This window comes from Eretmochelys imbricata, chromosome 1 (genome assembly GCF_965152235.1).
Source record: "Eretmochelys imbricata isolate rEreImb1 chromosome 1, rEreImb1.hap1, whole genome shotgun sequence".
NCBI lineage: Eukaryota > Metazoa > Chordata > Testudines > Cheloniidae > Eretmochelys > Eretmochelys imbricata.
Window position 1 is genome coordinate 209,523,494 of NC_135572.1, and position 72,089 is coordinate 209,595,582.

Below are 72,089 nucleotides of genomic sequence, written 5' to 3' on the forward strand. Positions count from 1 at the left end.
CTTGGTCCCTCCAGGGCACCCACTTAAGGTTTCCAACTCCCAGCTGTCACTTCTCTTAGGCAGAGATGCACATCTCTCTCCCTCCTGACCAGGGTTTTAAGGTTGCATACACTGTGATATCCCCAGCAAGCCAGGCTGCGTAAAGGCCCATGCCTGGTCTTTGCATTCTCTCAGAGGGCTGCAAACTGTCTTTTGCCAGCAGTTACAAGTTACCACCCAGCTCTTTCTAAACAGGCACCTCTATTCGCAAGGTAAAAACATGACAGAGAAAACATGCAAAACAATAAAAGTTCCTATACACGTGCTAAAAACTTGCCAGAGGTCACCCCATCCATCCTATGAGTCCCTGCAGGCCACTGTCTCTCCAACCCTTCAGCAAGGGTTGGGGTCCTTGGAAAGAAGGTCCTGTCCATTTGCTGGATCAGTCAGAAGACCCCGAGGCAGTTTAAACCCAGCCTTTTGTCTGTTGGTCTCTGGAAAACCCAGGCTGAACCAATATATGCAAGCCTCCCCAGGGAAATGGCACCTCCAGAGAGGTGCCTATAACTAAGTGATTCATCTTAATCACCCACCACTGTTTTTGTTTCCTGGAGGAGTTGGGGTAGCCCTCCCTCCTTGAGTTACAATCCCTGGCCGACAGTGATACATAAACTTAACACAATATGGTCCCCAAAGATATTTTATGGGATTTCAATATCTGTCACACCTCTTCCTAGTCTGTTAGGACAAGCGTGTTGGTTATTGTCTTTCCCTGTATGCCTTGCTGTGTTCACTTCTCTCCCAGGTAGGCTATTTCTGTTACACAGAATTTTCATTTTGTTTGTGTTACTTTAGCCCAGCAGCTCTGGCTCTTTCCAAACCTTCCTGGAGTCTCTGGTCATGCTCTTTCAATGTCTTTCCTCAGATCAAATTTAATCTGGGGCGCCCTTAGCACCCTCTGTACCATCAAAAGTGTAGTGTATTGTCTGGTGACACACTTCAACAAAACCCCAGCGGCACTCTGTGGAAATGGTGGCTCCCAAGGGGGTGTTGAATGTGCACACACGTGTTCTGTTTTTCTAAGGGCACCTGCCAGAACCCTGCTGATGCAACCAGCCTAGACAAATAATTGGCTTCAGCCAACTCCCCTAAATTTCTCTCCATGTAGGCAGTAGGAAATGTTCCTTTTTAACATATTCATTTAATTCTTCGGGGTCTATACGTAAGCAAAGGAGTCCACCTTTTGTTTTCTACAATGTCCAATGGGTGTACCCTTTCTGTTGGTTCTTCTACTCGTATGGTGGTTTTTCAGGGCAATCGGCCCATCCAGCTCCTCCTGTGGCCTCTGCCTTAGGGTGAGAGGAACTTTCCTAGGGTTGTTAATTGTGGGGCAGTTGGGCTTTTTCAGCTCAATTCTGTACACTGTTGAGAACTTCCCTATTGCCTGGAAGATGTCTTCAAACTCTTCTGGGGCTAGATCCTTGGCCCTGAAGGAGTCTTAAATCCATCTTAAATGGCCCCTTAAGGACTCACCCTGCATAGGCAATCCTTGGATGACACAGAACCGGGCCATAATAGCACTTCCTACACTGGCCTCTCTCCTAGCCTCCTGTGTAGAGGCATGTGGACTGGGGATGTCACCAGGGGCTTCCATGGTATCCAGCTGCCAGGCCAGTCCTTGCAGTATGTGTTCACTGCAAACAAACAAACAAAAAAAAACCCACAGCAGCAAGTCTCAGAGCCCGGATCAACTGACTCGGGCCTGCGTGGCTTGCTCTGTGGGGCTAAAAAGAGCACTGCTGATGTTCCCACTCGGGCTGGAGCCTGGGCTCTGAAAACTGCTGAGGGGAGAGGGTCTCAGAGCCGGGGCTCCAGCCCGACAGGAAGATCTACACTTCTATTTTTTTAGCCCTATAGCTCAAGCCTGAGTCAGCTGACATGGCCCAGAGACTCACTGTTGTGGGGTTTGGGGTTTTTTTTTTTTGCAGTGTAGCTGTACCCCTCCAGACCACTGACAGCAAGATTAGTTACAACAGCCCTGAAGCTGCTTTTATTTATATCAGGGACTGGCCTGGCAGTCAGACAGCCCCAGATTTGGGGGAACATAAAAGCAGTTTAAAGCCACATTTGCATGACTCCCTTTCTGAGCTATGCCAAGCATAGCTCAGCTGCAGCTCTAGCCCTGGGTCTCAGAGTTTAGTAAGGCATTTGAAGGTGTTTCATGAAACCTTCATTTCAAAGTAAATTAAAATTGTCATGTACAGAAACTATCAAGTGGACTGAAAACTGGCTGAAGGTGTATTAATGATAAACAACAATGTATTAAGTTGGCAGAAGGTGACTGGTGAGATGCTGCATGTGTTAAGGATGACTTTATTTGACATTTTCGTTAATGATTTGGAAAAGAGTGTAAACAGCAACTTAATGAAGTCTGCAGATAATACTAAAATGGGAGGGTCGTATCCAGTAATAACACTGTAAATACACCAAGGAAAGAGAAATAATACAAAGAGATCAGAGAGATCAGAAACATGGGCACAATGTGACAAAATGAAATTCTACTTTGCAAAAATATAAACTCATACATATGGGGAAAATTATCTGAAACACATTATTCACTGGGAGAAACCTGGAAATAGGTAGTGCTGGAAGAGACCTAACTTTGATAGCGGACAGCAAATTAGACATGAGTTTGCAATGTGTCAGCAAAAAAGGTCTTTGCAGTTTTAGGCTGTGCACACAAAGGCACCACATCACAGAGCAGGGAGATAATAAACCCTCTCTGCACATGCTTGGTGTGACCACACCTGAAGGACTAAGGGACTTTGAAGTCACTGGAGCTATGCCAATTAACACCAGCTGAAAATCTTGCCCATTGTGTTCAGTTCTGGTCACCTTGTTATCAGAAAGGTATTGACAAGTTGGAAGTGTTCTGAGAAGAGGACCATAAGTTATCAGGGAACTAGAAAGACTGACAAAAATGATTAAATGAACTAAATATTAGAAATGGTTGAATACTGCAAAAAAGCATTCACAAATGTTCATCCAAATTCCAAACAGCTGGTTAGTTTGACTGTAGTTTGATATCCATGAACATTCACATATTCGTAAGAAATCTGGGGAATGGCTGTTCTTTGTATCAGTGGAGATATTAACGCATAGAAGGCATTTGTGCACAAACAAGCGTATTCACTACAGAAGCCTTTCTCAGCATGTTCTCCTAAAACTAACCTATATTTAAGCACCAAAATAAGTGAGCTGTTTGTCAGAGGTTACTGACCCTGCACAACTGCTATGGACGTCTGCAGGACCTGCTAGAAGTTCAGCACCTCTGAAAATGACCCTCTTTTATCTCGCCGTTCAAACATGGATTTAGGAGCTTAATTGTAGGCATCCATGTTTGACTATTTTAGCCTGGATCACCTAAAGTCACCATGAAAATCTTGACATTTTCCATTCTGTCATCTTTTATTTGAACATTGACGCTATGTTAAACCTGTTTACTGCAATATCATTTGAAAGAAATTCCAGAAGCTGAAAGTTCTCTACCATTCCATGTCAAAACCATCAAGGGCCTGATCCAAAATCCATCGAAGTCTACGGGAATCTTTTCATTGATTTCAATGGGCTTTGGATCAGGTCCCAATTGGCAGCATCTCCTTCATTAACTCTAATTAAATTCAATTGTCTGAAATTGCACAGTAGACAAATGAATTCCTCTCCACCACCACTACCACCCTGCATTGTTTGCAGGCCAGATCCCTTTAATACCTTTTGTGGGGCTTACAACATTTAGTGGGATATTTAATTGTTATAGGTATCTTCTGTCCAATCTGGATCCCAGCTGTTGAGCTCTGACTGATCATTGTTAAAGCACAATGCACAAAGCAACAACCAGAGAATCCAGAGGAGTCAGTTAATCTAAAGCACCCAACACATGACTACAGATGTCAGTGAGTTGATCAGACCTTGAAAATAGCAGTCAGATACGCCTCAGCAGCAGTCAGGAGACTACAAAAACCCATATGAATCATTAGTCTCCAAGGCCATAAAGTACTGCACCTGCTCTGCAATGGATGGCGACATCATAGCCCCTGTTCCAAACACACCAAGTGATGGTCTGACCACATAACTATTAGAGACCCAAATAACTTACATCACATATAAAGATGAGGTTTAACCTATGGCCATTCCTGTAGGAGACTATGAGTCCCAGACAGTCCTTCACTTCCACAAGATGCCACTAATGTATAAGGACTTCTAAAAAAGCTCGAAAAACTCAGTTGTGAAATCTGCGTTGAACCTAGTGAGCTAAGCACCATGAAAATAGTGAACTTTTACCTTGCTGTAGTGGCACAAGTCATGGCCAGATGCTCAGGTAGATTCATCTGCATGGTTAGCCATCTTGTGTACGGCAAGTAGGATAAAACTATTGCAACTACACCGCCGTCTCCACCTCTACCTTCTCCCTAAGATTGATCAACCATTTTGATGCCCAACTGGAATCAACATCATGCAACCAAGACTCAGCAAGACATACCAGATCCCATGGTCACTTCATGAATCATGAAGTACACTAGTCTTATTCATATGAGACCTGGCATCACTCAAACAAAAATTTATGCAACAGAAACCTGAATTATTCATTCCAACGTAGCTACATGAGTGTTTCTCAGTAGGATATAGGGTATTTTACCAACGGAGCCTAAGATGAGATGCCTTCTGACATACCTTGGTCTTATCTCCCCTATGGAGAGTTGTCTTAATGGGTAGCTTCATACCCACTATCTCAGCTACTTCACCATATGATTCACTTGTGCTATAACCTCCCCAGTTGGACTCTCTCTCTTTCGTGCATGTCAGCAAAGACAAAGCAGTACCTAAGCACTCAAATAATGGGATCTCTCAGCTCCCTTTCTCTAAAGTGGAACAAATCAAACAGAGACAATGAAATAGTACTCCTCACTGTCAAAACACTCCAAAAACTCACCCAGAGAAGCATGCTGTAACCACTGGTGGAGAGAAGGAAATGAAATGATGGGTAGGTAAAATGGGGAAGAGCTCATCTGATGAAACAAATAGCAACTCTCCATACTCAGCAGATACAAATAGTGCCATTAGGCTCTACCCTGCACTTCAGATGCTATCAGAAGCTGCTGGTGCCAGCACAGACCCTGTCTTTATGCTTTTGCCTCCATTCCAAGCACCCATAGGCAAGTTTTGCAGTAAGAATTTTACTGCCTTATGTTATTTTTCTTGACTTAATGCATATTCCCTGCAGCAAGGCAGGTACATTGAAATAAATCATATTTTCCATCATCCTTGGGAATTTAGTATCACTATGAAACTGAGGTTTATAAAATTACCTCCCGTCCCCAAAGATAACAGGATTTGTAAAATCATTCATGGCAACCATGACTCATGGGTAGCCTGGAACATCTTCCCCAGGTGAGGGCTTGAAAGTGGTTATCAGACCACATCATGTCTCATCTTTTGTAAACAAAGTAGAGCAGAAGAGAAAAACGAGGACATCAGTGGAATGCACTTAAGAGAAATAGATACATGCACCAAAGAAAAATGCTTTGATATTTAAAATATTTATGACTTTAAAAGGCATGAAAAATGATACTATCCATTAACTAATAGACATTCTGCCTTTGTGATGTAGCCTCCATCCCTAACTAAAAACACATCTCTGCTCTGCCTTTGAAGCCAGACGCAAACATGATTAAATTTGAGGATTAGGTAGGGGAGAGTGTTTATGTCCCATCACTTATTGTATCTCTTTAGTGCACATAATGGCTCATGAAAATCTGATTGTACATATTACTTGCTTCACTTACTCTTGTTGAGCTGAGATTCTGATCTTCTGCTGTGTCACCCTGCTGCATGCTATAATGTGCAAGCAGAAGGAATTTAAATTTAAGGACACTTGACCTCTGCTCTCAGCAACAGCTCCTGTAGTGTGTTCATAATTTACAAATTATATGTTGTTCAGTCCCTAATTTGTGTAAGAAAAGGAAAAATATTGGCTCTAGATCTTGTGGTGTGTAAGTCACTGTAAATGAGAGGAGAGCATATTACTTACAACTTCTGCATTTCAGTGCCTGAATAGCCTAATACTACCTGTGTATTTGTGTCATGCAGCTACCTAGAGTCGGAAACTGAAAAGACGGAGGCTGATTCTTTATTGAGACCCTCAAGTTCCTTGGCAAAGTGTCTCTCTGCTATTTGGAATGAATAAAAAGACACCAAATATATACATTTTTTATGCAGGAAAATAATACATCCCCTACTTTACATGAACCTGTACAAATCGGCCAGGACAGACAGGATCCATTCTTCCTTTTCCTCTCTGTTCTAGTCAACATCACCTTCATGTAGCGTTGAGCCTAAACTGAATTTAGGATCAAACACACTCACATTCAGGTTTTTCAGATGGCCACACCCATCTTCCAGCTAAACACAAAGCTCCACAGGGACAGGTTCAGGGACACGAGATTAAGAGGTTCCCCCAAACCACTCCACTTTTGACTTGACTAGGCCCCATCCTCCAGTCACTCCTTTTCCTACAGTTATTCTCCCCCCCACACTTCATGGGCCTACCCTTTTCCATGCCTTCCTCCCCAAGGGCCTTTTGGCCTGGACTACAAATTTGGGCAACTTAGACCTCATGATTTCAGGGAGATGACAGATACTCTAGCCCGGACAGCAGAAAGTTATATCTCCACCAGGCATTCTGTGAGTGTCCATGAGACTACAGACCATATTAAACCTTTGTGAGACTGGGATGGGTTTTTTCCTTCATATTTCTCAAAGGAACTTGCATTTATTTGGAACTCAAAGTTGGTGTTTTGTTTAGTTTTTTTTTCCAGTGTGGTTGAGCTGTAGGGGCTATTCTAGTCTCGTCTAGTCTACCTAGGTTCTTATACAACCTTCATCATTGTAGTATCTGAACACTTTACAGTAGTACATGAAGTGACATGACTAGCATCTGTCACATGTAGTTCATTTTCTCATCCACTCCCATGGGGAGAATTGTGTGTGCAGTGGAGTGACTTGATCTGGTAGGTGTTTGTTTTTGAGGGGTTTTTTAAATGCATATGCTGCTCTGTGGTATGTGTGTTAGAGAAGGCACAGTTGAAGAAGTGCATCTTGCACTTGGAGCGGAAGGTGGTGGGGTTTGGGATGGCTCTTAGTGCCTGTGGAACTTCATTCCACAGTCTTGGACTAGTTCCCAAGAAAGCTCTGTCTACTGCACAGATAAGCTTTCCTCTGATGTTAGACAGTTCCATTATGCTAGAGGAGCAAAGTTGTTGACCATGGTCTCCATCCTGGAGTTTTAGGCAGTCTTTTAGATATGCTGGGCCAACTCCCTTGGGTACATTGATGATTAGGACTGAGACTTGGAACTTGATTCGACATTCTATGGGAAGTCATTGTAGGGATCAGTGAACAGGTTTGATGTGCTCAGAGAATCCTATGTTGCTGTGCTGAGGAGACATGCTGCACTATTCTATACTAATTGGAGCTTTCTAAGGGCTGAGGACTTCATACCCAGGTATATCACATTGCTGTATGCCAGATGGGAGCTAAGTCATCATTTGCCATGATCAGATGTTTTGTCCTAGCCAATCAGAGATAGAAAGCCTCACTTGTGGATGATGCTATGCCTCAGAGAGGAATGCAGGAGCATTCCCAAACTGTGGGCTGAACTGACCAGATGAAGGTGGATACCTTCAACTATAAAAGACACCACTATGACTGCAAAATCTTCACCATGCTTTCCTCTGCCCACCAGCATGAGCTCCCATCTTGGCTGGGTTCAGCTTCAACCAGGGGTTCTTTATTCATGAGCTGAGCTCGTCCAAGCCCTGGGCCATTTTAGTGTATTGGTATAGTTATATGTGGTGAAGGATAAACAGATCTGTGTGTCATCTGATCTGTTCTACTTCGAACAGGAGTTAATTCAGGGAAGTCCTGTGGCCTGTGTTATACAGGGGGTCACAGTTTAAGGCCAGAAGGGACCTCCAGATCATTTATTGCAACTTGTATATCCCAGGCCACCAACAACACCACTCAGCCACCCACACACTAAACCCAACAACTGGAATTAGACCAAAGTATTACAGCTCCCAGGAGACTAAACTATTGTGTGCCACAGGCAAAGAACAGAAGGTCAGACAAGATGTTGACAATGGTCCCTTTTGGCCTTATAACCTATGAATTTGTGTACTGATAGGACTTGTATCCATGTTGTCTGACCAGTTCACCTAGTGGCTGTGTCTAAATATTGAATAAGACCTTAGAGAGAATTAATCCTCAAGGGACTTCAGTTGTCGGGGCTATCCAGGAGGACTGGGTGACACAGAGACAGACTCTGAAGAGGAAACTGGGCCTTCCCCAGATCCAAGAAACAGTAAGCCTTAGGGAGAGGTAGGCATGTGTGTAGACTGGTTTATTAAGATCTGTTTCCTCTATAATGCTTTGGTTTGCTTTAGGAAGGCTCTTTGCTCACTGTATTAACTACTTGTCTCTTACTCCTGCCGGGGACAGAACTGCAGGTACTGAAGATAAGTCTGATCTGTTTAGGTAACCATGGTTAGCACCTGGGGACTGCAGCCCAAGACCTGGTCTGAAAGCTACAAAATCACTGGGTTCCTTCATGCCTGACAAAGGTTGAGACTTGAAACCTAACAGAAGCACACTCAAAAAGATCAGGAGTGGTCAGAGGTGCAGTGAGCCCAGTAACCATGACAGAGTTAACAAGACACACTGACTGTCATGCATCAACAGAAATAACACCATCTTTATACAGGTGTCCAATAACTTTCAATGTGGTAAATAAGGAGAAGAGATCTGCATTACTATGCAAAGTCCTAAGAAACAGCCTTCCTGTTACAAGCTCGGAAAATGTATCTATTTTTACAGAGATTGAGGAAACTATAAAATAATTCCTATGGCTATAACTAGGGCTGCCAAGTAACTAAAAAAATTAATCGTGATTAATCGTGCAATTAAAAAAATTAATCATGCAATTAATCACACTGTTAAAGAATAATAGAATTCCATTTATTTAAATATTTTGGATGTTTTCTACATTTTCAAATATATTGATTTCAATTACCACACAGAATACAAAGAGTACAGTGCTCATTTTATATTATATATGATTACAAATATTTGCACTGTAAAATGATAAAGAAATAGTGTTTTTCAATTCACCTCTTACAAGTACCATAATGCAGTATCTTTATCATGAAATTTGAACTTACAAATGTAGAATTATGTACAAAAAATCACTGCACTCAAAAATAAAACAATGTAAAATTTTAGACCCTGCATGTCCACTCCGTCCTACTTCTTGTTCAGCCAATCGCTCAGACAAACAAGTTTGTTTACATTTGCAGGAGATAATGCTGCCCGCTTCTTGTTTACAATGTTACCTGAAAGTGACAACAGGTGTTTGCATGGCACAGTTGTAGCCGGCATGGCAAGATATTTACATGCCAGATGCTCTGAAGATTCATATGTCCCTTCGTGCTTCAAACACCCTTCCAGGGGACATGCGTCCATGCTGATGACGGGTTCTGCTCGATAACGATCCGAAGCAGTGTGGACCAACGCATGTTCATTTTCATCATCTGAGTCAGATGCCACCAGCAGAAGGTTGATTTTTTTTTTTTGGTGGTTCGGGTTCTGTAATTTCCGCAACAGAGTGTTGCTCTTTTAAGACTTCTGAAAGCATGCTCCACACCTCGTCCCTCTCAGATTTTGGATGGTACTTCAGATTCTTAAATCTTGGGTCGAGTGCTGTAGCTATATTTAGAAATCTCACATTGGTACCTTCTTTGCATTTTGTCAAATATGAAGTGCGCGTGTTCTTAAAACAAACAACATGTCCTGGGTCATCATCCGAGACTGCTGTAACATGAAATATATTGCAGAATGCAGGTAAAACAGAGCAGGAGACATACAATTCTTCCCCAAGGAGTTTAGTCACAAATGTAATTAACATATTTTTTTAAACGAGCGTCATCAGCATGGAAGCATGTCCTCTGGAATGGTGGCCGAAGCATGAAGGGGCATACAAATGTTTAGCTTATCCGACATGTAAATTCCTTGCAATGCTGACTACAAAAGTGCCATGTAAATGCCTATTCTCACTTTCAGGTGACATTGTAAATAAGAAGCAGGCAGCATTATGTCCTGTAAATGTAAACACACTTGTTTGTCTCAGCAATTGGCTGAACAAGAAGTAGGACTTGTAGGCTCTCAAGTTTTACATTGTTTTGGTTTTTTGAGTGCAGTTATGTAATAAAAAAAGTCTACATTTGTAAGTTGCACTTTCATGATAAAGATATTGCATTATGGTACCTGTAAAAGGTGAATTGAAAAACACTATTTCTTTATCATTTTACAGTGCAAATATTTGTAATAAAAATAATAATATAAAGTGAGCAGTGTACACTTTGTCTTCTGTGTTGTAACTGAAATCAATATATTTGAAAATGTAGAAAAGCATCCAAAACTATTTAATACATTTCAATTGGTATTCTATTGTTTAATAGTGCAATTAAAAGTGTGATTAATCACAACTATTTTTTTTTTGTGTTAACTGTGATTAATTGACAGCCCTAGCTATAACACTGTGTGGTTCCCATATGTACCTATAAATACGAAGTTGAAAAATCAGGGATAAGAATAAAAGAGCCTTTTCCCCCCCGACATCTCAACTACAGTGGCACTACAGTACTAGGATGCTGTAATAAAAGAAAAGTGATGAGGAACAGCTGAAAAGCTGACATAACCTAGAGATTTAATTCATGGATGAATTAATTGCACTATATTTAATAGTCCCAATATGAAATTGCAGAGAAATTGGTTTTGTTCCTGCTCTTTGGGAATCCACCAGAGGGAACTGTATCCCCTAATTAAGGAAGACTGATTTGATTTTTCAAGCCTTCTTTTGCCCCAATTCAAAACGATGAGAAATAAATGGTGTGCAGGGTAAATTGAAACCACATTTGAAATGCAAACAGGATTCAAACTTTGACTGCACTGGATGCTAACAGCTAAAGTTCTTTAATCATTTAAATGGAGAGTCAGCCAAGTGGAGAGTCAGCCAGAGAGTCAAGTTAAAATAAGAGAGAATTTCCTTCTATTCTTTCAGTGTGGACAAATCAATGTGCTGGGACAATGTGTGCTGAAACTGTACACATTTCCCACCTATTTTATAGGATTGATTTTGGATTGCAGAATAATTAGTTTATCACTGTATTTCTTAGAACTGTAGGGGAAGAGAGGGGGTTAAGACCAAGAGGTGATCGTACAGCCTTATGAGAGCCCAGGATTGGAACTGCAGAGAGGATAACTTGTAGTAATGATTTGAAACTGAACAAAAGAAAATGTAGGCTGAATAGCAAGAAAATGGTCAGATTGATTAGAATGCAGACTGGTTTTCAAAAAAGAAGTTATGGAGTCATTTAAAAGTAGGCTGAAAGAAGTCCTATAGAATAAGCTGTTGGAAATAGTCTTTCATTGGTCCACAGGAGAACTAGATGTGAGTTAATAATTCTTTTGCAACTCTATTTTGTGAAACTATACTTTTCCTGATATCTAAAGTTGATAAACAAAAGAAGAGAGAACTGCAAGTTTATTCAGAGAAAGGACAGTTCAGTTCTGCACCTTCTAATATATGCTATGGCTGGTTGATTGGAGGCATACTGCTGTGGTCAGGGTTTTATTGTGAGTTTCCTCCATTGCCGAAATGCCATGGTGAAAAACAGACTAGGGCTTTTTTTGCTAGAGAGAGGCTGAATGGGGAGACCTTTGATGGGTCCACAGATGAGTTGGATGATGATCCTTCTACTATCTACTGCTAGTGGCTTAAAAGTAGTTAATGCTCTTAGTCCAAACCAGTCTCACAGAATTTACCACAAGAAGGAGATGTTTTCCTCTAGTAATTAATATTTGTGTTTCAGAAACTACTCTCTGGTCCCTAATTTTGCCGGGACAGCCTGGGAACTTTCTTAGTTTGTCAGAAGAAAAGACAGAATCGAATTAAAATGTGAAAAACTGCTGGCAACCATTTCCACTTGCTGATGACACTGAAATAACTCAGTCCTTGGACATGGAGTACCAGAGCTCTGCCCAAATGAAGGCCACATTGGCAGTTTACTGGGAGTCTGTGAGGCAAGTCAGACAATCTGTGTATCTGTTCATGGAATAGTTTTTAATGTGGTGATGCAGCTCATGGGCACCACTTGTTATAGCTTTCACTGTGTTTTGCAGGTCAGAGTGGCTTTCTCCATTCACTGCTGGGGGCATAATGTATGACCTCAGCATACTCAGATACTATGCTGGCAACAATCAATGAGGGAGATGGCTCTGATCTACACAGAGCAGTGTATACCTCACTTGTCTAATACAGATGAGGTGGCTGCCCTCTGAGCATCCCTCCTCTGTCTCACATCTCCAAAATCCCACCATGCATGTACACCCTACCTCCCACCCAAGTGCAAGACATTGTATTTTACTAGTCTGGCTTTTACTTTCACAGTTATTAGGCTAACTGTAGTTTTAGATGAGTAATGCTGCATCTATCCATGGAGAGAAGGATAATCTCTGTCCTCTCTAGTTCAGTGGTTCCCAATGTGCAGTTAAATCATTGTGCTTCCTCCTTCTCCTCTGTACTGCCTGAGCATCTTTTGTGGGGCATTGAAAGCACAGAAGAGACAGTATCCCTGCACCACAATGACTCCTGGCTGCACGGAGCAGAAACTGCAGGGAAAGTTCTGTTCAGTTCCTGCAGCTCCTGCAGCCCTAGGGTGGATCATACTCAGTACAGACAGAATCTTCAGAGAAATTATCCACCAGACTGATAACAAGGTCTTCTGAGTATGTGCAAACAGGGATTTTCAGGGGCTTATGACTTGGTCAAATCTGGGTGGATTTTCACAAAGACAGCAAAAGGCACCTCCATGACCCCAGGAATAATCCCCTTCTTCAAGCATAGAGCTGCATGAGCTTATCAATGGAACAGTTGTAAGAATTTAGCATGGGAAGTGTCATTCCTGGAAACTACTGAAGCACTTTTGCTGCAACTTTCCAAAATATTCAGCCCAACACAGAGAGCGAGCATAGAAAAACTCATCCTGAATAATTAAAATCTGACAAAGTGATAGTCAACTGAAACTGGACCTTATAATCGGAAGTGTTAGGCAGCATTAAGTTTAAGACTTGCTTTCATCTGAACCTATAATAAAAGGGTAGATATTTGAGAGGACTTTCCTCCATGAACAGTATAGGAGGGGAAAGTGTTTTTCTGCAAAACCTGGGGCATATGCCCAAGAAACAAATCTGATAAGAAGAATCACTGCTGACTTAATAGTTTTGCCATCTGGTTTACATCACTCAGAATTATGTCAAGCCAGGCTCCCCACCAAATTCTTCCAAAGTCCCAATCCCAGCCTGCCATTACTGGATGCTAGAGTGAGATGACAGCATGAGCCATAGTTATTTGCTCGCTATAAAATTAAACAGTATAACCAACCTGGGCTAATAAACATTGTGATTGCTGTAGAAACTTGCACATGTTTACACAGGAAGTTTTTGCTTGGACTCACAAGATAATATGCTTCTCTCACCAACAGAAGCTGGTCCAATATCACCTCACCCACTTTGTCTCTCTAAACTTCAGACTGTGCACTTGCATAAAAATAATCAACTGCAAATAACCAGCTGGCAAAAATCATGCAAAAAGGCAGACCTGAAGGTCAATAGTGCTTTGGCCTGAATGCTGAATTGCAGGAGTACATGTTTCTTATTTTATTTTCCTCACTATCCTAGAAACAGGGCAAACACTACTTAAAAGAGAGAAAGCCATTATTATTTTAGCTTGAGTCGGTCACAAGTGAGCAGGAAAACTTTGGGAAGCAAGTGTTAAATACTCAGTCTCCTATCGGCCAGAATCTAAAACCAAGGGTGTCTTTATTTTCTACTTGAAAAAACCAAATATAGTAGCATTGGCCCTCTTTAATCTGTTTGTAATGGTGATGGCTGAACGCTTGAAAACCCTGAAGTTTGGTGAGTTTGCTAGACAATGTACATCCTAAAGGTAGGTGTGTTTACTGAGCGTGTGCAACTTGAGAACAATGTCAAAGGACACTGGTGATGATTTCAGCTGAAATGTATATTGGTCCAGTCTGGATTTATCTCAGTTTTACTTTCACACTGTGTACTAATGACTGGCAAGAATAAAAAGCATGGAATGAAGATTTCTAAGCATATTAGCAGACACTGGTAAAGGCACCAGGCTGTTTTATGCCCTTTGTGTCTGGCAGAACCCCAAGCAAAGGCTGTTTTTATACCAGCATTAATTGATATTTGTAAAGCAAAGCTGACATCTAGTGGGGAGAAAACGAACACAGGGAGCTTTCCTACCTATACCAGGGATGCCTGAGTGCATGACAGAAGGTAATAGTGCTTTTCCTCGTATAAAATTATACGTAATCAGTAGGCCACTTTATGCCAATACCATCTAACTGGAAAAGAAAGACGACTAAAGAGCACAGAAGTGAAGTGTGCTTTTTTTGGGCCCCTGCAAATGTAGTGATGAGTGAATGCCAGTGGGTACATTGCAGCATTCTCAGTGTATCACAGGCGTGAAGGTAGGAATTAAAGGTGCTTCATATGCTAATCTTAGCCCTGGTCTACACTAGGACTTTAGGTCGAATTTAGCAGCGTTAAATCGATGTAAACCTGCACCCGTCCACACGATGAAGCCCTTTATTTCGACTTAAAGGGCTCTTAAAATTGATTTCCCTACTCCACCCCTGACAAGTGGATTAGCTCTTAAATCGGCCTTTCCGGGTCGAATTTGGGGTACTGTGGACACAATTCGACGGTATTGGCCTCCGGGAGCTATCCCAGAGTGCTCCATTGTGACCGGTCTGGACAGCACTCTCAACTCAGATGCACTGGCCAGGTAGACAGGAAAAGAACTGCGAACTTTTGAATCTCATTTCCTGTTTGGCCAGCGTGGCAAGCTGCAGGTGACCATGCAGAGCTCATCAGCAGAGGTGACCATGATGGAGTCTCAGAATCGCAAAAGAGCTCCAGCATGGACCGAACGGGAGGTACGGGATCTGATCGCTGTATGGGGAGAGGAATCCGTGCTATCAGAACTCCGTTCCAGTTTTTGAAATGCCAAAACCTTTGTCAAAATCTCCCAGGGCATGAAGGACAGAGGTCATAACAGGGACCCGAAGCAGTGCCACGTGAAACTGAAGGAGCTGAGGCAAGCCTACCAGAAAACCAGAGAGGCGAACGGCCGCTCCGGGTCAGATCCCCAAACATGCCGCTTCTATGATGAGCTGCATGCCATTTTAGGGGGTTCAGCCACCACTACCCCAGCCGTGTTGTTTGACTCCTTCAATGGAGATGGAGGCTACACGGAAGCAGGTTTTGGGGACGAAGAAGATGATGATGATGATGATGAGGTTGTAGATAGCTCACAGCAAGCAAGCGGAGAAACCGGTTTTCCTGACAGCCAGGAACTGTTTCTCACCCTGGACCTGGAGCCAGTACCCCCCAAACCCACCCAAGGCTGCCTCCTGGACCCAGCAGGCGGAGAAGGGACCTCCGGTGAGTGTACCTTTTAACATACTATACATGGTTTAAAAGCAAGCATGTGAAAGGATTAATTTGCCCTGGCATTCGCGCCCCTCCTGGATGTACTCCCAAAGCCTTTGCAAAAGGTTTCTGGGGAGGGCATCCTTATTGCGTCCTCCATGGTAGGACACTTTAACACCCCAGGCCCGTAACACATACTCGGGAATCATTGTACAACAAAGCATTGCAATGTATGTTTGCTGGCGTTCAAACAACATCCGTTCTTTATCTCTCTGTGTTATCCTCAGGAGAGTGAGATATCATTCATGGTCACCTGGTTGAAATAAAGTGCTTTTCTTCAGGGGACACTCAGAGGAGCCCGTTCCTGCTGGGCTGTTTGCCTGTGGCTGAACAGAAATGTTCCCCGCTGTTAGCCACGGGGAGGGGGGAGGGTTGAGGGGGTAGCCACGGGGTGGGGGGAGGCAAAATGCGACCTTGTAACGAAAGCACATGTGCTATGTATGTAATGTTAACAGCAAGGTTTACCCTGAAAGACTGTAGCCACTGTTTTATAAAATGTGTCTTTTTAAATACCACTGTCCCTTTTTTTTTCTCCACCAGCTGCATATGTTTCAATGATCACAGGATCTTCTCTTTCCCAGAGGCTAGTGAAGATTAGAAAGAAAAAAAAACGCACTCGTGATGAAATGTTCTCTGAGCTCATGCTGTCCTCCCACACTGACAGAGCACAGACAAATGCGTGGAGGCAAATAATGTAAGAGTGCAGGAAAGCACAAAATGACTGGAAGGGGAGGTGGCGGGCTGAAGAGAGTAAGTGGCAGGCTGAAGACAGGGCTGAAGCTCAAATGTGGCGGCAGCGTGGTGAGAGGAGGCAGGATTCAATGCTGAGGCTGCTGGAGGATCAAACCAGTATGCTCCAGTGTATGGTTGAGCTGCAGCAAAGGCAGCTGGAGCACAGACTGCCACTACAGCCCCTGTGTAACCAACCGCCCTCCTCCCCAAGTTCCATAGCCTCCACACCCAGACGCCCAAGAACGCGGTGGGGGGGCATCTGGCCAACCAGCCACTCCACCACAGAGGATTGCCCAAAAAACAGAAGGCTGGCGTTCAATAAATTTTAAAGTTCTAAACTTTTAAAGTGCTGTGTGGCATTTTCCTTCCCTCCTCCACCACCCCTCCTGGGCTACCTTGGTAGTCATCCCCTATTCGTGTGATGAATGAATAAAGAATGCATGAATGTGAAGCAACAATGACTTTATTGCCTCTGCAAGCGGTGATTGAAGGGAGGAGGGGCGGGCGGTTAGCTTACAGGGAAGTAGAGTGAACCAAGGGGCGGGGGGTTTCATCAAGGAGAAACAAACAGAACTTTCACACCGTAGCCTGGCCAGTCATGAAACTGGTTTTCAAAGCTTCTCTGATGCGTACCACGCCCTCCTGTGCTCTTCTAACCACCCTGGCGTCTGGCTGCGCGTAACCAGGCGATTTGCCTCAACCTCCCACCCCACCATAAACGTCTCCCCCTTACTCTCACAGATATTGTGGAGCACACAGCAAGCAGTAATAACAGTGGGAATATTGGTTTCGCTGAGGTCTAAGCGAGTCAGTAAACTGCGCCAGCACGCCTTTAAACGTCCAAATGCACATTCTACCGGCATTCTGCACTTGCTCAGCCTGTAGTTGAACAGCTCCTGACTACTGTCCAGGCTGCCTGTGTACGGCTTCATGAGCCATGGCAGTAAGGGGTAGGCTGGGTCCCCAAGGATACATATAGGCATTTCAACATCCCCAACAGTTATTTTCTGGTCTGGGAATAAAGTCCCTTCCTGCGGCTTTTGAAACAGACCAGAGTTCCTGAAGATGCAAGCGTCATGTACCTTTTCTGGCCATCCCACCTTGATGTTGGTGAAACGTCCCTTGTGATCCACCAGAGCCTGCAGTACTATTGAAAAGTACCCCTTGCGGTTTATGTACTCGGCGGCTTGGTGCTCCGATGCCAAGATAGGGATATGGGTTCCACCTATTGCCCCACCAGTTAGGGAATCCCATTGCAGCAAAGCCATCCACTATGACCTGCACATTTCCCAGGGTCACTACCCTTGATATCAGCAGATCTGTGATTGCGTGGGCTACTTGCATCACAGCAGCCCCCACAGTAGATTTGCCCACTCCAAATTGATTCCCAACTGACCGGTAGCTGTCTGGCGTTGCAAGCTTCCACAGGGCTATCGCCACTTGCTTCTCAACTGTGAGGGCTGCTCTCATCTTGGTATTCATGCGCTTCAGGGCAGGGGAAAGCAAGTCACAAAGTTCCATGAAAGTGCCCTTACGCATGCGAAAGTTTTGCAGCCACTGGGATTCGGCCCAGACCTGCAACACTATGCGGTCCCACCAGTCTGTGCTTGTTTCCCAAGCCCAGAATCGGCGTTCCACAGCATGAACCTGCCCCATTAGCACCATGATGCATGCATTGGCAGGGCCCATGCTTTCAGAGAAATCTGTGTCCATGTCCTGATCACTCACATAACCGCGCTGACGTCGCCTCCTCGCCCGGTATCGCTCTGCCAGGTTCTGGTGCTGCATATACTGCTGGATAATGCGTGTGGTGTTTAATGTGCTCCTAATTGCCAAAGTGAGCTGAGTGGCCTCCATGCTTGCCTTGGTATGGCATCCGCACAGAAAAAAGGCACGGAACGATTGTCTGCCGTTGCTCTGATGGAGGGAGGGGCGACTGACAACTTACAGGTTTGGCTTACAGGGAATTAAAATCAACAAAGGGGGTGGCTTTACATCAAGGAGTATTTCAGGCAGGACTTCACGGAGGGTTCCAATAAGAAATGGTGCACCTAAGTAATTGTTCTTATTGGAACAAGCAGGTTGGTCTGGCCTCTGATTGATACATGGCTAGATTTACCTCGCTGCACCTTCTCTGTGAGTGACTGCAGTGTGACCTAGAGGACTGAGTCCCCTAGACGGGGAGGGGCGGAAGCAAATGAGTTCAAAACAAATCTGGTCTATTTCTTGTTTTAATCCACTCCATCTATCTTTTACATCTTTGGCTGGCAGCAGACGGTGCAGAAGGACTGCAAGCCATCCACATCTCATGGCTGCTCGGCAGAAGATGGTGCAGTAGGACTGCTAGCCATCCTCATCTCTTGCCTGCCTGGCAGAAGATGGTACAGTAGGACTGCTAGCAATCCGTATCGCCTGCCTGCTCACCATAAGATGGTTCAATAGGACTGACTGCAGGACTAAAGAGAATGACCTGGTCAAGTCACTCCAAATTTAGTCCCTGCGCCCATGTCTGCCCAGGCGCTCCTGGCCGACGTGGCCAGGAGCACCTCGGACATGACGATGACGGCTACCAGTCCTACTGTACCGTCTGCTGCCACAAGGCAATGGGTTGCTGCTGCTGTGTAGCAATGCAGTACCACATCTGCCAGCACCCAGGAGACATAGGGTGACTGTTACCTGAGCGGGCTCCATGCTTGCCGTGGTATGGCATCTGTACAGGTAACTCAAGAAAAAAGGTACGAAACGATTGTCTGCTGCTGCTTTCACGGAGGGAGGGAGGGAAGGGGGGCCTGACGATATGTACCCAGAACCACCTGCGACAATGTTTTAGCCCCATCAGGCATTGGGATCTCAACCCAGAATTCCAATAGGCAGCGGAGACTGCAGGAACCGTGGGATAGCTACCCACAGTACAACACTCCGGAAGTCGACGCTTGCCTCGGTACTGTGGAAGCACTCTGCCGAGTTAATGCACTTAATCCACTTAAAGCATTTTCTGTGGGGACACACACACTCGAATATATAAAACCGATTTCTAAAAAAATGACTTCTATAAATTGGACCTAATTTCGTACTGTAGACAAATCCTTAGTCTCCTGCACCTAGTAGAGCGTTGGCCAATACTCAGATGTGGATAGAATAAAAATGGAATTCTTTACTAGGCCTGGAAGAAAGAAAATGGTGAAAATGTCCTCGGCTTGCAATATTGCAGTTAGGAACACAGAACCTGCCAGACTGCATCAGACCAGTGCCTCAGTTATTGGGTGCCCAATTTGAGACACCTCAGGACTCATTTTCAGAAAATGCTGAGCATCAAAAACTCCAATGGAAGTCAATAGCAGCTGAAAATTAGGCCAAAGATGTCTCAAGCTGGCATACTTGTCAACATCTTCAGGCAGAATAATAGTCGATTTTTAATTTGCAAATTGAATTAGACCTTATGTAGACTGGAACTTTGCACTGGTTACTGCTATCAGTGTAGCTGTACCAATTTGGATGGAATATACAAGCCAAAGATGTTAACATAACCCAGACACAGTCCAACAGTATACAGTTTTTAACAAGGTTCGGGATTTGGTATACAGAAACCACATTCTGCTTAGTACAATGGGAAACACACTATGAAACATCCTTTTAACCTTTTGTTAAAGATAATGTGGAAAAAAAGCAGTTAAAAATTTGACATGTAAAGTATTAAGCCAGGCTCTCATTTTAACAGTGTTTCTTGTTCTCTTTCACTTTAGCTGGAGAGAGTTTTTAAAAGACAAACGCCCTTGTTTGACAGTCTGTTAGATGGCAGTTAGCTTGGTAATACTTTCCTTTTGGGGAAGATAGAAGAAATAAAGAAGTATGGGCTGGATGGATGCACTACAAGGTGCGTAGAAAGTTGGCTAGATTGTCGGGTTCAACGGGTAGTGATCAATGGCTCCATGTCTAGTTGGCAGCCGGTATCTAGCGGAGTGCCCCAAGGGTCGGTCCTGGGACCGGTTTTGTTCAATATCTTCATTAATGATCTGGAGGATGGTGTGGATTGCACCCTCAGCAAGTTTGCAGATGACACTAAACTGGGAGGAGTGGTAGATACGTTGGAGGGTAGGGATAGGATACAGAGGGACCTAGACAAATTGGAGGATTGGGCCAAAAGAAATCTGATGAGGTTCAACAAGGACAAGTGCAGAGTCCTGCACTTAGGATGGAAGAATCCAATGCACCGCTACAGACTAGGGACCGAATGGCTTGGCAGCAGTTCTGCAGAGAAGGACCTAGGGGTGACAGTAGACGAGAAGCTGGATATGAGTCGACAGTGTGCCCTTGTTGCCAAGAAAGCCAATGGCATTTTGGGATGTATAAGTAGGGGCATTGCCAGCAGAACGAGGGATGTGATCGTTCCCCCTATTCGACATTGGGGAGGCCTCCTCTGGAGTACTGTGTCCAGTTTTGGGCCCCACACTACAAGAAGGATGTGGAAAAATTGGAGAGAGTCCAGCGAAGGGCAACAAAAATGATTACAGGACTGGAACACATGAGTTATGAGGAGAGGCTGAGGGAACTGGGATTGTTTAGTCTACGGAAGAGAAGAATGAGGGGGGATTTGATAGCTGCTTTTAACTACCTGAAAGGTGGATCCAGAGAGGATGGATCTAGACTATTCTCAGTGATAGCAGATGACAGGACAAGGAGTAATGGTCTCAAGTTGCAGTGGGGGAGATTTAGGTTGGATATTAGGAAAAACTTTTTCACTAGGAGGGTAGTGAAACACTGGAATGCGTTACCTAGGGAGGTGGTGGAATCCCCTTCCTTAGAAGTTTTTAAGGTCAGGCTTGACAAAGCCCTGGCTGGGATGATTTAGTTGGGATTGGTCCTGCTCTGGGCAGGGGGTTGGACTAGATGGCCTCCAGAGGTCCCTTCCAACCCTGATATTCTATGATTCTATGAAATTAAATGAGTTGGGATGGAGCTGTTTCGGCCAAGGTGGTATTCAGAATTCAGCTGGAGTCTGTAGAGGTGGTGATGTCACCTGGATCCATCTCTCTGGCTTGGTCTGGATCCCAGAAAATGTGTGTATGGGGGTAGCCATCATGGTGAAGCTCACTCCAGTAGCCAATTTTTGTGCCCAAAGTCTCTTTCTTTAAGGACCCACAAAGGAAGTGGTGGGCAGAATAGTTCATACGCTCATTATTTTATCCACCAATTAGGCCTAATTTCTGACACACCAATTTTGGTTCATTGATTTTTTCAGTCTCACACTTTTCTTGTTTACCAACCATGATCTTAGCACAGGCCATGAGTTATATCAGTAGTCTTTTTTTTGTTTGCACTAATTCAGTCTTTCATACCATTTCCCATCAACATTTGTTATTATAGATCATTGTGACATCCTAAAAACTTGCACTTACTTTTTTACAGCTGAACTCACAATTAAAGTAAATTTGTAGGCCCAATTATCACAACAGACCCTACTGTAGACAGGCACAAGTAGAGTTTACGGTAGGGTTTCAGGCAAGGGTAAACTCCACCAGAGCAAAGCGTGGTTATCTTATCTACGCTAAGGGGTTCACTGGTACCTACAACAGCAATTGACCACCAATGACTGTAATCAGCACAAAATCAACAGTTTAGAAATGGCTGCTGATAGTGTAGTACCTCAGCTCAGTGGAAGAGGAGCTGATGTGCATGTTCCCCTGCACACTAAAACCCACACTAAGGCAGTGCAGCTAGAACCCCCATCAAATACTCAAATTCCTAATTCTACTCCTAGTCAATTAATTTCCCATCCAACACACATGCCCACACAGATGCCCCTTAATAAATTGTCAGCTACCCACCCCCACCCACAACCCCTCAGGGAATTAATTACTCCCTTTGACCACAAACCCCAACACCAATTATGGCCCCCACGTGCACATCTTCATATTGTGCTACTGCTGTTCCCATTCCTGTTGTTCCCCTTAGCCCTTGGTTTCTGTGTCTTCCTCCACTGCTCTGCTGGGGCTGCTCTGCTCCCTCATCTACCCTCAAAGAGCACTCAAGGAAGCTAAGATCACTGCAGAGAAGAAAAATGAATTCTTTACATTGGTCTTCACTGCAGAGGATGTGGTGGAGATACCCAAATCAAAGCTCTGCTTTTTGGCTGACAACGCTGAAGTACTGTCGCACACTGATGTGTCAGTAGAAGAGGTTTTAGAACAAATTGACAAATTAAACAGTAATTGGTGACCAGGCCTAGTTGGTATTCACCCAAGAGGCCTGAAGGAACTCAAATATGAAGCTGAAGAACTTCTAATTGTGGTATGTAACCTATCACTGAAACGATAGTCTGTCCCGGATGACTGGAAGTTACCTAATGTAACGCCAATTTTCAAAACAGGCTCCTGAGTTAATCCTGGAAATTACAGGCTAGTAAACCTAACTGAGCACCGGGCAAATTGGTAGAAACTATCGTAAAGAACAGAATGATCAGACACATACATAAACATGATTTGTTGGGGGAGAGTCAACATGGCTTTTGTAAAGGTAAGTCATGCTTTACTAGTCTATTAGAATTCTTCAAGGGTGTCAACAAGCACGTGGATAAGGGTGATCCAGTCAATATAGTGTACAGTACTTGAATTTTAGAAAGCTTTTAACAGGGTTCCTCACCAAAGGTTATTAAGGAAATGAAGCAGTCCTGGGCTAAGAGGGAAGGTCCTCTCATGGCCCAGTAACTGGTTAAAAGATAGAAAACAAAGGGTAGTAATAAATTGTCAATTTTCACAGTGGAGAGAGGTAAACAGCGGTATCCCGAAGGATCTGTACTGGGACCTATGCTGTTCAATATATTCATTACTGATCTGGAAAAGGGAGTGAACACAGACGTGGCAAAGTCTGCAAATGATAAATAAGTGTTCAAGACAGTTAAGTTCAAAGCTGACTGCGAAGAGTTACAGGGGATCTCATAAAACTGAATGACTGGGCAACAAAATGGCAGATGAAATTCAACTTTGTTAAATACAAAATAATGCACATTGGAAAAAATAATCCCAACTATACATATAAAATAATGGGATCTAAATTAGCTGTTACCACTCAAGAAAGAGATCTTGGAGACACCATGGATAGTTCTCGGAAAACTTCAACTCAATGCTCGGCAGTGGTCAAAAAGGCTAACAGAATGTTAGGAACTATTAGGAAAAGGATAGAAAATAAGACAGAAAATATTATAATGCCACTATATAAAGCCATGGTGCACCCACACTTTAGTCCATTTCTGGTTGTCACATCTCCAAAAGGATATAGTGGAACCGGAAAAGGTTCAGAGAAGGGTAATAAAGATGTTCAAGGCTATGGAATGGTTTTCATACAGGAAGAGATTAAAAAGATGAGGGCTGTTCCGTTTAGAAAAGAGACGATTAAGAGGGAACATGAGAGAGGGTTATAAAATCATGACTGGTGTGGAGAAGTGTTATTTCCCTTTCCCACAACACAAAAACCAAGGGTCACCTGATGAAATTAATAGGCATCAGGTTTAATAAAAAACAAGAAGTACTTTTTAATACAACATACTGGAACTAATTGCCAGGGGCCATTGTAAAGGCCAAAAGAATAACTGGGTTCATAAAAGAACTAGATACATTCATGGAGGATAAGTCCATCAGTGGCTATTAGCCGCAATGATCAGGGATGCAACCCCATGCTCCAGGCATCTCTGAGCCTCTGATTGCCAGAAGCCAGGAGGGGAACACAAGGTAGATCACACCAACTGCACTGTTCTGTACATTCCTCCTGTAGCCCTAGTAGTGGCCACTGTCAGAGACAGGATACTGAGCTAAATGGACCATTGGTCTGACCCAGTAGGGCCGTTCTTATGTTCTTATGAGAATCTCACCTTTCATTTAAAAAAATAAGTCTCCAGCTCTTATGCTTGCAGAGAAAAGCTTGAAAATGTGAACCCGAAAGGCTCCTGAAGCAGAAGACACATACAAACAATTCAACATTTGTTATTTTTTAAAATCTCATCATTTTAAAGCCAAAATCATGAATTTTCAGATCCTGACTCACGCTTTTTGAACTCTTGGGCATGGCAATACTAGAGCGTGCAGGATTCTCTCACCTCTCCCTAGGCATGGGGGCGGGGAGGGAAGGGTTGGGGGGTGGGGAGGGAAGGGTTGGGGAGCGGCCAGCACTAGCAGCCAGAGAGGCGAAGCTGCAAAGCCAGCTGGGATGCAGGAGAGCTGAGAGCTTGGGGTGCACTCCTGACCCCTTAAGCAAGGGAGTGGGTAGAAGGGAGCTCTGCTTGCTCCATGTGCTGAGGGTAGACGAAGAAGCTCTGCAGCACGTGGAGCAGCATTTTCCCAGAAGGCAATGGGGAAAGGACAGCTATCGGAGGGGTTTTCCCCCAAAGACCTGTATGAGGGCCTGAAAACCTACAGTCTATAGGGAAAGTGGGTAGAGCTGGCAGCCCTTTGATGAAATCCTTAAAAACGAACACACCCAAAAGCAGTAGCCGCTTTTGAAATTTGGGGGCTAAGTGCCCACCTGTGAGCCTCTGGTCCTTATCCACTGCTGGAATGTGGGGGCATGACCAGTCAAGTTCATTGATAAATCATTCTGTCTGTTCAAAGAAAACTTGAAGTGTATGTTCTTACTGAGGCACAGAGGGTCTGTATTTAACATTTACATTATATTTATTTAAACGCTACATAACTCTGACACAACAGCAGCCTGGTGTTTCTGGTAGTCCACAGCCTGCACCTTACCAAATGGAGGAGGCAGGGGAGTGGTACTAGGGACTTGGAGAGAAAAACTAAGCTCTCCCCCTCCTCCCATTCATGGTGTCCTGTACTTGCATTCGCTGTGGGGATTCTTTTTTGCCCAAAGGCAGTGCTATTTGAAGAAAGGAGGGGAAAAGTGGTATCAACAGGAACTGGTGATGTTCAAGGGTATTTGCACCAAAGATCTTTCAAAGTGTCTCATCTCTTTTCCTCCCATCTCTGGGATAGGGTCTGAAATATGGTTGTGTTCAGAGCGACTAACTAGGGTTGGTCTTAGACAAATGCTACCAGGGAAGGGCTCCCAGAATGTGAATCCTTGAGGCCCCAAAACATGGTGCCCTGGGAGGCCATACACCCCACACAGGCCTGCGACCTGCTCTGCACATGCTTCAGTGTTATTCACTCTGCATTACCTTCTGGGATGCTGCAGAGTCCAGTGGTCTTTGCACTGCTATATCCAGTCCCATGTATGCAGCATTCTGCTGCAGTGGCTCTGTACTTTCCAGTGGTGACTGCACTGCCTTCAGTCCCTGCCACCCGGCAGTTCCCAGGGCTGTTTGCCAAACAATCAGTTTGTTACCAAGATGACCTGTGTCTTTGGAAGGAACTTTCTTTCAGAACAAATGTAGACATACACAAAAGTACAAAGTTTGCTGGTGGGTTAAGCTTTAACCTCATAGTTGTTTATTCACTCCAGAAAATAAATAGTGATCATTCTGTAGGTCAGTAATCAGGCCCCCCTCTAGCCATTTTGGTGCCCTACGCAGCCCCTCTCGCCGCCCCCCTCCCGCCCCCGCGGAGGCGGCGGGGGGGGAGAGAGCCGGCCCCAGGCCTCCATGGGGGGGAAGCGCTGGCCACTTCCTGTGGGAAATGGAGTGACCCGGCCCCAGCCTGCTCCGCTCCCCTGGCTCCCAGGCTTGGGGGGCAGGGGGAACCGGCCCACAGCAGTCGCCAGTGGCGCGGCTGGGAGCCAGAGGAGCGGAGTAGGCTGGAGCCCAGTCGCTCCACTTCCCACCGCCGCCGAGTGCAGCGAGCCCCACCCTGCTGCAGTCCTCAGGGGCAGCGCTGGAGCGGGGCCTGGGGCCAGGTGGAAGAGGCGGAGCAGGAGCTGGAGCAATACGCAGCTGTGTAGTTTCCTGGCGCCCTTCGCAGCTCTGTACTTTGCGTAAGGGTGGGGACGGACCTGTCTGTAATCCACTTTGAAGCTTGGGGTCTTACCTGGTGCTGCTTGCTTTTAAATCCCAAAGTAAGTTGGTTTTTGCAAGTGATTGAGAGATGAGTGAGGGCTGTGTCTGGGTGACTATGGCTCCTGTTTCTCCTGCTGTGAAATAATTTGATTTCATATTTGTCCTTGGTGCCTTTGGCTTTCTTTGAGCTAGGAAACTTAAGACCTAGATCTCTCCTCTGGTATGCCTCCCCTTGTGTCTGCTGTCATGCAGCTGTGTAGACAGGGCTCACCTTCTCAGAGAAGACGACACAGTGACAAAAACACCCAAGTCCTGTCTGTGCTACTGGCTCCAATGTTGCAACTATTACTGGAGTTGCTGTAGTGGAGAATTACAGGTCCCAGTCTTTTAGTGTAGAGTTAAACATGTCTGTCAGTGGGACAGGCCATATCTACTCTTGGAAGTTTGATTGAGTGATTTTGTCTACATAATCAATCTGTTTCTCTATGTCTGGAGCACACATTGTCATCATTTGGTCGACTTTCCAACCTGGTAGCTCACATCATGGCTACCTGACCTGCTGGTTCCAATAAGGGTTGCAACTCCTAATTAACTGATATAGAAGGATAGCAGAGAGAGCTGGAGCACTCTCCTGGGTATTTTCAGAAAAATTAAATTGTAAACAATGCATTTATTCATAGTCTGAAGCGCCTCCATTTTCATTTGCACTGTAAAAGGTCTATTTTAACTAGGCCTGCAAAACTATTAGTAACAAATAATTTATTTAACAAATTTTGCTTCCTTTTCTGTTTTGTGAATTGTGAGGAAACACCTCACACTTATCTCATATTTTGTCATTATTTTCCAAATCATTTCTGTGAATAATTCTTGGTATGTAGTTTATTCACAATAGTTCACAGATTAATATAGTGCAAGGTCAGAAGGGACCACTGTGATCATCTAGACTGACCTGTATAACACAGGCCATAGAACTTCCCCAAAATAATTGCTAGAGCAGTTTTTTTTAGACAAGCATCCAGTCTTAATGTAAAAATTGCTATTGATGGAGAATCCACCATGACCCTTGATAAATTGCTCCAATAGTTAAATTTGCACCTTATTTGCTGTCTGAATTTGCTAGCTTCAATCTCCAGTCACCGGATTGCGTTATATCTTTGTAAGATTGAAGAGTGTGTTATCAAATATTTGTTCCCCATGTACGTACTTACATCTTCAAACTTTAGCAGTCATTATTTTCGTTTTCTTCCAGGTCGTTGATAAAAATATGAAATAGCATAGCAAGAATATAGCATAGCATAGCAAACAGAATAGCAAGAACTGATCCCTATGGGGCCCTACTAGAAACACACCCATTCAGTGATGATTACCTGTTTACAGTTACATTTTGAGACTTATAAGCCATTTTTAATTCATTTAATATGTGCTGCATCAGTTTTAAATCACACAAGTTTTAATCAAAATGTCATGCAATACCAAGTCAACACCTTACAGAAATCTGTTACATCAACCCTATTACCTTTATCAACCAAACTTGTATAATCTTACCAAAATAGAGATATCAAGTTAGTTTCAAAGGATCTGTTTTCGATATAAACCCATGTTGACTGGCAAGTATTTGATATTCAATGTTGCTGCTGCTTTGACTGCAGTGTTATTTCTGTTCCCTGACTGGATGAAGTAATACTAAGAATCATATTTCCAGTGTGAACAGTTGCAACTACAATTTCAAAATTTTGTTTGTGTCAGTATTCTCCTGTAGTTGCTCCAAATGTTATACATTTGCCTTCACGCCTACTCATTTGCTACAATATTCACAAAAAGCAAATATCAAAGGGACCTGGATTCATTACAAAAGTCAACTGAATATTTCTAGAAAATATTTGGCGGATTTCACCCAGCTCTAATTCTAACTATGAATTGGAACATAGTTTTGCGCTGCATTTATTCTGGAATGGGTTTAGATGCAGGTTTCTGTATTTACTCCTTTCAGAATTTTCTAGGCCAAATTCAGAAATGTTCTAAGTGAGGGTTGCATATTGGTGAATGTGTGTAGGGCCGGTATCATTTATAGAAGGGTGGAGAGGGACACTGGAAAATGAACAAGCAGGAGGATGTAAGAGAAAGGGCTGCTTTAATTTGCACCTTCTAACAGGCTCTTGTTGGGTGCTTTTCATACTACAGCCTCACCCTTCCACCTCCAGTGTATGTTCACTTACACCACCTACTGGTAGCAACATGTAACACAACTATCTATTGTTCTCTCTGAACTTAGCCCTATTCTCTGTTGTTGATTGTTTTTTCTGACAGCTGAACCTTGGAGAAGACAACATGGAGATAGAGACTGAGACAGAGAGATCATAAAATATAGGCTTCATTCTGCTTTCTGGCCATATCAGTAATGCTTTTTTGTAACACTGGGGCAGAAGATGATTTGCAGGATTTGCTTGAGGCCAAGTTAAGTAATCATTAACCTGGATAATTAGAACCTGGTAAAGCAGTAGCTAAGGTTAGACTATGTTCTGGTTTTAGCTATCTAAAAAAGATCAAGGGGCAAATTCTGCCGTCATTTGTGATCCTTTCATTCCCAAGTGGCATCCATGGGGTTGTACAGGTATAAAGAAGACAGAATTAGGCCCACTTAACACTGTGGCCGACATCAAAGAAAGTGATTTGAGTTGCTTGCAAAGTATTTCCCCTTAGAGACATATGATTACATAAAAAAAATCTAAGTTAAAAGAACAATAAGGTTGCAAAGTCAAGCACTCAAAAGTTAGGAAATGCCAGAATTAAGGTGGCCTATGCCATCTTAATTCAGCCCCCTGTGTGTAAGCATTATGATACAGTTTTTAATTATATGATCATATACTATTTTTTCCACTGCCTCATTCAGTGAACACAATGGACAGTGCTCACTTAATGAGCAGCTATTCATTAAATTAATTTTATCTTTATCATTGACTGTGTGGGCCTATGCGTTATTTAATGAACACCAGTCATACATTGCTCTTAATTCAGAATTATTATTTCCTCAGGGACTTTTCCATAGTGCTCATCACTATGATATCAGTGCTTCACAAACATTAACACATTTATCTTCAGAACACTTCTAATATTGTTATTCCCATTTTACAGATGGGGAACTGAGGCACAGAGATATTATTGTCAAAAGCATCCACTTACTTTGAGCGCCAATTTGAGATGCCTATGGCCTGATTTTCCTAGAACTTATCATTTAATCGCACTGTTCAGACTATAGCTCTCACTGATTTCAGTTGCAGCTCTGAGTGCTCAGCACTTCTGCAAATCAGACCCCTTCTGTTTCAATGTAAGCATCCAGAAAATGAAGAACACTCAATTAGTGGCCAACTGTAAAAATTTTGCTTTCATTGGATTCCACAGGAACTCTGTGGCAGGGGCAGGGATAGAATCTAATTCTCCAGAGCGGCATTCAACTGCCTTAACCATAAGACTGTCCTTTCTCTTTCTGTAATCCCCCACCTCATTCACTCACACCTTCCAGATTCTGCAACAATGAGGGAGGGGTTTTACAGGCAACAGTGTTCTTCTTTACACAGCTCTGATTCATTCTCTGAGCATGGTCCATCCTGTGCGCTAAATGAGGCAGGAATCCTGTGGGGGAAAAAACTAGTATTTGATCATGTAATTAAAGAGTGTATCATAATGCATACACACAAAGGAGCCAAATTATGGTGGCACAGGCAACTTTAACTGTGGCATTTCTTAACTTTTGAGTGAGTGATTTGCAGTCTTAATGGGATTTAAATGTATTTTTGTAAGTAATTTCCTAGTTTTTTTAAAAAAGCAAACTGAAAAAAACCCCAGAAATTCTATCATGTGGAACCATATTGATTCTCACATGGGTCATCTTCAGATTTCAGAATTTTAAATCCACAGCACAGCCCTCTACCACTTGAACTAAAAGAATAACTGATAGCAGTAGTAGGTTGACATTCTCTATGTGGGCCAGCAACGAGGGGGTGGGGGATGAGGCATACATTTTGGGTTACACAGATATTTGCTGACAGAAAAGGAATGATGAGGCCCAGGAATCCTGGGTTCCATTCCAGGTTCTGAGGGGAGTGTTCTCTAGTGATTAGAGACTTCTGTCCCTGTTCCCTGAAAACCAGGCCCCTTCTGCCCACCAATGCCTCCAGCCTGTCCTAGGACCAGCCCCAGTTATCCATCCCCCATCTCCTCATCCCTGTCCAGAGCTTTGCCCCCACAGGCCCCACCCATCAGTCCTCTGGGTCTTCATCGCAGTCTCCCCTTCATCACCACCCCAGTTCCTCACTTTCTGCATTACAGCTAGCAAGTACCTCCTCTTCCCTGCTGAGGTGCCAGTGGTGGATCAGTCTCCCAGCTCTCAGTTCCTGTGTCTGCTGCCTCAGCTGGCAAGGAGACAATTACAGGGAAAGTCCTTCAGGTCTGGGCTGGAGAATGCTCAGGGAAAACAAAATCCTCAGAAACTCTGTCTCTACTGAGATGTGCAAACTGAAATTTTCAGTCTCACAACTTGGACAAATTTAGGTGGATATTCCCAGTGAAGACACAGGACGTGTACCTTACATCAAGGACCTGCACCTTATTCCAAGTCCCTGGACCAAAGGACAGAGGTACTAGACCTTCTCAATGAAACAGTTATTCATGAGCAAAACAATGTATTTTCCCTAAGTGTGTTCTCAGAAATGACTGAACTGCTTTTGCTGAAATTTAAAACAACAAAAATCAAACAAAAACTCAGCCTGAGGTAGCCACAAAGTATGGAAATTTCAATCCAAACCATTAAAGTCTGACAAAGTTAAAAACAGCTGAAAACAGGGTCTTATGAAAGAAGTGTCAGGCAACCTTAACCATTGGCAGCACTACCTGCGTCTCTTATAATTATGCAGCTGGGAGGAAATAGCTGTGTGGCCAACAGCTAGACCTGCAGATGTGCACTATACAGCAATGCCCAGTGACAAGTGCCCAGTAAAAAATAATACGATAGGTGTAGCATGCACAGTATCTGCAAGGGGAATGTGGTACACAATAGATAACACATAGTACATATCACAGGCCAAATTCAGCCTGTGATATGTTCTACCCTAGTTCTACCCTACAACCTCACAGACTTCAGTGGTATTTCACAGAGTACAGAATTTTTCTTTTTATGCTTCAATTTCTGAAAGGATGAATATTCCAGCTTATGCAGTGATCCTACTATGCAGGAAGGAGTCTTGTCAGTACTTTGGTTGGAGACAACCAAGAAAAATCCCTAGACTGCTGCAGGAAGCAGTGTGCGTGACTGAAATTTTTTTGTGAATGGTGGCCAATACAAAATGAGATAGTGGCATCTGAGACCATTTCAGATCTTGAAAGCCATCCTCGCCTTTAAACTCTAAGGCATTCTCAATAGATAGATTAGGGATAAGTGCCCTTCTCATTCCTGGAGGTCGCTCCATCATGGCAGAGATGTGGCACACTAGTTGGTCACTGTGGAGAAGCTGGAGCTGTAATTCTTCTGCAGACAGAGGATTGTAGAGCTGTCAATCCAAGACCAGCACTAAATTAAATTGAAGTGGATAAAAGAGAGAATGCTGACAAAGGGAATGCTCAGGGACCTCATATCTACGCTGTGCTTGACACGTTATTCCTCTCTTCTCAGGTTCCAATAACCTTTCTCTAAAATGCCCATGATATGTTTGTCAGACTTTGAAGCTTATGCTAAGAAGCATCTGCCCAAGACCACTTGGGAATTTTTTGCAGGTGGAGCTGATGAGTGTTGCACCCGAGATGACAACCTCCTGGCATATAAAAGGTACAGAGAGCTCTTCTTTTGTGGGCAAAAATCTTTTAAGCTATGTTGGGATGCAAGTTCCTGGTGTTCTCAAGTGTCTAATACTCTCAACACCTATCCCTTATATAAATGACCACAGCAAAATGCACCTGAGTTACTTACAATGTAGCCTCTGGTGTTACCCAGCAGATGAAGGTAGGTAGCATGGAGCACAGTGGACTTGAGGGTGGGAATGGGCAGCAAGGGAGTGAAAGCAAGTGGCATGTTGTGTAGGTGAGAGGGTAAAGGGTGGGAGTGGCCATAGAGTGTGGGGCATTGGGAGTATGAGGATGGAGTATGTAGCACAGGGGGCTGAGACTTGGGGGAAAATTGCATGGATAGTGAGAATGGGCAGTGTTCAGGCTGATGATATGGGTATAGCAATCTGAAGGTTTTTGATGTAAGGGAAGAGAGATGGAATCCGACAGCAAGTAGCAAAAGTGCAGATTTGTATGCCATGGGATACATGGAAGGCAAATGACGGAGCAAGGATCATTTGAGTGGGTGGTTTTCATGTTCAGGGATGCTATTCAGACCAGTGAGGGGTGGTATCACCACTTTCCCTGTAACTCTGAGTGCTTTAAATGCTCTGTTGCTGAAGCTCTCTGTCTGGGATGCTCACAGTTAGCAACAAGCATGCCCTCTGTCTGTTTGCTGTGCAACCCTGATACAGCAGCAGTTTGCCTTCTGCAGCAACACAGTCACTCCCTGGTTTCCACCAGCTTTGGTTGCGCCTGGTAATTTGACCCCAGCATCCACCCCATCCCAAATTTTCCTGAAACCATGTGCTCTGCAATGTGCAGACCTTTCCTGGACCATTCAGAGGAATAAGATTTGTTTGTTCCTCTAAACAGACAAAACACACAGTGTATCACTTTAACTGGAGTTAATCACTTCAATGCACACACAGCACTGGGATGGTTTGGTTTAAAAGTAAAACAAATGTATTGACCAAAGGGGAGAGATTTTAAGTGATACCAAGTTGAAAGAATTAAGTTAGAAAGGGTTAAAAACAAACAAAAATAAAAATACACTTTCTAGTTAACAAAACTGTGGTCTTGGTTCAAAGTAAGATTCTTACCAGACTTCCTTCCAGCATAGGTGCTGGAACTAGGGGTGCAGGGAGGTGCAGCAGCACCCCCTGGCTTGAAGTGTTTCCATTATATACAGGGTTTACAGTTTGGTTCAGTGGCTCACTATAAAAATTGTTCCAGGACCCCTGTCTTCCAGCAAGATGGCCGACCACCTCCTTTGGTCAGAATCTCCCAAAAAGTCTGAAGTGCTCAGTTCCTTTGTCGTCTTAGGTGAAAGTTCTTTGCCCCACGTTTTATATCTTTTTTTCCTTTGAAAGGGATTCAGCTGAAGGTTACCCCTCAAAATAAAGTTCATTAAAGCTGTGAGGAAGGAGCTATGGAGTCTGGTGATGAAGGAAGTTCCATGCTGGGGTCTTCCCCCACTAGTGTTCACTATAATGCAAATTGATCTGTTCCTTCCCCATCCAATGCAAATGAATGGCCACTAGACATGTGATAGCCAATTGATTCTGACAACACCTCACTGGAGGGTTGGCTTGTCCTTTGTCTGGGAGAAACCTGTTTACTCACTCCGCAGATTTATCTGGTAAACACATTTTAATCTCACATTTCCTCCACATTTGTATAGTCCCTTGGGGTGTTTACTGTATATACACCGCACAAGGATATTAATGATCAGTGTGTTGTTACTAGTTTTCTATTGGTATCTTACATGACACATATCAGCTATGGTTTATTACCTTAATGAATTGGGGTACACTGAATTGGTGACACCAGTGGAAACTGTCTACCATATATCAGGGTGCTTCTTGCCCTCTGGCATTGAGGTGCTCTTAGGTTACAGTGGTACAGAGAATGATGGCAGATAGTTCAAGAGCAGATGGTATGGGGTTTACAGGTAGGTGGCAATGACTGTGAGGAGAGTCATGTTGGGGGTGAAAGTAAGTACCAATGAGGGGGTGGAGTTCTCAACAGGCAATGGCCCCTGGCTTTTCCTGATTGGGTCAGACTACTGTGTGATAACATGTAAATGAAGATCCATTGATCAGGGAAAATCGCAAGCATTAAAACCAACGGGCTGCTACCTTGTTGACTGGCATGTCATCTTTGTCTTCTTGCAGAATCCGCTTCCGGCCACGCATGTTGCGGGATATGTCTGTGATAGACACTAGGACTATTCTTCTAGGGACTGAAATCAGCTTCCCTGTAGGGATTGCTCCCACCGGTTTCCACCGGCTGGCTTGGTCCGATGGAGAGAAGAGCACAGCAAGAGGTACCCTGTGATTTCATTCTGTAAAACAAAAGAGGACATATTAAAAACCTGTTAGAAACTGTGAGCAACTCTGATGGCATTTTAATGTGTGGCCAACCCCCTGAAAAGCCAATCTGTAAGAATGACACTGAAGTGCCATGTTTTAGAGCCAGATTCTTTTCCTGACCTACTCCTCTCTCCCTTGTGATGCTCTGGAGGCACAAAGCAGCTGGAAAACCACATACAGTCACAGTGCTGCAGCACTGTAGTTATCCCCAGCTAGCAGAACAGCCTCTTGGGGGCTGCTGTAACTTAAAGAAGCCCTGAAGCTATTCCTACTTGTGCCTGGGACCAGACTGGCCCCTTTTTGGCCCCAGGATTGGAGGGGGGTGACATACAGCATTCAGCCTGTACAGTCCGTACATACTTTATAAAATATGGATGAAAGATCTTGTATTGGGGGTTATTAGCTGGCATTACCATTGTACCCAGGCAGAATTGGTGAGGAAGCTTCAGCACCTCGTACTGAGGCTTTTTTAAATATCTCCTGCAGCAGCTGAAGCCATGAACACCTGTTACATCACCAGCACATACTCCACCTGCACTGTGGAGGAGATTGCTGCAGCCGCACCCAATGGCTTCCGATGGTTCCAGCTGTACATTCATCGCAACAGGGCACTCTCAGAGGGACTGATCCGACGTGCAGAGGCCGCGGGTTTTCAAGGCCTGGTGCTCACTGCCGATCTTCCCTACCTTGGGAAGAGACGAGACGACATCCGCAACAACTTCCAGCTCCCACCGCACATGACAGTGAAGAACTTTGAAGGAGTTTTTGAGGTTTGGGAAATGATTTGTGTGTGTGAGAGAGAGAGAGAGCGAGAGAGAGCAAGCAGATGGGAGCCTCACTGGCCAGAGGCAACCCCTGCCTGCCGATAGTGGGGGAGGAGGCAGAGTGAGGGCAGCCGGCTTCAGCAGTGTTACTGAGCATGCTCAGTCCATGTGAGCATGCTCAGTACAAGCCAAGCAACATATCTGGGGGGATGGGAGGGCTTGTGAATACATATGTCTCCCTCACACACACACACACAAAATATCACCTTTGCCACTGGACTACAAAAATAGTTCTTAGCCTTTTTGGATACATGTTACCATTTGCCAAACTCAGGCCTGGTCTATGCTTAAAAGAGTTACTGTTATAAATACTTCAGTGAGGGGATGTGATGTTGTTACTAGTGTGAATGCAGTTATACCAGTATAATGGTGACTCATACTAGTATAGTTATTCCCCTTTTCATATGGGAATAGCTTTGTTAGTAGATGCACCTTTATACCAATATAACCGCACCCATGCTGGTGGCAGTGGTGAGGGGGCATGTCACACTGCTTTAATTATATTAATATAGTTAAAGTGGTACAGTTTTTGTGTATAGACAAGCCCTAAGACCTCAGCTGTACTAGCCAGTGCTCACCGCCTTTTATTCATCTATGCCTGCTCTAAATTCTGATGGAGCTTGGGTTCCTCTAAAGCCTGGCCTCACTCTCAGAGCTCCGCTGATGGTTATAGCAGTCACAACTGAATGGGAGGTGAGCTCTAAATCCATCTAATGCCCCTGAAGTCACTTTGTTCAACAGCTCGGGTGCCTTTGCAGGAAAAGATTGACAACTGTTCGGCACAAAGTCCTCTGGTCAGACATTTTCCTTTCAAATGGTTGGATGACAATCTGTTTTGATTTGACCAAATGTTTAAAATCATACTCTGTATATGCACAAGAATATTTTAATAGTGCTCCCCCTATTTTCTATTGCAGATCTAACAAAATTGTGTGTGTGGAGATTTCACTAAAAGGTTTTGAAACACCAGGCCAGGTTATCGGCTGCTGTAAATCTGTGGCACTCCATTGGTTTTAATTGAGCTACATTGATTTACAACAGATAAGAATCTGGTTTCCCTTTTCTAATTCAGGGTGCTCATGTATATTGACTGAGGCAGGGCTTCAAAGCATAGGCACCGACTTACAAGTTGCCAGGGGGTGCTCGACCCCTGTTCCGCCACAGGCCCCACCCCCACTCCACCCTTCACCTAGGCCCCCACCCCCGCCTCACCTCTTCCAGATGATCTGGGGTGGGTGGGAGGCACTAGGAGGGAAGGGGAGGAGCTGCTCGGCAGGGCTGCTGGCAGGCAGGAGGTGCTGGGGTGGAGGAGGAGGCACTGACCCCCGGGGCTATCAGTAGGTGCTGAGCACCCACTATTTTTTTCCATGGGTGCGCCAGCCCCGGAGCACCTTCAGAGTCGGCGCCTATGCTTCAAAGTAGCTTGGCTTAATTCCATTCACTTTTTCAGGCTCTGCATCAGCAAGCAGTCATGGGATAAGGGGGGGAAGGTTCTCTCATGGACTGGTAACTGGTTAAACGATAGGAAACAAAGGGTAGGAATAATGGTCAGTTTTCAGAATGGAGAGAGGTAAATAGTGGTGTCCCCCAGGGGTCTGTACTGGGCCCAGTCCTATTTAACATATTCATAAACAATCTGGAAATAGGGTAAACAGTGAGTGCAAAATTTGCAGGTGATACAAAAGTACTCAAGATAGTTAAGTCCCAGGCAGACTGCAAAGAGCTACAAAAGGATCTCTCAAAACTAGGTGGCTGGGCAACAAAATGGCAGATGAAATTCAATGCTGATAAATGCAAAGTAATGCACACTGGAAAACATAATCCTAACTATACATATAAAATGATGGGGTCTAAATTAGCTGTTACCATTCAAGAAGGAGATCTTGGAGTCATTGTGGGTAGTTCTCTGAAAACATCCGCTCAATGAGCAGCGGCAGGCAAAAAGGCAAACAGAATGTTGGGAATCATTAAGAAAGGGATAGATAATAAGACAGAAAGTATCACATTGCCTCTATATAAATCCATGGTACGCCCACATCTTGAATATTGTGTGCAGGTGTCACCTCATCTCAAAGAAGATATATTGGAAGGGGGGAAAGGTTCAGAAAAGGTCAACAAAAATGATTAGAGGTATGGAGCATCTGCCATATAAGGAGAGATTAACAAGACTGGGACTTTTCAGCTTAGAAAAAAGATGACTAAGGGGGATATGATAGAGATCTATAAAATCATGACTGGTGTGGAGAAAGTAAATAAGAAAGTGTTATTTACTCCTTCTCATAACACTAGAACAAGGGGTCATCAAATGAAATTAATAGGCAGCAGATTTAAAACAAACAAAAGGAAGTATTTTTTCACACAACACACAGTCAACCTGTGGCACTCCTTGCCAGAGTATGTTGTGAAGGCCAAGACTATATCAGGGTTCAAAAAAGAACTAGATAAATTCATGGAGGATAGGTCCATCAATGCTATTAGCCAGGATGGGCAGGGATGGTGTCCCTAGCATCTGTTTGCCAGAAGCTGGGAATGGGCGACAGGGGATGGATCACTTGATGATTACCTGTTCTGTTCTTTTCCCCTGAAGCACCTGGCACTGGCCACTGTCGTAAGACAGGATACTGGGCTAGATGGACCTTTGATCTGACCCAGTATGGCTGTTCTTATGTTAAGCCAGGATTCAAAATAGTGCCTCATTGAAAGCACAATGTGAGAACTGAGTGAGGCATGATTCTGCAGGAGTCCTTGCCTCCTTCAGTGTTCATCTAGAATGGGATAGTGCAATCTATGGTGGGCTAGCCACATCCAAGTTCTTTCTTTTCCCCCCTATTGTTTCATTTTTAATAAACTAGTAATTCCATCAAGAAAATGGCACTAAAAGCACTCATAAATCAGGAAATGCCAAAGTGACAGTTGGTTATGTGAATGTATTGTGATACCGTCTTCGTTTACATGCTACTCTTTCTGCGGGTCTGAGTGGCACACACCGAATAAGGCAAGGTACAGAATGAGTGAGAAATGTTCTGTGGATCTGGGACTGGTTTGTGGCCCAGTTGTTTCTGTACTTACCACAGCGTAATTCCTGAGTATGCATTACAGTCCATGCACTTACTCTCAGTCTAAACCAGTGTAACTGAGAGTACCTTTAAGGTTAATGGCAGGATGGATGATATGTAGCAAATAGGCAAGTTGCATAAATCAGAGCTGTATGGGTATGGGTAGCCTTCCCTTTTGTATCTGCTGCTTTCTCATCTTGTTTTAAAATAGAGTGAATGGAAAGGAGACCTGCCTTGGCCTCCATCACACCAGACAGTTTATGTTGCTGTCTAAAGAAGCCCAATGATCTTATTTGCAGGAAAAAAAAACATTTTGACAACTGCTGTATCAAGGGCATCTCCCCTCCTGTTTCTGCTCTGCAATGTCCTCGTTTGCACTCCTGCCTTCCAATACCTTGGCTTTGACATCTCAGCCTACATCCCTCGGAGACTCTTCTTTCCATATCCATTCCCCGTAATAATTGTTGTCCTCCAGAGACATACCCTTTACAAAGCCAGTTGATGGAACTGTTATGAAGTCTATTAATGTCTTCTGTGGTAGGGAAAGAGTTCGAGGGATTTTATTTTATTTTTATTTTTATTTATATAATAATATATTATATTATATTTATTTATTTATTATAAACCTGTAATGTAATTTCCTTCTACTCCATGGCTTCAGGAAGAGAGTTGTTCTGAGTATGGCCTCCCGCCTAACTCCATAGACCCTTCTATAAACTGGAATGACATCTATTGGCTGCAGAGCCTGACTCGCTTGCCTATCATTGTCAAGGGAATTTTGACAAAGGAAGATGCAGATCTGGCAATGAGACATGGAGTTCAGGGGATTATTGTCTCCAACCATGGTGGAAGGCAGCTGGATGGAGGACCTGCCACTGTAAGTGAAAAGCTGTAATCTGTTGTCATAGATATGCACGTGTGTCCTGACATAGGTAACTGTGTGTTTACATTCATATACATAGCTGTGGTATACCTGCACATACATTTGCATGCCTGTGTGTACTGTAGCAAAGATGAAGTAAAGAGCAGAAAATATAGAGATGAGGGTACAATACGGTCTCAGCACCTAATTCTGCTGAGACACAGACCCATTGAATTTAGTGGGAACTGCCTGCAAATATTTGCAGCATTAGATTTTAATGGAATGGAAATTTATAGTCCCTTAAACCCCAGAGTAAAGATAATTTATGTAGCAAAAATCTCCCTGATATCCAGCTCTGCAAATTAATCACTGGGTGTTTGAATGTTTGCATCCACCCATGTTTCTTCCCATCTTTTTTCTGTTTCTTTTATCCATGTTATTTTTGCATATTATCACATCTGTGTTTTATGTGACTTATTCACTTTACTATTTTTACTGACTTTTCTGTCATTTGCTTTACAAAATACGACACAATAATCCAGGGAATTCCATGAAAACACTACTTTGATGCAATGACAAGGATGAGGCTGGTCCCAAGATCCCTACACTCCAGGCTTCCCAGTTCCCATTACCCAGCATGTCCAGCGCTCTGCTGCCGTCCCGCTGCCTGGAGACATTGGGCTGCCCCCACTGCCATGTGCTCCTCAGGAGCTCTCACCAGATAGCATCTGCCTGGCTGAGAACCAACTTAGCCTCTTCCGGGGCAGCCTGAGCACCCCTAGCTTTGAGGCTGTTTGCTGCAGAGACTGAACACAGGAGATGGGGGAACTGGTGAGAGGAAGATTCTGCTAGGAGAACGGGGGTCTGGGTATGGGAGATGGGGACTCTGCTACAGGGAGACAGGCCAGAAAGGGGGAGTTGCCCTGGATAGAGAGCAGGGTCTGGGTAGGAAGAAGGGAGGGAGGTGATAGCACTGCTTGGGGGCTGCTGGGGAGGCAGGGAAATTCTGATGCCAACCCAAGGCTGGGTGCTCTGCTGGGGAGATGGGGGCTAGGAATGGGGCTGTCCCAGAGCCTGGCTCTGGCTGCTCTTTGAAGGGCCAGGTGATGGATTCCCCTTGTCCAGCAGCCCTGGCCTCCCCAACACACTGTGGGGCTGAGAAGCTGTTCCCAACTAAGGACCCCACACCCAGAGTTGAACCCATGGGATCCATGCACTCCTTCTCCACAGGCCCCTGCCCCTCTGCCCTAGCAACTGAGCCCCCTCCTCAGGGAAGGGGTCGTGGAGCATGTGGGGACTCTTCCGAATTCAGCACCGTCTGGGTCCCCTCTGTTCCAAGGGGGCACCCATAGGACATGAATATCCAAAGGGCAAACAGCCAAAAGAAACAAAGCTATGAGAAGCTCTGTTCTACTATACTTCCAACCACTGCTATGGCTCCAGGCAAGGTCTGTCACGCCTTCTGCTGCCCCAATGAACCAGCAGATATCAAACTTAGAAAACTTCAGGCTGAAACTTTGACAAAATTATAAGCAACTGAAAAGATTACTCTAGCAAATGTAACTGTAACTATTATAATTACAATACATAAGGAGACCAGAGAAGGGAAACTGAGAGGTCAACAGACAAGTGCCTTCTAAAGATAAGATTGAGACAGTAGCCAAGGTGATTGGGGGGAAAAAAAACATGCCTTTGTTATCAATTTTTGCCCAAACTTCTTCAACCCCCTCTTATTGGCCCTCCCTCCAAAATTTCTATGGATAGAAATTCTGTGCTTGAATAATGAGTATAGAAGTAGGAATAGACTACCAACCACCCAACCAGGATGGTGATGGTGATCGTGAAATGCTCAAGGAGATTAGAGAGGCTACAGAAACAGAAAACCCAATAATAATGGGGGATTTCAACTCTCTCCCTGTTGACTGGGTACATGTCACCTCAGAATGAGATGCAGAGATAAAATTTCTAGATACAGTTAATAACTGCTTCTTGGAACAGCTAGTCCTGGAACTCACAAGGGGAGAGGCAATTCTTGATTTATTCCTGAGTGGTGCATAGGATCTGGTCCGAGATGTGAATATAGCTGAACCACTGGTAACAGCAACCATAATGTGGTTAACTTTAACATCTTCGTAGGGAGAAAAATACCAAAGAAACCCACCCCAGTAGCATTTAACTTCAAAAAGGGGAACTACAAAAAAAGGAGGAAGTTAGTTAAATGGAAATTAAAAGGAACAGTCACAAGTGTGAAATAACTGCAAGCTGCATGGATACTTTTTAAAAACACCAAAATAGAGGCTCACACTATATGTATACCCCAAATTAAAAAAAACAGCAAGAGGACCAAAAAATGCCACCCATGGCTAAACAACAGAGTAAAAGAGGAGTCTAGCGAGAATAAGACATCCATTAAGAATTGGAAGTGAAATCTTACTGAGCAAAATAGAAAGGAACATAAACTCTGGCACGTCAAGTGTAAAAGTACAATTAGGCAGGCCAAAAAAGAATTTGAAGAGCTCTTTGCAAAAGACACAAAAACTAACAGCAACAACAGTTTAAGTACATCAGAAGCAGGAAGACTGTCAAACAATCAGTGGAGTCAGTGGACAATGGATGTGCTAAAGGACCACTCAAGATAGACAAGGCTGTTGCAGAGAAGCTAATTGCATTATTTGCATCAATCTTCACTGCAGAGGATATGGGGGAGATTCCCATATCCAAACCATTCTTTTTAGGTGACAAATCTGAGGAACTGTCCCTGGCTGAGATGTTAATAGAGGAGATTTTGGAGCAAAATTGATAAATTAAAAAGTAATAAGTTATCAGGACCAGATGGTATTCACCCAAGAGTTCTGAAAGAACTGAAATAAGAAATTGCAGAACTACTAACTCTGGTATGCAACCTAGCACTTAAATCAGCTTCTGTACCAGATGACTGGAGGATATCAAATGCAATGCCGATCTTTTAAAAAGTCTCCAGAGGTGATCCTGGCAATTACAGGCCGGTAAGCTTAATTTCAGCACAGGCAGATTAGTTGAAACTATAGTGAAGAACCGAATTATCAGACAGATAGACAAGCACAATATGTTGGGGAAGAGTCAACACGGCTTTTGTAAAGGGAAATCATGCCTCCCCAATCTATTAGAATTCTTTGAAGGGGTCAACAAGCATGTGGATAAGGCTGATCTAGTGGATATAGAGTAGTTACACTTTCAGAAAGCCTTTGATGTGCTCCCTCACCAAAGGCTCCTAAGCAAAGTAAGCAGTCATGGGTCCTCTCAACTGGTTAAAAGATAGAAACAATAGGTGGGAACAAATGGTCAGATTTCACAGTGGAGAGAGGTAAATAAAAGTGTCCCATTCCCCCCACCCCAACCCCAAGGATCTGTCCTGAAAACAGTGCTGTTCAACATATTCATAAACGATCTGGAAAAATGGGTAAACAGGTGGCAAAGTTTGCAGAGGATACAAACTTACTCAAGATAGTTAAGTCCAAAACTGACTGTGAAGAGTTACAGAGGGATTTCACAAAACTGGGTGACAGGGCAACAAAATGGCAAATGAATTTCAAGATTGATAAATGCAAAGTAATGAACGCTGGAAAACATAATCCGAACTATACATACAAAATGATGTGGTCTAAATTACCCGTACTACTCAAGAAAGAGATCTTGGAGTCATCATGGATAGTTCTCGGAAATCATCTGTTCAGTGTGCCGCGGGAGTCAAATAAGCTAACAGAATGTTAGGAACCATGAAGAAAGATATAGACATTAAGACAGAAAATATCATAATACCACACTATATGAATCCACACCTTGAGTACTGCCTGCAGTTCTTGTCGCCCTATCTCAAAAAATATATTAGAATTCGGAAAGATGCAGAGAAGGGCAATAAAAATTATGAGGGGCGTGGAACAGCTTCCATACAAGGAGAGATTTAAAAGGCTGGGACTCTTCATCTTAGAAAAGAGACAATTATGGAGAGATATGATAGAAGTCTATAAAATGATACCTGGTGGGGAGAAAGTGAATAAGGAACTATTATTTACTCCTTCACATAATACAAGAACCAGAGGTCATCCAATGAAATTAATAGGTAGCAGGTTTAAAACAAACATAATACTTCTGCACAGTCAATCTTTGGAATTTATTGCCATGAGATGTTGTGAGAGCCAAAAGTATAATTGTATTAAAAAAGCGTGAGATAAGTTCATGGAGGCTAGGTCCACCAATAGTTATTACCCAAGACGTTCAGAGTCTGCAACCCCATGCTCTGGGTGTCCCTGGACCTCTGACTGCCAGAAGCTGGGACTGGATGTAGGGAATGGATCTCTCTGTAATTGCCCTGTTCTGTTCATTCCCTTAGGAGCATCTGGCACCGGCCACTGTTGGAAGGCAGGATACTGGGCTAGATGGACCATTGGTCAGACACAGTATGACCATTCTTGTATTCAGAATGCTGCTGCCAAAATTGTCTTCCTCTGATCACGTTATTCCCCTGTCTGAATCCCGCCGTTGGCTTCCCTTTATCTTTCACAAAACTTCATCCTTCAGAAATTCATTTTCAAGGCACCTCACAACTCCACTCTGCTTATTTCTCTGCTCTCATGTCTTTCAAGCCATATTCCCTTCACTCTGTACAAGCATCCACCTTGCATCTTCCCTTTGTATCCTTCTCTCCCTCCTGTTTCCATGCTGTCTTTCATGCCAGAACCAGTCCCTTCTATTCTTGTGGAGCAAATGACCATCATTGAAATCCCTACTTGAAATTAATTTCCCCAGAGTCTTTCAGGGGTACAAATCCTCAACAACATCAAAAGGGAAAAGGGAAGAATTTAAAACAAACTAAAGATCTTCAACATCTTTGTTCTGCACCTTAAGTAGGGCAGCGAGTGTTTCTATGGCACATTCTACTGTGTGTACTCGGCCATGGTGGGTACACTGTCAAAGCTCATTAAATAGTGGAACTAGTTGAAAATTTTCAAATAAACCTGTTTTTGCTGAAAAATTCCCTTTTTTCTCCCTCAGATTTTTTTTTACAAATATTTTTATCTTTTATCATTTATTTTCTATTTTCAAAACAAGAAATTTTCAAAAATGGTTTCTTTTTACATTTTTAATTTTGGGGGGAAGAACCTGCATGCCATGTGACCAAAAATGCAATTTAAAAGTATTTCAAAAATGGAAAACAACAAAAATGTCCCACTATTCGCTTTGTTATTTTTGTGTTTGTTTTGTTTTTTTAATCAGCACTAACAAATAAATCAAGTAATCATAACATGTTCATGACACTAGAAACTGGGATAAACGATTTGGCAAGTAGACTGGAGGACTGCATTTTTTTCTACAATTTAGAAACACATATATGGCATTTTGTATTATGAGGTGCATCATTAAATTTCAGTTTAAAAGAGCATAAGCAGTAATAGAAGGTCTTACATGTTTGTACCCCCTCCCTTCTCTTCTTATATCTTTCTCTAAGAATCAAAGGCTGAATTCTATGTAAAAGTATCTGTTTCTTTTCAGATTGATTCTCTGATTGAAATTGTAGACACAGTGCAAGATAGAGTTGAAGTTTATTTAGATGGTGGAATACGAACAGGAAGTGATGTATTAAAGGCACTGGCACTCGGAGCAAAATGTATCTTCATTGGAAGGCCAGCTTTATGGGGTCTGACCTACAAGGTGAATGAGGAAACGTGGGGTTTGTACGTGCACTCATTCTCATATGCACAAACACTGGGTTACTGACAGAGCTGGCAGTGATATTTTTTCCTCTGAAAAAATTAAACAAAAATGAAATATTTTTAATTTTCATTGTAAAGTTTCTCTGAAAAATGTCAGGCTTTTGTTTTTTCAATGGAAACCCAAAACATTTACTCAAAACCAAATATTTCGCACAAAATTACCAGTTTTGACAAAAATGCCATTTTCTGTCAATGGACATTTCTCTGGAAACTTTTTCACCAGCTCTAGTTACTGATAAAGGAAGAAGTTGCAGATAAGTAGTGTTTACCCTGAGTAAAAGACTCCAACTCTCCAGGTGGTAGGTTACCTTGCTCTGTGACATAACTTTCCCAACTCTTGTGAGGAGTCTTGTGATTATTGAGAATTTCAGGGGTTTTTTAAAGTACATTTATAGCGCTCATGGCTATGAAGAGTGGTATGAAAATGTAAAATCTAAAGACTCAAAAACCAAAAAAGAAAAAGAAAAAAACTAAAATGTATTTATAAAAAAAATCATGACTTTTAAGCCAATCATATGATTTTGGTGAGTCTGCCTCATGATATATGAATGCCTGAGGTTGGCAGTACTGGTGATATAGAGACAGGTCTCCTCATTCAGTATAAAGTTTAATAGCTCCATATTTAGATACATTTAGGTTCATTTTGCCAAATATTTATACCTGCTGAAACTGGTGGCATTGTAGTGTTGTGAAACATTTTGATGTTAAAGAGACAGTGAGTGCTAGATTTTGAAAGGTACAATATTTTGGCACCGAAAGATGGTGCCTATTGGGGTTTTACAAAGTGCTTAAGTCACTTTGATAAATAGGACTTAGGTTCCTAAGTCACTTAGATTTTTTTTAATTTACCCAGGGTCACCTTACATTTTTTAAAAATTAAGTAACAAACAATCCAAGTTTTTGGTAAAGTATCCATTGTATAGCATGTCATGAAACCTTTTCTAAAACCACTGCTTTGTGCTACCGTGTTGAAGTTTAAAAGGGTCTTTTGGGCGGGATCAACTACACTATCTTTCCTGTATGTGCTCAGGCCTGATACCATTTCTATTCCAGTGTCAGTTTTGCTGCTCCAGCAATACTATCAAACTCAAGCATTCAAAAACATTGAGCAGACCCCAAAAATCATAAGACTGGCTTAAATCATGAGATTTTGAAAAAATCTAGTAAAAACTGGGCTCTTTTTATTTGTCTTCTGGCTTTTGAACCTTTTGGGTTCACGTTTGCACAATCATGAGGGCTGGAAACATTTTTTCCTTTAAATGAAATCTAAGATTGTGATACAGTGTTGTGTTTCTAGCTACTGGGGCTTTCAGAAAAATAGCAGACTTGTGATAAACTTGCAAGAATTGGGAGCACTGCTTCTGTTGCCAGTAAATACTCTCTTAAAGGGATGTGGAAAAGGGTGTTGGTGAGCTCCGTGCCCTCCTCCCAGGCACTACATAAGAGTAACAGGTGGGATTTTCAGATTTGCCTCAGGAGTTAGGCACCCAACTCCCACTGAAGGGGAATGTGTGTTGGGTGCCTTGCTTCCCTAAAGTGCTTCTGAAGATCTCACTCAATGTAATTTTCTAGTGTATGAGACAGAAAATGTAAATGACGATCAATGAAAGAGAGACATTAACATCAAGTACTGTGAAATGTAAAACTGAAATTAGAGAAAAATAATTTTCTCTGATACCTTTCAGTTATGGTGATATAGAACAGTATAGAAAAAATAGGTGGACAAAATGTTCAAATGGAAATGTGATTCTCAAGTTGTTGGCACCACATTTACAGAAGATAATGTACACTACACTATTTTTAGTATCCATAACTTTTATCTGAAAAACCTATATCTTCCAAAATGTAAAGTGCTCAAGACCTTATTGAGCACCCAACCACTCCACCCCAGTAGACAGCCCAAGCAACAGAAGGCTGTCATTCAAGAAGTTTTAAAGTGGCCTTTTTCTTCCCTCCTACCCTCCTCCCACACCCCACCCAGGCTACCTTGTGAGTTATCTCCCTATTTTTATAATCAATTAATAAAGAATACATGTTTTTTAAATGATAGTGACTTTATTTCCTTTGCAAGCAAGCTGTGATCGAAGGGAGGAGGGCAGATGGCTTACAGGGAATTTAGAGGCAACCAAGGGGGCGGGTTTTCATCCTCCCACCCTGCCATAAACGTCTCCCCCTTACTCTCACAGAGATTGTGGAGCACACAGCAAGCAGCAATAACAATGGGAATATTGGTTTCGCTGTGGTCTGAGTGAGTTAGTAAACTGCGCCAGCGACCCTTTAAATATCCAAATGCACGCACTACCATCGTTCTACACTTGCTCAGCTTATAGTTGAACAGATCCTTGCTACTGTCCAGGGTGCCTGTGTACGGCTTCATGAGCCAGGGCATTAAGGGGTAGGCTGGGTCCCCAATGATAACTATAGGCATTTCAACATCCCCAACAGTTATTTTCTGGTCTGGGAAGTAAATCCCTTCCTTCAGCCATTTAAACAGACCAGAGTTCCTGAAGACGCGAGCGTCATGAACCTTTCCCAGCCATTCCACATTGATGTTGGTGAAACGTCCCTTGTGATCCACCAGTGCTTGCAGCACCATTGAAAAGTACCCCTTGCGGTTTATGTACTGGCTGCCCTGGTAGTCCGGTCCCAAGACAGGGATATGCGCTCCGTGTACAGCCCCACCACAGTTAGGGAATCCCATTGCAGCAAAGCCATCCATAGAATCATAGAATATCAGGGTTGGAAGGGACCTCTGGAGGTCATCTAGTCCAACCCCCTGCCCAGAGCAGGACCAATCCCCAACTAAATCATCCCAGCCACGGCTTTGTCAAGCCTGACCTTAAAAACTTCTAAGGAAGGGGATCCACCACCTCCTTAGGTAACGCATTCCAGTGTTTCACCACCCTCCTAGTGAAAAAGTTTTTCCTAATATCCAACCTAAATCTCCCCCACTGCAACTTGAGACCATTACTCCTTGTCCTGTCATCTGCTATCACTGAGAATAGTCTAGATCCATCTTCTTTGGAACCCCGTTTCAGGTAGTTGAAAGCAGCTATCAAATCCCCCCTCATTCTTCTCTTCAATAGACTAAACAATCCCAGTTCCCTCAGCCTCTCCTCATAAGTCATGCGTTCCAGACCCCTAATCATTTTTGTTGCCCTTCGCTAGACTCTCTCCAATTTTTCCACATCCTTCTTGTAGTGTGGGGCCCAAAACTGGACACAGTACTCCAGATGAGGCCTCACCAATGTCGAATAGAGGGGAACAATCACGTCCCTCGATCTGCTGGCAATGCCCCTACTTATACACCCCAAAATGCCATTGGCCTTCTTAGCAACAAGGGCACACTGTTGACTGATATCCAGCTTCTTGTCCACTGTCACCCCTAGGTCCTTCTCTGCAGAACTGCTGCCTAGCCATTCGGTCCCTAGTCTGTAGCAGTGCATTGGATTCTTCCGTCCTAAGTGCAGGACTCTGCACTTGTCCTTGTTGAACCTCATCAGATTTCTTTTGGCCCAATCCTCCAATTTGTCTAGGTCCCTCTGTATCCTATCCCTACCCTCCAACATATCTACCACTCCTCCCAGTTTAGTGTCATCCGCAAACTTGCTGAAGGTGCAATCCACACCATCCTCCAGATCATTAATGAAGATATTGAACAAAACTGGCCGCAGGACCGACCCTTGGGGCACTCCGCTAGATACCGGCTGCCAACTAGACATGGAGCCATTGATCACTACCCGTTGAGCCTGACAATCTAGCCAACTTTCTACCCACCTTGTAGTGCATCCATCCAGCCCATACTTCTTTAACTTGCTGACAAGAATACTGTGGGAGACCGTGTCAAAAGCTTTGCTAAAGTCATGGAACAACATGTCCACTGCTTTCCCCTCATCCACAGAGCCAGTTATCTCGTCATAGAAGGCAATTAGATTAGTCAGGCATGAGTTGCCCTTGGTGAATCCATGCTGACTGTTCCTGATCACTTTCCTCTCCTCTAAGTGCTTCAGAATTGATTCCTTGAGGACCTGCTCCATGATTTTTCCAGGGATTGAGGTGAGGCTGACTGGCCTGTAGTTCCCAGGATCCTCCTTCTTCCCTTTTTTAAAGATGGGCACTACATTAGCCTTTTTCCAGTCATCCGGGACCTCCCTCTATCGCCATGAGTTTTCAAAGATAATGGCCAATGGCTCTGCAATCACATCTGCCAATTCCTTTAGGACTCTCGGATGCAACACATCCGGCCCCATGGACTTGTGCTCGTCCAGCTTTTCTAAAAAGTCCCGAAGCACTTCTTTCTCCACAGAGGGCTGGTCACCTCCTCCCCATGCTGTGCTGCCCAGTGCAGTAGTCTAGGAGCTGACCTTGTTCGTGAAGACAGAGGCAAAAAAAGCATTGAGTACATTAGCTTTTTCCACATCCTCTGTCACTAGGTTGCCTCCCTCATTCATTAAGGGGCCCACACTTTCCTTGGCTTTCTTCTTGTTGCCAACATACCTGAAGAAACCCTTCTTGTTACTCTTAACATCTCTCGCTAGCTGCAACTCCAGGTGTGATTTAGCCTTCCTGATTTCACTCCCTGCATGCCCGAGCAATATCTTTATACTCTTCCCTGGTCTTTTGTCCAATCTTCCACTTCTTGTAAGCCTCTTTTTTGTGTTTAAGATCAGCAAGGATTTCACTGTTAAGCCAAGCTGGTTGCCTGCCATATTTACTATTCTTTCAACACATCGGGATGGTTTGTCCCTGTAACCACAATAAGGATTCTTTAAAATACAGCCAGCTCTCCTGGACTCCTTTCCCCCTCATGTTATTCTCCCAGGGGATCCTGCCCATCAGTTCCCGGAGGGAGTCAAAGTCTGCTTTTCTGAAGTTCAGGGTCTGTATTCTGCTGCTTTCCTTTCTTCCTTGTGTCAGGATCCTGAACTCGACCATCTCATGGTCACTGCCTCCCAGGTTCCCATCCACTTTTGCTTCCCCTACTAATTCTTCCCAGTTTGTGAGCAGCAGGTCAAGAAGAGCTCTACCCCTAGTTGGTTCCTCCAGCACTTGCACCAGGAAATTGTCCTCTACACTTTCCAAAAACTTCCTGGATTGTCTGTGCACCGCTGTATTGTTCTCCCAACAGATATCAGGATGATTGAAGTCACCCATGAGAACCAGGGCATGCGATCTAGTAGCTTCTGCGATTTGGCGGAAGAAAGGCTCGTCCACCTCATCCCCCTGGTCTGGTGGCCTATAGTAGACTCCCACCACAACATCACCCTTGTTGCTCACGCTTCTAAACTTAATCCAGAGACTCTCAGGTTTTTTTGCAGTTTCATACTTGAGCTCTGAGCAGTCATACTGCTCCTTTACGTACAGTGCAACTCCCCCACCTTTTCTGGCCTCCCTGTCATTCCTGAACAGTTTATACCCATCCATGACAGTACTCCAGTCATGCGAGTTATCCCACCAAGTCTCTGTTATTCCAATCACATCATAATTCCCTAACTTTGCCAGGACCTCCAGTTCTCCCTGCTTGTTTCCCAGGCTTTGTGCATTTGTATATAGGCACTTGAGATAACCCGCTGATCGCCCCTCATTCTCAGTATGAGGCAGGAGCCCTCCCCTCTTACACGCTCCTGCTCGTGCTTCTTCCCGGTATCCCGCTTCCCCACTTACCTCAGGGCTTTGGTCTCCTTCCCCCGGTGAACCTAGTTTAAAGCCCTCCTCACTAGGTTAGCCAGTCTGCTCGCGAAGATGCTCTTCCCTCTCTTCATTAGGTGGAGCCCGTCTCTGCCTAGCACTCCTTCTTGGAACACCATCCCATGGTCAAAGAATCCAAAGCCTTCTCTCCGATACCACCTGCGTGGTGACACCCAGAGACACCATGCACACAGGGCATGGCCACACTGCAGCTTAGCCCAGGCTGTGATTTGGGTGTGAGCCCAAGCGCCCCTTCTGTGCACACACAAATTGGTTTGACCTGGGGCAGCGAGCACGCGGGACATGGGTCTTAGGATGCTGCCAGAGGGGTGGGCCAGAGCCTGAGTCCGGCTGTGACTCAGGTCCAAGCCCTGTCATTTTGTCGTGTGGCCGCAGCTCAAACCACAGACCTGAGTCAGAAGGTCTGCGCACTGCAGTATGGACCTGTTAGCACGGCTGTGAGACCCGGGCCCAGCGATGGCAAGCCCACGTTTACACATCCACTATGATCTGCACATTTCCCAGAGTCACTACCTTTGATAGCAGCAGCTCAATGATTGCGTTGGCTACTTGCATCACAGTAACCCCCATAGTAGATTTGCCCACTCCAAATTGATTACCAACTGACCGGTAGCTGTCTGGCGTTGCAAGCTTCCACAGGGCTATTGCCACTCGTTTGTGAACTATGAGGGCTGCTCTCATCTTGGTATTCTTGCGCTTCAGGGCAGGGGAAAGCAAGTCACAAAACTTTCCATGAAAGTGCCCTTACGCATGTGAAAGTTTCGGAGCCACTGAGAATCATCCCAAACCTGCAACACTATGCGGTCCCACCACTCTCTGCTTGTTTCCTGTGCCCAGAATCAGCGTTCCACGGCATGAGCCTGCCCCAGTAACACCATTATCTCCAAATTGCTGGGGATCGCGGTTTTAGAGAAATCTGTGTTCATGTCCTCATCACTCTCGTCACCGTGCTGCTGTCGCCTCCTCACCTGGTTTTTCGGGTGCTGGTTGTGCATAAACTGCACGATAATGTGCGAGATGTTTACGATGGTCATAACTGCTGCGGTGAGCTGAATGGTGAGCTCCATGCTTGCCGTGCTATGGCGTCTGCTCTGGCAATCCAGGGAAAAGGGTGCAAAATGATTGTTTGCTGTTGCTTTCATGGAGGGAGGGAGGGTTGACTAACAATATTTACCCATAACCACCCGTGACAATTTTTTGGCCCCATCAGGCATTGGGAGCTCAGCGCAGAATTCCAATGGGCTGCGGGAACTGTGGGATAGCTACCCACAGTGCACCGCTCAGAATGTCGACGCTTGCCACGGTACTGTGGACGCACACCGCCGAATTAATGTGCTTAAGTGTGGACACATGCACTCAACTTTATACAATCTGTTCCCAAAAATCGACTTCTGTAAAGTCAGAGTAATTTTGTAGTGTAGACATGGCCTCGGTGACCGCATTCCTCTTACCTTCACTGCTTTCTCTGATTGAATAGGGCGAAGAAGGGCTTCGAGAAGTTTTGCAGATTTTACATGATGAATTTCGTTTGTCAATGGCCCTGACTGGTAAGATTTTTTTGCTATTTGATTAGTAATTGATGAGAAGCAGTATTGCCACCTTAGAGTGAGCACAAAGGCGCCACATGCAAACAGATGGATCAAATCAAAGTGAGGGGGTTTGTAAAAGGGCTGCTTAGTGCAGGGGTGGGCAAACTATGGCCCGTGGGCCACATCCGGCCTGCGGGACCGTCCTGCCTGGCCCCTGAGCTCCCAGCCGGGGAGGCTAGCCCCCAGCCCCTCCCCCGCTGTCCCCCGTCCTTCACAGCCACGCTGTCGCGCAGGCAGGGCGGCTTGTGCCCGCCCACCTCTCAGGCTTTCAAATAAGCCTGTCCTGCTGCTCTGAACAGTCTGGTAAGGGTAAGGGTATGGGGGGAGGGCAGGAGGTCCCAGGGGGCAGTCGGGGACAGGGGGTGGTTGGATGTGGCGGAGGTTTGGCGGGGGCAGTCAGGATACAGGGAGGAGGGGGATTGGTTAGGGGGTGGGGTCCTGGGATTCAGGGGGGGGACAGGGAGCATGGGGGGTTTGATAGGAGGTGGGGTACCGGGGGGGTGGTTAGGGGTGGGGGGTCCCGGGAGGGGGCAGTCAGGGGACAAGGAGCAGGGGGGGCTTGGATGGGTTGGATGTTCTGAGGGGGGCAGTCAGGGGGAGGAGGCAAGGCTATATCGGGAGGCACAGCCTTCCCTACCCAGCCCTCCATACCGTTTCACAACCCTGATGTGACCCTCGGGACAAAAAGTTTGCCCACCCTTGGTTCTGTGCAACAAAAATCATTCTATTCACAGAATTTCAGGCTGGGAACCTGTTGCTTTATATGAATGCATCAAAACAGAGTGGGTAGAAAAACTCTCACTGAGTCAAATAGGAAGTAAGACAGGGGTACAGCCTGGCTCCATCCCATAGTACTCTGGGGAACCCAATTAACCCTATCATGTAAGCACCTGAAGGATAATAGGGTTATAAGGAATAGTCAGCATGGATTTGTCATGCCAGATCAACTTAATTTCCTTCTTTGACAAGGTTACTGGCCTAGTGGATGGGGAGAAGCCCTAGGCATGATATACCTTGATTTTAGCAAGGCTTTTGACACGGTTCTGAATTCTCATAAGCCAACCAGGGAAACATGGTCTAGATGAAATTACTATAAGGTGGGTGCACAACTGTAGAATGTATGCAAAAAGTGCTTTTCAATGGCTTGTTGTCCAACTGGGAGGGCACATCTAGTGGAGTCTCACGGGGGTCAGTTCTAGGTCCAGCACTATTCAGTATTTTCATTAATGACTTGGATAATGGAGAGGAGAATATGCTTATAAAATTTACAGATGACACCAAGCAGGGAGGGATTGCAAGCACTTTGGAGGACAGGTTTAAAATTCAAAATGACCATGACAAATTGGACAATTGGTCTGCATTCAACATGATAAAATCCAACAAAGACAAGTGCAAAGTACTTCACTTAGGAAGGAAAAATCAAATACACAACGACAAAATGAGGAATAACTATGAAGATGGTCGTACTGCTGAAAAGGATCTGGGGGTTATAGCAGTTCACAAACTGAATATGAGGGAATGCAGCTGCAAAAAGGGCTAATATGATTCTGAGGTGTATTAACAGGAGTGTTGTATGTAAGACACAGGAGATAATTGTCCCGTTCTACTCAGCACTGATGTGGTCCCAGCTGGAGTCCTGTGTCCAATTCTGGGCACCACACTTTAGAAAAGATTGGACAAAGTGGAAAAAGTGCAGAGGAGAGCAACAAAAATGATAGAAGATTTAGAAAACCTGACCAATGAGGAAAGGTTAAAAAAACTGGGCATATTTAGTCTTGAGACAAGACTGAAGGAGAACTTAATAACAGTCTTCCAATATGAAAATGGCTGTTATAAAGAGGACAGTGATCAATGTTCTCCATAACCACTGAAGGTAGCACAAGATGTGATTGGCTTAATCTGCAGCATGGGAGATTTAGGTTAGATATTAGAAAAAACTTTCTAACTCTAAGGGTAGCTAAGCTCTAGAACAGGCTTCCGAATGAGGACGTGGTCCCCATCATTGGAAGCTTTTAAAAATAAGTAGGAGAAACACCTGTCAGCAATGATCTAGGTTTACTTGGCCCTGCAACAGTGCAGGGGACTGGGCTTGATGACTACTCGAGGTCCCTTCCAGTCTTCCATTTCTATGATTCTGTGACCACTTTACTACAAGGGTATAGAGATTAGATCAGAGGACTGGGGATCAGGATTAAAGCATTAGAACCATGCTGGTTTCAGTTAGGATTCATGAAAACCCTTTTTCATTTTTGCTTCCCATGGGTTCACACACTTTGCGTTTTGTGTACCAATGGAATCAAAATGTCTGTGAGAAAGTGGGCTGAAGGTACTTTTTCACCTGGTTTGGGTTGAAACCAAGCAAAACCACTGACCAATGCTAAGCAAAAATTGGAATTTCCATCCTGCAGGAAATTCTGATATTTCAACATTTTGTTTCATCCTAAATTGGAATGCACCGTAGTTCACTAGTACCGTCGCTCAGGCGGCAGCAGTGCATATTGCAGCGCTGATGGTGTTGGCTGTTACAATTGCATATAATATGATTTATTTTTATCTTTTTCCTTTAAAAAACAAAGAATTTACAATCTGGAAGTTACATTCAAAGTAAATTATGTAGTTTGCAAAGTCAAGCGCTTGAACATTAGGAAATGCCAGAATTAAGGATGTCCATGCCACCTTAATTTGGCCCCCTTGTGCGTATGGATTCTGATAGATTTAACTGTCTCATCACAGACTGTACTGTTTTTGCACAGGATCCATGTCTCATTCAGTGCACAGCATGGGTGATGCTGAGGGAATGAGACAGCTGCTCAGTACTTTTTTTTGTGATTTCTGGTCAATGTGTGGCCCCAGGCCTTGTTTACTGCACACCGTCCAAACCCCAGACTGGACACTCAATTATTTATTTCCTCATGGGCTTTTCTGTGGCCCTCACCATCGTAGTATTGGAATGTTTCGAAAGCATTAATTTCCCTGTAAGAGAAGAAAATATCATCACCTCCACTTTACACATGGGAGAACAGAAACAAACAAAGACAACACATTGAAACTTTGGCAAGGCCTAGAAATCTGTGATCATTCCACCAGAGCACATAACCTTACTGCCAAAAAGATTGAGCAGCCACTAACTTTCATTAACATCAGTTACAGTCAGGAATGCTCAGGAGTTTGAAAATCACGCCCCAGGTATCTCAAGTTAGGCTTACAGAAAATAAGAGATACACAGTTATTGGCCACCTGCAAAACTTTTCGTTTAAGTCTATTTGCACAGCATTATAGCGGAAGTTTGCCAGCTGGCAGGGATAAAAATCCAGATCTGGGCAGTATTCAACTGTGTTAAGTATGAGCCCATCCTTTCCTTGCCTGCATGTGTTTGCCTCTACACCATCCATCCTGTGCACTGAGTGATGCATTTTTGCCTGTGGAAATAATAGTACAGTATGTGATCACGTACTTAAAGACTGTACCATAATGCATGTGCCCAAGGGGGCCAAATTTAAATTATGCAGTCAGTCTTAATTCTGGCATTTCCTAACTTTTGAGTGCTTGATTTTTGCAAACTTAATATTATTTATAAAGTAGGTTTTTGGCATGTAATTATTATTTATGGTACATTAGTGTCTAGAATCCTCAACATGCTAGGTGCTGTACCTACACATAGAAAACTCTGGCGAGTTTACAAGCTAAAACAAGAGTTTTATTGTCCCCATTTTATAGATGGAGAACTGAGACAGAGTAAGTGGCTTGCTCATGGTCACACAGGAAGTCTATAGCACAGCCAGACCTCCCAAGACTTAGCTCAGTGCCTTAATCATAGACCATTCTTTCTCTCAATCATCATTTTTAACCCTGTATTTTATTTCAGGCTGTCAAAATGTCTCAGAAATCGGACGACACCTGGTTCAGTTCTCCAAGCTATAAATGGTTCATGCAATGCCCACCAACAAGACACATGGAAGCAGCTCCTGATAACTATCAAAGCCTTGAGTGTCCTCAGTAACAGACTCCCAGCTGTGTAACCCTCCCACTGTCTCCCGACAAGCAGACCCCGTTCCCCTCTGAGCTGTTGAAATGTCCTCCCCCACATAAAAACAAGTGAAACTATCAGGATGTGTGCATAACATCACTGCATGTCCTTATCATCACAACCCCCCCCACACACACACACACACCCTACGCAGACCCCTCTACTTTAAGGCTAAGCTTGGACACAGCAGGGGTCAGGCCTTATTTCTGTATAGAGCACCATGTATACCTATGGCTCTGTATAAATAATCGTTTGGTCACCTTGTGGTCTCCTTATTTGTGGATCAGTGCAGCCATATGGGGTCGCTGAATAATGATACTGGCATAAGCTTAGTTTAACAACAGGTATTTATTTTTGGAATAGGATACAGAACATCCTGCTGCTGGTACAAATAGTTTTCATCTCTCTCTGAGGCAGAAAATACACTCTTCTATTGCCTCTCAGAGTTACTTCTCGAGACGCGGTCTTTCCATCCTGTCTGGGAGGAGCCACCGCCTTTGGGGGTCTGCCTGTGGCTGTGCTATGCACACAGACCCAACCAGCACAGTGCCTCTGTTAAACAACTAATAATAATGAGCTATCTTTTTACCACTCTTCCCATGTTCTTTTTCCTCTATCCCCTGTTTCTCCCTTCCCACAGTTGTCTTCTTCCCTTCCATCCCACCTCATCCAGAGTATAGCCGTTTGCTACTTTCCCCCTGTATCATCCCTCTTCCTCCTTTCTTCTATACCCCACTTTGGGACTGTCCGTAAATTACATCATGCATTAATGGCTGGGAGGGTGGGTCTTTAATTTTGTGTGTTTGTTTCAGTGTTACAAGTGGTAGGTGGGTCTTGAAAAATCAATTAAAAATGTGTTATGTAATTTATGGACAGACCTTTCTCTCCCTCCATGTCTTCTGTCTCCCCTCTGCCCAGAATGTTGTTTCTTTATTTCCTTTTGCCTTCCCCCATGTCCTCTCTCTTCCTTCTTTCAGGAACAAGACATTCCATCCTTTTAAATTATCCAGAGGCTGTTGACTGGGATGATGCTTCTTCCCACTTATTGTCACATTTTGCTTTTTAGGCCTTGGCTACCTGCAGAGTTGCATGGGTTGAACTAAAGTTGATAATTTATATTGATATAGTTACAGTGATGAAAACCCATGTGGACACTCATATTTTGTTGTAAGTGGGACTTACTTTGGTCTAGCTTAAGTCAGCTGGGAATTGGTTTAAACTAAACTGAAATAAGCCAATCTACACCAAAATAAAGAATGTTCACAGGGTTTTAAGTGAACTGGGTTAACTAACTGTGATGGTTCTCATTTGATGGTTCTCAGGGTGCCCAGGACTATGAGTCTCCTCATTACCCCCTGCCTCTAGCAGGAGGTAGCCTAGCCTGTGCTAGCTGGGTATTAGCTCCCTAATGCCACCAGCCTTTCAGTCACTCAAGCACTGTCCTCCGGGCTATGACAGACCTGTCTTCCCTTGCAGGTTAACTGTAGGTGTACCCCAGTCCCTGAGTCCCTTTGAATCATTCCCCTGTGATATTCAGCCCTTGACACTGGCTACTCACAGAAATCCCAGATCCTTTCCCCCCAAGAGAGCAGTGTAACCCAGTTTATTAATTTTACCTTAAATCACCACTTCTGTATAACACACAGCACTTGTGAGCACTTAAAATAAAACAAAAGAAGGTTTATTTAAGAAAGAATAGAGACAAGAGAGAGTGGTGGAAACAAATAGTTACAATATAAAACAAAATCATAAAATGTGAACCAGGATCTATACTTATTCATGGTTACTTCTCCTATCTAATAAAGTAGGGTTTCCCCCATCTCCACCTCCCAAAATCCACAAATTCTGTTGCGGAGCTGGTTGGATTCACGAGAACCAGAATCCAGTTTTTCATGAGAACATCAGTACCTGTGAGAAAACATCCCTGCTCCCCAAGATGACTCTTCAGTGAAAGGATGCAGGGGGTCTTTCCCCCTCCTCTGGTATACTGAAACAGGCTTTTGTCTTTATTCATAAACAGGGTGAACCTCTGTTTGTTGTAATGTTCCTTTTCTACCTTCCAGTAGTTTTGATTGTTTGCACACTAATACATGTCCCTAGAAGCCTTTCTCCTTTCCCTTCCTTCCACATTTGCCACACACTTGGTGCCAGGGCAGGGGGATGGAGGCATCCACAGGGGAGGGATTCAGCCTGAGGACTGCATGAGGCACATTTGCCCTATCCTGCCACTCATAGGGCCTGATTGCATGGGCCACCCACCCAACCATAGAGTTGTCCAAGCTGCTCCTGGAATGCAGGGCCGGGTACTGCAGAGGGAACACAGGCCATGGTGTGGGTGCAGCAGGAGCCAGGACTCTTGCAGACAGTAGAGACAGCAACTGCTCAGCCAGCTCTTTCTCTGTTGTGCTCGATCTTCCTCCCTTAACCATTGTATCTGTTCAAGGAACTGTAAAGTGAGGGCCTGCTCCTGCATCACTACCCTGTCCTCAAGGCACAAAGCTAGCCTCAGTCTTTTCCACTTGCCTCCTGCATGTCTTTCCTCTTGCCACCAGTCCCTTTGCCTTTGGTACTCGACCTGGTTGTTGAGTCCTGTCCAGAACTTCAATCACAAGTTCATCCCAGAAATCCTTCCTCTTGGAATGGTCTGTGAAGGTACGATGAGCCCTCTGCCGTGAGGGCGAGCTGTGGAGGTTCTGAAGCCTGTAGAGGTCGAGGGGCCTGCAATAGGAGAAGACACCGAGGGTTACTGTCTCAAATGTGTCAGTGCACGAGCACAGAAACAATTGTTTTGGACTTTCCAGGGCAGAAAACGTTACTTTTGGAACCTGAACTTCAGTGTATTGGCAGAGGGCTGCTTTAGACCACAGAGGCTCACTGGAAACAGCCAGATTAAAGATGCTGAGAGAATGGTATGTTAAAAATCACAACTTTAATAAAAAAAATAAACAAAATGGAGTTTTGGGGGAGGTTGGTCCCCATGCTGCATAAGCCTTTTCTATCGCTTCAGGCCTTGGACATTCTGGAGGCCATAACAGTTCTTGTGGTGCCCAACTGGCAAAGAGAGGTGTTATTCCAAGCTGCTGGTGGGAAACCAGGTGTGTTTGTCACCGAAGTATTCAAATGTATGGCGACTGAACAGCACATCAATGCGTGGTGTTGTTACCCGGGGTTCTTTCAACCCAAAGCTGTCAGTAACTTTTACTCTATGCAAGGTGGTGTCAGGAAATAAATCAGGGGTGACACGGCCGTCCAACCGATAGATGGCTAGCACAGACAGGACAACACAAGACTGCTTTCACTTAAAGCTAAACTTTACTTAGTCTCAAGCACTTACACACACGTCCTCATCAGGTTAGTAAAACACCCCCAACCCGCGATAATTACCGAAACTGAGTGTGGCTCTCAAGTGGCACAGCAGCAGCCCATCTGCCAGTGGGGAACACAAGATGCATCCAGAGGGAGAGTCCAGTCCCAAAGAGTCCTCCCTACTTCAAGCTTTCCCCCCTTATTGATACATTAGTAATAGAATGACATGTCCCTTAAAGAAAACTTGTTAAACAAGCAGTTTCAATGGTCAAGCAAGAGGCTTTCTTCTGATTATTGATTAACCAGGTGTGGGTTTTTCCAGAGTTTGCAGCCTTGAGGCCCCAACAGACATTCCTGGGGCACATTCTGCCCTTCTAAAATGCACGTATCAGCAACTTCAACACAATCCTTATCAGGAAGAATGCAGGGTCAAGCTGCCCTTTCTGTGGCACCCAAAACCCGCTCCTCTCCTGCCTTGGTCAAACTGAGGCTGTGACATGGCCAATTTACAGCCTGCTGACTTGACTTCTTTTAGCAATAAGACATCATGGTTTCAGGCACTTTACTGGTTGCCAAAATCTCCCCGTGCAGAGTGGGCTGGTGAGCTACTGAGGTGGCCCTGGAAAATACGCCCTTCCTCGAAATATGATTACCTATCTGGAGTTCCTGCTACAGGAAAAGTTTGCAGCTACTAGTGCCTGGGATTGGGTCACAATTATGAGGGAATCAACAGGATACGGCATTATCTTCCAAATGATTTAGTGCCTCCCCATGGCTTCCAATACAGTCTGTTAGGACTGCATGCAAACACACAGAACTCCATTGCCATCCCTCTTTCCTCCCCCACAGCAAATTTCTGGACTGAATTCAAACTCCAGTCATATTTGGGACTAATGATTTCATCACCAATGGAAAGCCTGGACTGCATTTAACAGAAATGCACTATGTGTGAACCCTTCCCTTTCCCGTCTCCCTCCCCGCATATAGTTCAGTCTTTTCAGGAAGCTCGTTACACTGTTGGGTTGGTATCAAGCAGCGTACATATGGGGAATGTAATATAAGATTCTCATTCTAACAAACCGGAATGTACAAGCAAAACTGCATGCCTTAAATATTCTCTTTTACATGCTCGTTTTACTGTTTGTGTTTCCCGGTCTCCATTTTGAATTTCACGTGGTGGGTGGAGAGTGAGGGGATGCCAAGGTGCTGGCATGCAATCCACCATTAGCAGATACATGCTGCTACCCAGGGCTTATATCTTTTGCACTGGTTCTTAGAGCAGAAACCCCTCCTGTTCCTATATTAATAAATACAAAAATGGAGCCAGAAACTTACCAGGTTCTAGGTAGCCTTTCCCTCTTCTGTTTCTCATACCAGTCCCGCAGTTGGCTGTTCCTTTGGTGGGGGGACCAAAAAGTTCCTCCGAGCAGGGCCCCAGGATGTGCTTCAGCTGCTCCTGTGACAAAGCCTCCTCTAGGACCCAGCAAAGTCTTTTTATTTGCCACAATTGGTGCCTGCTTGTACCCATCGATTTCCATGCTAGCTTCTTGGGCCAGCAGGACGCCATCCCAGCTGATCAGGTCATTGTGCACTGCTGGTGACGCCGTGCTTGGCGCAGTGCCCAGCACCCAGTCAAACTCATCATAAAACCGGCACGATGTTGGTGAGTTGCCAGAGATGCAGTTTTGCTCCCTGGTTTTCAGGTACTCAGTCTTGAGTCACTGAATCAGTTCTCTGTGCTGGTCATGGTCTGTTAAATTTCCAATGCTGCCAGCATCTTTGCTATTTGCTGGTATAAATGGTCATTCCTGCTTCTCTTACTAAAATCCACTGTTTTGCTGGCCTCACAAATTAATTTAAATCTGGCTGTGTGTCCAAAACCATGAAGCAGCATGCTTTGTAGGGCTCAGTCTGGTCAATATCCATTGCAAATGCTGAAGGTTCTCCTCAGGTGTGTTTGCAGCTTGCAATCAGAATAAAATGGAAGGGTTAAATGTCAGGCTGCTGCATTGAAACAGGGTTGGCGGGGGTGGGGGGAGTCCATTTCCCTGGAGTCGACTTTATTCTTGGGAGAGAGAGGACAAGGAAGTTGTCCCACAGCATTCTGGGATACTATTAGCAGACTCCAAGGACCTGAGTCTGGGTGGGGACTGCATCTACACTGAAAAAGGATAGCGCTCGAACCCTTGGTCCTGCCTTGACTCATGCTCAGACCCTCCACCCTGGTGGGATTCTAGGAGCTGGAGTCTGAGTCCAATTTCAAGAGCTTTGTGTCTATGGAAGGTGGGTTGGGGCTTGAGCCCGAGTCTGCGCTTACATTGCTTTGTACATATACCTTTAAGACATGTCTACATTGCAGTAAAACACCTGCAACTGGAAGGTCAGCTGACTCGGGCTCATGGGGCTCAGACTGTGGGGCTATAAAACTGCGGTATAGATGTTTGGGCTTGGGCTGGAGCCCAGGCTTCGGTACCCTATGAGGCGGAAGGATGTCTCTGTCTTCCCATGTTAACATCACATCCTCATGTTGATTACATATGAACTGAGGCAAGTGAATAAACATTCTTTATCTGACAGAAAACTTCATTTGTCAACTTTGCCTGTAAAACATATTTTAGGAACATATCTTCAGCACAGATACATGCCTCCTTAAATATCTCCTGTACATACACCATGACGTGATTATGAGGCTCAGGGTGATGTAAGCTGCCACTTGACATCTCACATGACCCTTTTTGGATAAATACTATGAAAGCATGTGTAAGGTGTCGTGAGTTTGTCAAGCCTGATACAAGTTGCTGTTACAGAAAATTGAATCCTTTGCCAGTGGACACTGAGGAGTTCTCTTGGGCACAGTGACCTTGACTAATTCTCTAAACCAGTCAATAGGCGGCCCATGGGTCAAATCCGGACCGCCAGTTACTTTTGAATAGATTGCAAAATCTTTTTATTTACTTATTATGATCATTAGAACTGGTTTTTTTAAATTATTTTTACCCTCTCATTCTCTCACAATGAGATCTCCATGACATTGCATTGTGAATTAATGATTGACTGGTTCTCCTTAATTCCTTATTTGCTTAATTTGAGCTATCAGTTTCTGCCAATAAAAAAACGAGAGCATGTTTCTTTGTTAAAAAATTACATTTTCCACTTTACATGCATAGGCTCATTTACACTGTTGAAAGCTGCAGTCCTGCCTCCAGCATTTTCAACGTCTAATGGCACTGGGTTTAAACATGGCAGCAAAAAAAAGGGACGTTGACACTGAAAACCATTCATTTAAAGAACGCTTACTGTTTTATTTTGCCACAATGTCCAAAGGCTTGACTAGTATGTTTAATTTGTACAGAGCCTGTGGCTGTTGTTAAAAGTGGGAACATCATATGGCACTATGAAACAAAGCACATGGATTTTGACCATAAGTATCCACTGGGTTCTTGTTTAAGCTCAGACTAGCTCGCTTCATTAAAAGATGAATATTTTCAGGGCAGAAATATTATTTCAAAGGCTACTTGTGCTCAGGAAAAGGCAACTGAAGCTTCACTGAGGTGTCTGTGGGTAATGGCAAAACACAGGAAACCTTTTACCGATGCGATCCTTATTAAGCAGTGTATGGTTACTTCAGCGGAAACCCTCTTTGTGGAGAAGAAAGACATTGTTGACACCTTCAGACAACTGCCGCTCTCAGCATAGCAGCTATTAGGCGCACTGAGATGATGGCAAAAGACGTTTTCCAGCAGTTGGGTGAGAAACAAAATGGGAAGATTTTCCGTGGCAGTGGCCAAGTCCTGTGATATCAGGCACACAGCACAGCTAGCACTATACGTCTGTTTCTTTATGGAGCTAAATTTGTGGAGTATTTATACGGCCTAACAATCGTGCAGCAGGTGAGCCTTTGTTTATTCTGTTCAAACTTTTTTGTCTAATGAAGGTTTTGATGTGACTCAGATTGTGTCAATTACAACAGATGGTGTTTCTGCCATGATTGGTACTCACTGATCACTTGTGAATCATCTGCAAGACCTGAACCCCGGTCTGATCTCCTATCAATGTGTAAACCATCAAACCACACTTTGTGCAAAGCTTAGCAATGAGCATGTTAATGTAATGTCACTGGTGATTAAACCTGTCAACTTCCTTCAGTCCAAGTCAGCACTGCAACACATACAGTGCCAAAGTTTCTTTCAGATGTATCTGCTGGTTACTATGACCTGTTGATTCATAATGACATCTGCTGCCTGAGCAGAGGGCAAGTACTAAGAAGGCTGTAGGAAATTTGAGTTCATGTGGAAGAATATCTACATAACATTCCAGGGGGAAAGGCAGAAGAGCAACACGCATTTTTGATGGATGCCACAAGCCTGAGCATCCTCTCCTTCCTTGTTGATTTGACAGGCCACTTCAATTATTTCAACTTAAAGCTACAGGGGCAAAATCTCAGTGTAGTGGAGCTACATAGCAGTGTCACTTCATTTGAAAATAAACTGAGTCTCTGCAAAAGTGATTTGGAAATGGGTAAGAAGCTGCATTTCCCGACACTGCTAAGCAGTGAATCAGATGGTGTCATTTCTGGACAGAATCATAGAATATCAAGATTGGAAGGGACCTCAGGAGGTCATCTAGTCCAACCCCCTGCTCAAAGCAGGACCATTCCCCAATTTTTGCCCCAAATCCCTAAATGGCCCCCTCAAGGATTGAACTCACAACCTTGGGTTTAGCAGGCCAATGCTCAAACCAGTGAGCTATCCTTCCCCCCAAATAATTTAAAAAAAAAATCCTGCTTAAAGCAGGACCAATCCCCAATTTTTGCCCCATATCCTAAATGGCCCCCTCAAGGATTGAGCTCACAACCCTGGGTTTAGCAGACCAATGCTCAAACCACTGAGCTATCGCTCCTCCTTCCTGCCCTGGTCTCTTCAAAACTTCCAGCAGAGGTTCCAAGAATTTTAAAATGTTAAAGATGGCATCCTGGTTGTAAGGGACACATCTGTGGCACAAGCAAACGGCAATCAAGCAAAAGCATCATTTTCATATGTTGAAAAAGCAAACTACAGCTGGAGGTTACTGATTTACAAGCGGCTGAAGAGCTTATGGTGGTGTGGCACACTGAAAGCACAGCTGAAACTCTCTGGGAAACCTTTGTGCTGGACTCCAAGTATCCACATTTGAGGAAGGTGGCATTTAATATCTTGATTATGTTTGGCTCGACATACATGTATTACTCAGCATTCTGAACATCGAACAACATTAAATCGCATAATCGCTGCAGTTTGACATATAATCATCTGTGCAATTGCCTCTGTCTTGCCTTGACTGAAATCGCTCCAATCGTCAAGTCCCTGGTCCAGCACAGGACCTGTCACTTTTCCCACTGATGGTATTATAATTATACATAGTCACATATATTTTATTTTATATTTGTATTGCCATATAAAATTACATTTTAGTAGTGATACTACAGTTTTAACAGGTATTTCACAGTAATTATTCATGATTCTTTTGCTTAATTTGTTTGTGTGTATTTGTTATTGGAAAGACTTGAATCATAAAGCTAAGATAGAAAGTTCATGTGTACTAAGTGTTATTTTCTTTCAAACTCTGATACTAATATTAAATAAGACACAAAAGGCTTGAAAGTTTTGAATATGTTTATCTATCTAGCTATATACATACATGCCTACAATAATTTTATTTGACAAAACCAAAGTTAATACTCATTGTAAACTCAAAACAAATTCAAAACTTAAAACAGTTGTCTGAAAGTGTTTTAATGCTAATATTTGCATCTATTTGACATTTTATCTGTGCACTTTCTCAAAGTCTCAGATGTAATTTATTACATCTTTCATGGAGGTTATTTTTAAGTTATACAGTGGTTTGATCTTATTTTTCATTTAATACACTAAAAATATAAGCAATGGGGTATATTATTAACGCACAGCATTGTATGTGTTTGTTGAGCAGGGGCACTTGTGCTGTGAAAAATGTTTCTCTGGATTCTGGATCTTGACTATACCTTGACCAAGAAATGTGGCCCTTGAAAAAAAAAATTGACTATCCCTGGTCTACACTGTCAGGACATTTTCCTCCAATCTTAAAATGTTAACAAATAAAACCTCTCCCTCAACTCATTGTTTTATTCCAAACATCAAACCACAAGAAATTAAAATAAATTTGTTCAATTTTAATCCAGTTTAAATTGAGCATATGGAATAGACAGTCTGAAAAAGATATAAAATCACAGGCCTACTGTAATATTGTTTATACTATCTGGAAGCTCTAGTCCTTCTGAAAATTTGGATGTATGGAGATTTTTATTATTAACATGGATTTCTATCCTTCCAAAGAAGTCTGTGAACTATTTGGGTGATGTGTTGCGTCTTGGCAAGCAGAAATTTCAGCTCGTGTAAATCAAAGTAAATTTGATGCAGATTTATATCAGCTGTGGCTCTAGCTTGCAGTGTCTACAACAGTTGGGGCATTATGTTCATTTTAATTTAATATTAAATTTGATTTTTTGATAAACCGAGAGGGAAAGAGAGAGCCATCTCTTTAGGACTGTTTTGACTTGGGCCCAATGTGGCTTGACATTATTTAGCTTCTTCCTCAGCAGGGGCTGATAAATAATTGTTCTACTACAGAGAATTCCATATAGAAATACCCTCTTTCGAAACAGCTACTAAAATTGACTTGAAAATCCCAGCTAAACATTTTTCCATCAGGATTTGTCAATTTGTTGAAATCAAAATGTTTTGCAAAGATGATTCAGTTTTAACCAAGTTCTGACGGAAACTGCCTGGTTGCCTGCCATTTCACCTGTCCATCTCCTTGACAGCCCATCTAATGGTTTTTTGGGAAGCCTGAGATTCCAAGGTTTGGCTCTCGGCAGTCAAGGTCCCAGGGCTTCTAGGAATTGTGACTCTGAAACAGCCCATTATATGGACTGTCCTGGAGCTACAGCTCCATTTCCTTTTGCAAAGCGTTTCAAAATGTCTGGATTGTGTTCAGAATCGGAATGAAACCACATTTTTAAATTTTTTAATCCCCTGCCAAAAATAATATTACCTTTCTCCCTCCCAGTTCTTATAGGTACTGTTGCCCATTGTTCTCAACAGGACGGAGGTCAGATGTTGCCCACAGTTAGGTGGCCATTTTGAAAAGGGCAAGTATCTCCTATTGTTTTTAATAGCACTCAAGCCACAGGCTGCTCTTAACAAGAAGACACTCTGATAAATAAACTGGGGAAATGCAGGCTCAGCGGAGCACAATGAAGTGGTTACATAATTGATTAAACAACCACAAGCAAAGAGTAACTATTAATGGAATGATGTCAGATTGGAGGGAAGGCTTAACTGAGGTTCCACAGGGATCTGTTCTGGGTCTGGAGTTTGTTAGGATATAGACATTCAGGCCTGTCTGCAAAGGCCTCTACTTTAAGAATTTAGGTGTATTCTTATCACTTGGCTAGTTAGAGGTATAAAAGAAAGAATCAAAATCACTGTCTGCCAATGTAAGGTCCGTCTCTTACTGTGACAGTCTGAGGCCCTGTTCTTAGGCTAAGGCCTTTGGCTAAGCAACAGACGCAGCCATAAGCTGGGAAGTGAACGGTCGCCTCCTCACATTCCAAACTAGTCACATTGAAATAAGGTGCTATTGGGCTGTCAGGCACTATCAGGACAGGATTGTATTCCTATCACCTCCAGAGAAAGGGAAGTGCCTAGAAAATGTAAAAGGAAACTTAGTTTGATAGCATCCTGTCTGGCAAGAACTCACTTATCAATAGCTGGGATGTGAAATCCTCACTTCTGTATTGTTTTGTCATTATAGTTCCCACTTTGCTATTGTTTGTCTGTATAATCTCTGTCTGGTTCTGTGATTGTTCCCGTCTGCTGTATAATTAATTTTGCTGGGTGTAAACTAATTAAGGTGGTGGGATATAATTGGTTACATAATCATGTTACAATATGTTAGGATTGGTTAGTTAAATTTCAGGAAAATGATTGGTTAAGGTATAGCTAAGAATATTACTATATAAATTAGGGGCAAACAGGAAGTAAGTTGGGATTCGAAAATAAGGAAAAAGGAACTTGTATTTAAGCTTGCTGGAAGTTCACCCCAATAAACATCGAATTGTTTGCACCTTCGGACTTCGGGTATTGTTGCTCTCTGTTCATGCGAGAAGGACCAGGGAAGTGGGAGAGTGAAGGAATAAGCTCTCTAACAGAGTTATTTAACATCTTTATTAATGACCCAGGTGTAGGACTAGAGAGCATACTGATCAAATTTGCAGATGATACAAAGCTGGGGGCGGGATTACCAACACTTTGGAGGATAGAGCTAAAATGCAGAGGGATCTTGATAAATTGGAGAAGTGGGCTATAGACAACAAAATGAAAGTCAACAAAGACATATGTAAGGCGTTACACTTAGGGAAGAAAAACCAAATGCACAAATATAGAATGGGGGATAACTGGCTTGGCAGCAGCACTGCTCAGAAGGATCTGGGAGTTGTGGTGGATCACAACCTCAACGTGAGCCAATAATGTGATGCTGTTGCAAAAAAAGCAAATGCAAATTTAGGTTGCATTAAGAGAGGCATGGCGTGCAAGTCATGGGAGGTGATAGTACCATTCTACTCGACACTGGTTAGGCGTCAGCTGGAGTACTGTGTCCAATTTTGGTCATTGCTGTATAGAAAGGATGTAGAGAAATTGGAAAGAATCCAGAGGCAAGCGACAAAGATGATCAAAGGAATGGAATGCAAACCATATGAGCAAAGGCTGAAGGAATTGGGTATGTTTAGTTTGAAGAAGAGAAGATTAAGGGGGGACACATGATAGTGGTCTTTGAATATTTGAAAGGCTGCCATAAAAAAGATAGAGAAAAGTTGTCTCTCTTGCCACAGAGGGCAGGACAAGAGGCAATGGGTTCAACCTACAACATAGCAGGTTAGCTTAAATCTCAGGAAAAACTTCCTAACTGTAAGAACAGTAGGACAATGGAACAGACTGCCTAGGGAGGTCATGGAAGCTCCTTCACTGGAGATTTTTCAAAAGGAAACTGGATAGCCACCTGTCTTGGATGGTTTAGACACAACAAATCCTATCTCTTGGCAGGGGGTTAGACCAGATGATCCTTGTGGTCCCTTCTAACCCTGTGGGTCTATGAATCTATGATTCATTGGAAACAATGGTGCAAGGTGGCCATTTTGAAAAAGAGCACCTTAACTGAGGGCAGCATATCATCAGTTCCACTAAGAACAATGGAACATGGAAGCCATTTTGAAAGAAGGCAAATAGTGAGTTTCCCTGAAGAAAATTTTTATTCACCAGCCTCTGCTGACAGATAAACTTTCAGTTATTAAAATTAATGGCAAAAATGATAACTAATCCTAAATATATCTTTTCAAATGCTACCTGTTACACCAGCCCTACTCAACAGAGAGAGTAAGAGGGGGAAACTAGGGGCATATGGGCAGGGGAATATGAGATGCAAAAGGCAGGGAGAGGGATGCAGGAAAATGGGGAAAAGGGGATGTGTGAGTTGTGGAATATTGGGAGATGCAAGAGGCAGGGGAAATTTTGAGGGAAGGAGATAGGAGGAAAATGGAGTGTACACTGCAGATGCTTTGTGCTTCTCTGGCAATGCAAAACAGTTTTAAATACAGCTTACCTGGCCAGTATGATCTGGCCAATTTGGCATAAAACTGGGAGCGTACTGGTGAATCCCTGGGTCTGTGTTCAACTGAGTGACCATTGGAGCCTGGGTTTCATTTTCTCCGTTTCTGCGTACAAACAACTTTTGTTTCAGGCTTTGCTTCTTGGGACGCATGCTGTAACCCATTTGCTTGTTTGTCTCAGGGAAATCTGTTCAAATCTGGCTAAATTACAAACTGCAGAAACCCCTGTTTCCCATCCGTGATTCACACCACAGACCTTGTTTCTGGCTTGCTGCCAAAATCCCTCAGCACTGTGCATGCACCACCCAATGCCTCACAGCAACAGCCCATTTACACAGAGCAGGACCTCCAGACACAACACGCGCTTGAAATGGGTCAGAAACCTCCAGCCATTTTTCTCTCCAGATTCTCAGCTTTTGTTTTTTAAAACAAATAAGGATCTAAATGTTATGGCTGTGAAGGAAATCCTTCAAAGTGGGAAGTGACTGTAACTCCTGGAGGGATGTCTGCCTCTGCGAGCAGAAAGCCTTAAACAATTGTTTTGAACACTGTGAACTTAAATTAGGTATTTTTATGATTACCCCCTTTGCACCTTGGAGCCCTAGTCATAGATCTATCGTGCTAGGTGCTGTACAGGTACAGAGCAGAAAGACAGTCCCTGCCCCAAAGAGTTTACAATCTAAGCACAAGACAAGAGATAATAGATGACTACAGATAGACAGGGGAATACAAGGAAACAATGAGACAGTATTGGTATGCATTGGTCCAAGTGCACCAGCAGCATAAGAATGGCCATACTGGGTCAGACCAAAGGCCCATCTAGCCCAGTATCCTGTCTTCTGACAGCGGCCAATGCCAGGTGCCCCAGAGAGAATGAACAGAACAGGTGATCATCAAGTGATCCATCCACTGTCGCCCATTCCCAACTTCTGGAGCCCTTTTTAAAAATTGGCGTCACATTAGCTACCTTCCAGTTATTTGGTACAGAAGCTGATTTAAATAATAGGTTACAGCCTAACCGTTCTCAAGTTTTTTTGTAGGCATCATGGCAAAGGAGAGTTCTAAGGAGGGATTTAAAGGAGAAAAATTAAGTGGGCTTGAGGATATTTATGGGGAGCTCCTCCCAACCATGTTGGGCAGCCTGGGAGAAAGCATTAAGGTGCTCATTTGAAAATTTAACAAGTCGGTGAAAGAGGCTGGCATCATGGGCTGACCAGAGGCAGGAGTCAACCTCTTGATATTGACTGAGCAACATTAGGTAGGGTGGGGATAGTCTGTGAAGGGTCTTGAACGTGAAGACAAGTGGCTCATGTTTGATGTGATTGAGACAGAGAAGCAAGTGGAGGGATGCAAAGAGAGGGGTTGACAAGATCAAAGTGGATAGGCTAGGAAAATGATCTTTGCAGCATCATTCTGAATGGATCTGAGTGGAGAAGACTGCATTGGTCAAGGCCAGAGAAAGAGCCTTGTTGCAGTAATTGAGACATGAGATGTCAGAGCCTGGAGGAGAGTCTTAGCTGTGGGGATGAATTGGAAAGGCTATATCTTAGAGATGTTAGGCAGAAAGAACCTGCGAGACTTAAACATAGCCCAGATGGGAGGACTTAGAGAGAGCGCCGGGTCAAAGATGATGTGCAGGTTATGGGCCTGGTGATGGTTTTGTCTGCAGTGATACAGAAAAGAGTTAGCAGGGAGGTTTGGGGGAAGGGGAAGATTATAAAAGCTCTGAGTTTGAGCTTACAGCTAGACATCCTCAAGGAGATGTCAGAGAGACAGTCTGAGATTTTAGTTTGGACAGAAGGAGACAGGTCTGGAGTGGCGAGGTAGAGCTGTGAATTGTCATCATAGAGAGAGGAGGTGAATTTAGAATCATAGAATATCAGGTTGGAAGGGACCTCAGGAAGTCATCTAGTCCAACACCCTGCTCAAAGCAGGACCAATCCCCAACTAAATCATCCCAGCCAGGGCTTTGTCAAGCCTGACCTTAAAAACTTCTAAGGAAGGAGATTCCACCACCTCCCTAGGTAACGCATTCCAGTGTTTCACCACCCTCCCCGTGAAAAAGTTTTCCCTAATATCCAACCTAAACCTTCCCCACCCTAACTTGAGACCACTACCCCCCGTTCTGTCATCCACTACCACTGAGAACAGTCTAGATCCATCCTCTTTGGAACCCCCTTTCAGGTAGTTGAAAGCAGCTATCAAATCCCCCCTCATTCTTCTCTTCCGGAGACTAAATAATCCCAGTTCCCTCAGCCTCTCCTCATAAGTCATGTGTTCCAGTCCCCTAATAATTTTTGTTGCCCTTCGCTGGACTCTCTCCAATTTCTCCATATCCTTCTTGTAGTTTGGGGCCCAAAACTGGACACAGTACTCCAGATGAGGCCTCACCAATGTCGAATAGAGGGGAACGATCACGTCCCTCGATCTGCTGGCAATGCCCCTACATATACATCCCAAAATGCCATTGGTCTTCTTGGCAACAATGGCACACTGTTGACTCATATGCAGCTTCTCGTCCACTGTCACCCCTAGGTCCTTTTCTGCAGAACTGCTGCCAAGCCATTCGGTCCCTAGTCTGTAGCGGTACATGGGATTTTTCTGTCCTAAGTGCAGGACTCTGCACTTGTCCTTGTTGAACCTCATCAGATTTCTTTTGGCCCAATCCTCTAATTTGTCTAGGGCCCTCTGTATCCTATCCCTACCCTCCAGCGTATCTACCACTCCTCCCAGTTTAGTGTCATCCGCAAA

At 43.9% G+C, this 72,089-nt stretch overlaps 1 protein-coding gene across 1 annotated transcript; it reads left to right on the forward strand.

Annotated features, from left to right (window-relative positions):
- Positions 1–32,031: 32,031 nt before the first annotated feature.
- Positions 32,032–56,244, forward strand: HAO2 (hydroxyacid oxidase 2). The gene is made up of 7 exons (XM_077807351.1): positions 32,032–32,162; positions 34,336–34,487; positions 35,020–35,303; positions 39,075–39,290; positions 44,805–44,963; positions 52,212–52,281; positions 56,189–56,244. Exons 1-7 carry the CDS (start codon positions 32,032–32,034, stop codon positions 56,242–56,244), a joined length of 1,068 nt encoding a protein of 355 aa, XP_077663477.1.
- Positions 56,245–72,089: the final 15,845 nt, after the last annotated feature.

Bases quoted from the DNA above. Each gene is read 5' to 3' on its own strand.
- HAO2 (XM_077807351.1), top strand. From the start codon at position 32,032: ATGCCCATGATATGTTTGTCAGACTTTGAAGCTTATGCTAAGAAGCAT. The intron at 32,163-34,335 runs GTACAGAGAGCT...GTCTTCTTGCAG, and splicing joins AACCTCCTGGCATATAAAAG to AATCCGCTTCCGGCCACGCA. The intron at 39,291-44,804 runs GTAAGTGAAAAG...GTTTCTTTTCAG, and splicing joins TGGATGGAGGACCTGCCACT to ATTGATTCTCTGATTGAAAT.